The sequence below is a fragment of the Carica papaya genome, chromosome 3 (assembly GCF_054855325.1).
Source record: "Carica papaya isolate Zhongbai chromosome 3, ASM5485532v1, whole genome shotgun sequence".
NCBI classification, from domain to species: domain Eukaryota; kingdom Viridiplantae; phylum Streptophyta; class Magnoliopsida; order Brassicales; family Caricaceae; genus Carica; species Carica papaya.
In genome coordinates, this window is record NC_142311.1 from 16958912 (window position 1) to 17022316 (window position 63405).

Here is a 63405-nt window from a genome sequence, read left to right on the forward strand (position 1 = left end):
ATTTTGTTGAAGCTAACAACATATTCGTAAAAAATTTCCAATCTCAAAGATTAATATGAGGTGGCTCTTATTTCACTTGTAGGGATCTGAAACTAAAATAAATTTGAATCTAAAATATGCTCATATCAAATCATTAATATTATATTTGAAAATGAAAACGTAGCTGAATCTATAGTGGAAGAAATCTGCTCGTCTTGCAATAAATCTTTTAAATCAACATGCGGTCCTTTGTAGTTCTTACAATATCTCTATTTTTGGTCACAAGATAATATAATAGAAAAAAAATTCCTGCGTATGATTTGGGGCCCATAACTGCCTATTTATATCCTTAAGATTTCGTTATTTTCAATTTTACCCACTACAAAATCAAAAATTATACTTTTGATCTCTATGCAAAAAATAAAGTCCACACTTTAATTTGATGCATTAAAGCCCAAAATAATTTAAATCATACCAAATTACTTTAAACAGACCCAATTAAATTTGATAGTCTTTTATACACAATAAACCAACTTATAAGCCCACATGGTTGATTAAAATCCAACATCTTTTGCAGTTTAAATTTTTGGAGAAGTTTCCATATAGATTTAGTATTATATGTGTTTGGCTCAAACTCAGTTTTAGTTAAAAACTTATAGGATGATTTTATACTCAATTCGCCACTAAAATTAGGGAGCCAAATCCAACTATCCTTTAACAATGCTCTATAAAACTTGATTTTGGTGATTTTCTTAATGGTAGTTTGGTTAAAATTGAGTGATAGCTTTGATAGATTCCATTAAAAGGAATCTTAGTAAATGAGTTGACTAATCAATAGGTAACTTGGATTATTGGGTATTTTTATAGAGTAACCTAATAGACGATATGGAATATTGGGTATTCTAGAGATTAACCTAATAGACGGTATCAATGATTCATCCATATATGAGTTGTGCTACCCAAGTTATTTACAAGCAACCTTAATAACGACTTATCTTGTCTTTAGAAGTCATTTCCAAAAATAAGAGTTCTCTTAGTAGGTTTAGCTTCAGAAAAGTGGGAGGAGTGAAGGTACTTAACTTTAATCATACTCAACCAAGCCTTGGCTTCATCCTTGACAATCTGCCATGTTAGCTTGGCTATTGAGGAAGTGTTAAGCTCCTTAATGTTCTTAAAAGCAAAGCCTCCAAAACTTTTGGACTTGCATAGAGGATTCTAGCTAACTAGAATATATACCCTTGAGCTTTCTTCTTTATAATTTGACACAAAATCAGATAACACTATATTCATAAATAAAATAGAGATTGTAATTATATTTAATGTAAAATAACTATATTTTTTAGGAATCTACAATTACATTATTAGAGTTAGGATTTTATTCTTGTTAGTCTTATTTTCTATTTATATTAGAATTGATATTCTTAATTTTACCATTATACTATTTCATAATATAATTCTAGTTTGAAAAAGTTGGAGAATACTATAAATAGTTTTGTAATTTTACTTATTAAACATTCGAGTTATTCAATAATATTTTGAGAGCTTTTTAAATTTTTGATTATATGATGCAATCATACATGTGATGTTTAAAACTTCTTAAATGTGATTTCTAAGAAACCTTAAGTGTAATGTCTATGGTTAATTTATCTACTATGAATTTTAGGAAAAATTCATATATCACACCTAGGATCTCTCAGACATCTTGAGAAAATTCATAATAGTATTTTTAGAAGGCATATTAGTTTACAGCTCCTATGTTGAATTACACATGGAGCATTTGGAAAAGGCATTTCAAATTTTGCAGTAACACCAACTAGTGGCCAACTGATCCAAGTGTTGTTTTGGGAAGAATACAGTGGATTACTTAAGCCATCTCATCACTCGGGATGGTGTCCAAATGAATCCCACTAATGTAAAAGCTAAGGTAACTTGGCCAATACCCATTGTTGTCGAAGCCTTAAGGGGATTTCTAGGCCTAACTAGTTACTACCAAAAATTTGATGGGTGTCGAATCCACAAAAATAAATTTATATTTTAATTATAAATTAAATTATAGTAGCAATAAATAGGGTCAAATCCACAATGAATTAAAATTTAATATTCTCTTACGGCCATCAATATAACAAAAATAAAACAATTGGAGTTTTTGTTTTGAGTCAAAATTAAATAATTAATTAATTAAAATAAATCAATAGAATTTAAATCAATAACTCGAATAAAATAAAAATCAAGTAAACTGAAATTAGCATAAAATAATTCAACAGATTAAATTAAGTAAAAATCAATTATGAATAAATTCTAGTCAAAGAAATAATATGAGTTTCAATTTACAAGATTGATCATTGGTGCAAAAATATATCTTACTAATTTTCAATAAATTGGTTTTAGTTATTGGAGAAGCCCCTAATAACTAATTTTTTCTTAATTTTAGATTAATCAAGATATGCTTGTTGATTAACATTTATTAGTGAACAACTCTGGAGATGCTCCTAGATTTAATTCACTAACAACATTAAGAACTAAAAAAACCCAATTCTAACCAACAAACTTAATTGTGCAACTCATTCATATTTGATTATATATTTTCTTAATGTGAACACTAATTTACCACTAGTTATCAGAATAACCTCAACAATTACGGATTCATGAATCTTGACTGACGATATACTATTATATTAAATGCACAACGGCCATTGTTGTAACATATAACAAATAGTAATTTTCATATGCACATAAGAATATATAAATATTAAGACCAAGAAGGAACAAAGATAAAGAAATTCAATCTCACAGTTCTAAAATTAAAACTTCAATTAAATCTTCAATTGGAAATTAGAGTATTTAGTCGCTCATATTGAGTTTAGTACACCAACAATTATTTAAAATCAGTGGAGGAAAGTTATAGAGAAAACTAAGAAAAACAAAATTCTACTCGTAATCTTCTTCTCTGTCTGCCTCCCCCCTTTTGCCTCTCTTATCTGCCCCTATTTAAAGAGTGAAGTCGTGTGAAGATAGATTTTTTTCTCCCCTAATTTTTGGCCTTCTCTTTCTGCTTTTAAAATGCCCTTTGACTTGGTTTCTCACCTCCAGATAAAGATAAGCTTTTTCTTTAAGTTTGATAGAATCCCAAAAAAAATTAATATATGTTGTCCTCGGTAGGGTGCAAGCTTTACCCAAGTCTTAATCGTGTATGGACGAACTTCCTAGTGTAAAAATTAGCTCAACCAGAGACTTTTCTGGAATTTGGCTCCTATATTTATACCTGCATTAGAATTCAACAAAATTCCTTTTGTTAGACAGTAATTGATTTAATTATGCCCTCAAACCAAGAAACAAAATTGACATTTATGCACACTATCAAATCCTCCCATACTTGTCTTGTGTTTGCTCTCAAGCACCACACAATACAAATCACCAACTCCCAACTCTTCACTTTCAATCCATCTGTTCCCAACCATTCCATCATAACTCGATTTCATGCATCTCGATTTTCAAATTAGAAAGATAACCATCAACTAATAGTTTAGTAGGATTGAGTTTCATGTAGCCACACAAATGAACAATCACTTTGACTAATATCCAAACACGACATGAGAGAGTCTTGCAAATTTTAGAATGTAATTATCTTCATTAAGAAGAACAATAAATATGTAATAGAACAACCACCAAAATTGTCCAGATATAAAGATTTCATGCATTTGATTCCTGCTAAAAATAGAAAATCTATTTCTGACTAACTTGAACACTTTTATTGCTTGCTTCAAATATCACTAACCTTTTGACGTGAGGACAAACATTTGTGATGAATGCACCCAGTTACTCAGTTGGTCATAGTTTCAAATGGCTACTAGCTACTCATAGTCATTTGACTAGTACTTTTATAACTATCTTAAAATGTTACAAACCTTTTGACACGAAACCAAACATTTGTGATGAATGCACCCGATTCCTCAGTTAGTTAAAATTTCATTTGACTAAAGAAGTAGTTTATTATTTGTTATCTCTTTTTCTTTTTGTTTTCTGCAGTCTTAGACATAAACCATAAAATTCTATACATACAAATCAGGACAAGTTGTAGTAGAGTTCTTCCTAAGCATTGACATTCACTTAATAATAAGAGAATATTGATTTTTAATAGGCAATCCCTAAATAAGTCATGTTTTAAGACACATAATGAGAAATAACTATTCATAATGTGAAAAGATGAAATTCCTAAAAAATGATTGTAATTGTAATTGTAATTCAAGTTTTGAAATATCATGTTTGAGTTGTTTTGAGAATAATTGATATAGTTGTAACAGTTAGAGTTAAAAATTATTAAAAGTGTATTTATAGTGTGACAAAAATTAAGTTAAGTTAAAATGAACAATGATAGTTGGAACTTTAGGTGGTTCTCGAAAAAAGATAGCGAAAAAATGATCCCTAAAGTCAATACTAAGAGAAATATAAAAACCAAAATGCTTCCATAAATTTGATCGTGGTTTAATAGCTTCCATACCTATTTTGTTTATTTGGGATGATGCCCCAGATAAAAAAAAAACAAGAGTCAAAGAAAAGACAGCGATTTAAATTAAGATTTCTCAAGTACCTATGTCAAATCGTAAATAAAAAATAGAAGCGAAAATTAATGAAGCAGTGTTGCATCAGACTACTTGTCTTCTTGTAGTTGGATTTCTAAGTTTTTGAAACACTCCAAATTCCACCTGAGCATCCAAATCTGGATCAATACCAGCAAAAACATCTCTGAATAAAGTTCTAGCATCGTGCCAAATATGTCCAAAAAAAAAGAGTAGAGCGAACGAAGCATGACTAAAAGTAAACCAACCTTTTGGACTGCTACGAAAACACCGTCGAATTTCAAAGTAGTACGATCTAATTCAAAATTTTCACCTAATTGAGCATGTCTAGCATATTTTTTGACAATATCATAGAGAAAGGAGAATATGATAGAAATAACTAAGCAAAATACTAAAATAACTATCCAAAATGTAAAATATCCCTCCCACACATTGCCCTAAATGTGTTTTAAAAAATGACCAAATAAATAGGAAAAAAGTGAAGAGATAGGTGAACTCCCCTGGTTACTTGTCTTAGATAAGGGGCAAAACTAGAGGTTATCATCTTTTCTTTGGTTGAGAGACGACCCTCAAAGCTATCGCTAAGACTTGGGTTAATTCCTCTAACTTGTTAAGTTTTTCTGTCATCTGGAGGCCCAAAGTCTCAAGGTGAATCAGGTGTGCATTCATCCTCTGAATGCGCAATAATTTTACTTCCAAAAATAGGGATTCTTGTGGGGTAGTAGTTGATGTAGATTTCTGTGTTTGTGGCAGGTTGCACGTTCTCCTTTCATTTACTGTACACACTTATATTCCTAGGTACAACTGAACCTAGAGGAGCAAAGCATAGAATACCACCCTTAAGGTGCAACAATTCCATGTCATCCAAACATCCCAAATCCAATGTAGTTAATGCGCATGAAGAGTGCAAATCATTATCCTCGAGATCAATTAAATTAGTAAAAATAGCAATCCAAGTGGTGATGGAACCTAAAATTAATGGTCTTTTAAATCAAATGACATTAAAAAATTGAGAAGCTAACCAAAATCTTAGGTTCACTCTTTTTTTCTAAGCCATACGCCACAGAAAATATAGTTCAATTTTTGGCAGGATGTTAGGTGTGTCTTTTCTTTTCTACCTAAAAATGAATAAATTAAGAACCTATGAATATATTTTATATAGAGATTACACAAATATATATCCTTAGACTTATTAGGGTCAAACTTCTTAGGTGGGTTATCATAAAAATCAGCATAAACAACAACAGTATTAAATTCATCACAAAAATCGGAGCAAGGTGCATCACTATTATAACATCCCCCTCACCATCACGCTAAATTTGTATCTAAAAACCTTTATTTAAATTTATCTTGTAGTTTAAATTCGTGATTTTCATTTTATTCTAATTTTGTCATTTATTTTATTTATTATTATTATTATTAGCTTATTTTGTTATATTTTATATCAAAATAATTTTTAGAAAAAAAATGAAAAAAATGGGCGAAATCCCGCAAAACAATGCCCGTGGGAAGGACCCGCCTATGTGGGAATTGCACATTGTGCGCAGGCGTGCATGCGCAGCCAATATAGGATATGTGTACTGTGCGCACATCTTGTCCGCACGAGGTGCGTGAGCCAATCTACGAGCGCAGATGTGCCAGTCCGTGCGCGAGCAAGGCCAGGTGTCGTGTGCCCTATGCGTGTATCGTCCACACAGTAGGCCTATACGGATAGGCCTGCGTGCATGGGCCTGCACACAATAGGCTTGCGTGCAGTGCCTTTCACGTTGTAGGCCTTGCGCGCGCATAAGCTAACTCTGCTTGTGGCAGGATAGGGCGGCGGCGCCTGTAGGCTAGGCTTGCAAAGCGCGACTGGCTTGGGGAGGTGCACTGTTGCCTCGGACAGTGTGTTGCCGCCCTTTAGGCATCATGCGCTGCCTTAGGCAGTGTGCCACCGACGCCTTGGGTGGAGAGCCGCTGCCAGTTGGAGGATTTTTCCTCCATTTTTTGCATCGTCATCGCGTTGCATCAAATCATTCTTCTTCCACTCAACTTTCTCTCTTCATCAAATTTTGCCACTTGGTGCAAATTTAACAGTCTGCATTTTCTATTAATAGAGACCTTTTTCTTTCATTTTCCTCATCAGTTCCATTTCATTCTTCTATTCTCTAAGAACTTAGAGAGAGAGAGTGATCAAGAGAGAAAAAAATAAGATAAGAAGAAGAAAAGTGTATGAAAACTTCAAAATTTCGGTAAGGAATTTAGTATTTCCTTAAACATCTTAAGGAGCATTTCTAGAAATCAAAATTATGAAATTTGAGATTTATGTGTTGCATGATTTATGTGTAATTATTTTAATAAAATGAATTATTCTTAATTTAGCATATTATGAGATTTTATAGGCATTTGATGATTGCATGCGATTTAAATAACATGATTTTAGTGATGAGTTTTTGAAATATAAAAGGGTAATGAACCTGAAATGGTCTGAAAAACATATATTTGTATTGACATGCATAATGCATCAAGTGTTTCGTTAGGTTTTTTTATCTTTGAAGAGTTTTTATTTCTCCCTCTTCCATCTGGTTTGGAAAGACGTGAGAGAATCGTTTCCTGTGGATAGCGATGTACCTTCTGACGAGAGCGCTGACGCAAATATCTATTAGAGGTCATCTTTGACTAAGTACTGCCATAACTATAGAATATCTAAAATGACTATTGTGGTTGGTACGACCGAGGTCATAGATCGTACCATGGTTTGACAAACCAAAAATATGTCGTAAGCAAATTACTGTTATATATTTGATCTGATAATTCCACATGGATAGTCGAAAATTCGTATCTACCTTCAGTAGATGGAAGTCATAATAACTTCACGAAGCATAAAACGAAAATCTGAGCATTGCATGATTTATTTAATTTTCTCTATTATTAAATATGATTTTATTTTATTTTTTGTGACTATGATATGATGGATCTAATATTTCTTTAATAAATAAATTATTTTTTATAAAGTAAGAAATGACCCTAACATGACCCGATGGTAAGTGTTGATATCATAACTATTTACTTTTAAAATCTTATGATATTATTTAAATACTGTTTTCCTTACTGATTATAACTCACCTCTTTCTGTGCCCCTAGATGAGGAAGATTGTGAGGAACCGATCGCTGACCTATCCCTTGAAGTCTATGAGGATCCCGTGGATCTGTAAACCTTGAGTGCATGATTTGTCTCGCACTCTGATGAGTCCATTCACATAGTAAAAGAAGTGACATTTTTTGTATTTTAATATTTTGTATTTTGTTGTCACTTCTAGTCTCAGTTATATATGTGTAATTAGAACTCATATATATTTTGATAAGAAATTTTTAATAATTTGCTCCGCTGCATATAATTTTTATCATGCACTCATAATCTGTTTTTGTATCTAGCATCCTTATGCGTTAATTAGGATTAGGATTTGTGATGTTACAACTCTCGAATCCAAACGCTTCATTAAATTCATTCAGAAAAATAAAAATATTTTTCCATTAATGGAAATGAAATTAGATTCAATGTTTTTATATTGAAATCAATGGGTTTTTTAAATTGAAAAAGTATATAAAACTCCCTAAATAATTTCACATAAGCGGGGCAGTAAATCTCAAAATAAGAACCCCAACAATACCGTGAATCAACTCAAGTACACCATCTTTAATGTTTAAAGTTTCAAGAGTAGGGAGATGAATAGTTTTACCTGCCACGATGGGTAATTTGCAAATCTTTCCTTCTCTGAACTAACGTGGAAAGTGAGGCGACCATGAAAGTGATCAGAAAAACTTTCAGTTCAGAGAAAAAAAGGAAAAAGATGATAGCAAAAATAAATATAAATAAAATAAAAATTCCAACTAATTAAAAAAATCCTAGAAATTAAAAAAAAAAAAAAAAAAAAAAAAAACTTAATGGGTTGCCTCCCATTTAACGTCCTAAGCCAGACATTGTCAGTTCTTTTAGGTGTCCTTTTCAGGATTTCTCAATATGATTTCTTCGACATTTTATACAAGGAACTCTTCATAGAAAGCTTTCAAGCTATGACCATTGGCCTTAAAAATTTTACCAGTGTTTAAGCTTTTGAGTTCAACTACACTGTGAGAAAATATGTTAACAATGACAAAAGGACGTAACCATCTTGATCGGAATTTTTTGGAAAATAATTTTAAACGAGAATTATAAAGTAAAACTTTCTATCTTATTAAAAATTGTTCTCTGAAAATCACTTGATCTTGAAAAGTTGTTGTCTTCTCTTTGCAAATCCTTGAATTCTCGTAGGCATAATTTCTAATTTCTTCCAATTCTTGCAATTGTAATCTCCTGTGTCCTCTAGCTTTCTCTAACTTCATATTGTACAGCCTTTGATTGCCCAGTAGGCCCTGTGTTCCAATTCAATAGGGAGATGACAAGATTTTCCAAAGACTAAATGATAAGGTGACATACCTATAGGGTTTTGAAGGCTGTCCTATAGGCTTATAATGCATCATCAAGTCGCGAACTCCAATTTTTCCTATTAGGATTGACTGTTTTTTCAAAAATTGACTTCACTTCCCTATTAGAGACTTCAACTTGCCCACTAGTCTGTGGGTGGTAAGCTGTAGAAATCCAGTGAGTGAATGGTACTTCTTGAAAAGAGTTTTTATAACTCAATTGCAAAAATAAGTTTCTCTGTCGCTTATTATTGCTCGTGGTATTCCCAAACTAACAAAGATATAGGATTTGACAAAATCTATAACTTTAGCATTGTTAATTCCGGTAGTATTGGCTTCCACCCATTTTGAACGACAAACAATATGTAAGAATTGCCAAAAGATGAAGAGAATGGCCCCATGAAATATATGCCTCAGATGTCAAAATTTTCACAAATTAAAATGGGTGTTAACGATATTTGATCTCTATGTCTTATATTTACAATTCTTTGAAATTTTTACACGATTTATAATACACATACGAATCACGAAATAAAGAAGGCCAATATAAACCACATTCCAGCACCTTGTGGACTGTTTGCTTCGGACTGAAGTGTCCCCCACAAGTACACGAATGATAAAATTTTAGAATGCAATGAACTTCTATTTCCAAAACTTAATGCTTAGTTATGGTGTCAATCAATGAATTGAAAGGAGATACTCATCTGGGAAGTCACCTTTTAATGGTAGTGGTTCTTTATTCAGCGATAGGCGACTGAGATGGTCAGCAATAAGGTTTTCGAGCCATTTCTTATCTCGTATTTCCCAATCAAACTCTTGTAGAAGGAGTATCCATCGAATTAATCTTGGTTTTGCTTCCTTCTTTTTAAATAGATGCCTCAAGGTTGCATGGTCAGAATATACAATTACTTTAGTACCAAGCAAATATGAATGAAATTTTTCTTAAGCAAAAAAAATAGCTAAAAGCTCTTTCTCTATGGTCGAATAGTTGCTTTGAGCAATATCAAGTGTCCTTGAGGCATAGTAGATGACATGAGGTTATTTTTCTATCCTTTGCCCAATGACAACACCCACGACTTGGTTGCTGGCATCGCACATGATCTCAAATGACAGCTCCCAATTTGGCAGTTGTATAATGGGTGTTGACACCAACTTATCCTTGAGTATGTCAAATGCCTTTTTGTAAGCTGCATTAAATTCGAACATTATTTTTTGTAGCAATTGATATAGAGGTTGAGTAATCTTGAAAAAATCTTTGATGAAGCACTGATAACATCCTATATGTCCAAGAAAAGATTGAACTTCCCCAACACTCAAGGGGTAAAGTAAAGATTTAACTACATTAATTTTTTGCTTTATCTACCTCTATCCCTCTTGAAGACACTACATGTTCCAAAATCAATCTATGATCTATATAAAATGACATTTTTAATAATTCAAAATAAGATTTGATTCAAGACATTGCTTAAGTACCTTCGTAAGATTAGTTAGGTACTCATCAAAATAATTACGATAAACTATGAAGTCATCCATTAATACCTCTATAATACTCTCCAAAAAGTCAGAAAATATGTTGACTATACATCTTTGGAATGTTGTTGGGAATTGTAAAGACCAAAGGGCATCCTTTTTTGGGAAAAAGTTACAAAAATGTAGGTGAAAGTTGTCTTTTCTTGGTCTTTAGGCACAATTAGAATTTGATAAAAACCTAAATAGCCATCAAGACAACAATAATGAGTTCAACTAGCTAAAAATTCAAGTATTTGATTAATAAATGGAAGAGGAAAATGATTTTTTTCCAGTTGATGCATTCAACTCTCTGTAATCTATACAAACTCGCTATCTATTTTGAACTCTAGTGGACACCAACTCACCATCATGATTCTCAATTACTATTATAGATGTTTTCTTTAGTACCACCTGTACTAAGTTTAGCCACTCACTGTCTGAAATTAAATACATGACACTTGCATCAAAGAGCTTTAAAATTTCTTTCTTCATTACCTAAATCATGGGTGGGTTCAAATGTCATTATGCTTGTCTACTAGGCTTGTTGTTCTCCTCTATTAATATTCTGTGCATCCACATGGATGGTTATATTCCTTTAATGTCAGTCATGGTCCACCCAACAGCTTCCTTATGCTCACTAAGCACTCTAATTAGGTTGTCTTCTTTTATTCTACTTAACTTGTTAGCAATTATCACCAGAAGGGTTTTTTCTTCCCCCAATAACACATATTTTAAATGTTCAGGCTGCAATTTGAGCTCTACTTTTGGTGCCTGCAAAACAAAATATGGAAGTTTCATGTGTGAAATAGAAAGATTAACATACTGTGCATTGCTTGTTTGGGGTTTAAGTGCTTCTAATTCAAACACCATTTTTTGTAAATTCTCTTCGACAATAAAATCCTTTTTATTTAGCTTATCACCATGGCATAAATCAAAATATTTTTTATTTAGAGAATCTACAATATCCACACCATACACATGAGACACATCATTAGGATAATAGCATCATAAACAATAAATTTTATGACTTTTCCATCAAACTCCATAATGAGTGTACCATCCTACACATCTACCTTCGTCTTGATTGTATAAAAAAATGTCTTTCTAGCAAACTAGTAGAAGCATTAGATAATTTATTATTTTCCATATCTAACACATAAAAATTAGTAAGAAAAATGAGACTATCAACTTGGACTAACACATCCTGTAAGACTCCTTCAGGATAAACGATTGACCTATCAGCTACCTGAATTATGACACATGTTTCTTTTAATGGACCATATTTAATTTTGAATAAATAGACAAACGTATGACGTTTATTGATGCTCTTTAATTACATATGGCGTTCTTTATGCTGAAGTACCTATTTTGTAATAAATAACAAACATACTTTGATCTTTATATTTGGGGGGTAGTTTTCTCTGAATTATAGCTTAAACATTTTCTCCCATACTTACCTTTTCATTGTAGCTTAATTTTTTCTTATTGGTGCACAACTCCTTTAAAAACTTGGCATATCAAGTACTTGCTAAATTGCATCGAGTAAAGAAATGTTAACCTCGATATTGCAAAAAAATTTTAGGATCACTTTATCTTTTTTTCATTCTTTAATTTGCAAATCTTTCTGAAAATGGTGAACTAATTGTAAACGATGCTAGCTAGTTAAAATTAAGCTTAGATCTGTCGGCCTTATCATCAACAACAGTCTTTAATTCTTTGTCTTTCCGTAAGTTTTGCCCACGGGTTACCTGACAGGGATTTTCTAGCAATTCCCTACTATTTCTCAACGTGATAGAATTTACATTCGACCTTGGATTAATCTCAGTTTGAGATAAAAGTTTGCCTTAGAATTTTAGCTTACTCATAGATGCTGTTAATTGGCTTATTTATTCTCCAAATTTTGAATGCTTGCTCTTGTCTCCTGTTGAAATTGTTGGATATTAATAGCAAGTTATTTAAAAATTTCTTTAAGAGACATACCTTATTTTAGAAGTATTGGTTGTTATTGTGGAGATAGTTTTGGCTGGTATTGTTAAAAATTTAGTTGTCTTGATCCATAACTAAAGTTAAGATGATCCATGTATCCTGAGTTACAAGTGTTGGAAAAGGGGTCATATGTCCTTTATGGTTGACTGAAAAATCCTCCTATTGTGTTGACCTATTGTTGGTCATCTTCTTGAAGTGTAAGACACATGTCTGTAGGATGTCCAGAATGCAAACAAATTTTACAAACTCTAGCCTGTTGAGTGTTACCTGCAACCATGTTTCACACCAAAGCAGTTAGTTGTGAAATTTGATATTCAAGAGAAGATATACTTACATCATTCATCCTTCTTGAAGTGTCTCGAATATTTCTGAATTGTTGTGAAGGGGCAGTCATGATTTCTATCAAATCTCTAGCTTGTCGAGACATTTTATTCACTATGCCACCATCACTAGTCACATCCAACATCCTTCTCTATGTGGACTGTAGTCTTTTATAAAACTAATGAATGAGGAGCTATTATGAGATGTCATGTGATGGGCAGCTTGCATACAACGGCTTGAACATTTCCCAGTAATTGTGAAGACTCTCTAATTCTTTTTGCCTAATCCCACATATTTTCCTCCTTATTACAATTGGTTTAGAGGCGGAAAAAAATTTGTCTAGAAACATTTTTACAATATTCATCCAAATAGTAATTGAACTAGAAGATAGATAGAACAATCAATCCTTAGTTGCATCATCTAAAAAAAAGGGAATATATTTAATTTTATTTTTTTTCAAAAACTCCTTGTGGTTTCATGCTTAAATACACGATATGGAATTCCTTGAGATGTTTGTGAGAATCTTCATTCTCTAATCCTCAAAATTTGGGCAACAAATGAATCAACCCAAAATTTAGCTCAAATGTTGCTTTTATTAATTGGTACGAAGGGCTGCCAACTCTCTCAATGTATAGTCTTCAGCCATTTGCTCTTCTTCTACTTCAGATTCGGTGATTGAATTGTCGATTTCAAGGATTGTGTCTTAGTTACACACTTTTTCCTTAGCTTAGTTTATTTCCTCAAACTTTTAGCAGTCTTTTCAATTTTTCGATTGTAAAGAAGTAGTTCCTCCCGATCAAACATGGTCATAAAAATAATTAAATTAGTTTAACTTTAATTCCCTAGCAATGGAGTTAAAATTTGATGGGTGTTGAATCCACCAAAAGTAAATTTATATTCCAATAATAAGACCGTCCAGTCAGCAATCTCGATGAACCGGAGCGCACCACGTGGCAACACACACTGACTCAGTGCCACATAGGAGGCCATGCTGGCAATCTGTGTGCCCTGCGATCGGACGACCCGGAAGCGTTCTCGCACGCGTGGACGGTCCAGTTCCGTTCCCTCCTCTAGTGCGATCGGATGGTCACGATCAAACACGATGAACGACCCATATTTGTTCCCTTTTTAAATGCGATCGAACAGTCGAAATCAAATCGCGATGAACGGTCTAAATTTATTTCTTCTTTAAACGCAATCGGACGATCGAGATCAAATGCGATGAATAGTCCAAATTAACGCAAGACGGGTATAAATATTTTGCATTACACTGAACCCAAACCCTAGCTACCAGCCTTCCATCGAAGAAGAAGAACTAGTCGCCAGAAAAAACGAGCCGACCTCCGACCGCTAAAAAAGGTAAAAATTCTTCTATCTGCTCAGAATTTAATTTCGAGCACCCCATAGCCAAATTGAAGTAAAAGGAATGGCAGGTAAACCGCAAACTGCGGGCAAAGGCTGACGCCACCACCACAGGCAAAACCCGTAACCTCCTCCGATGAGCCCCTTCCTGTTTCCCGTTTTGTGTAAGTTTTTCATCATTGTGTTCATCGTTCTATTTTTTACAAGTTGATCGAAGAAAAATCTCTAGCCGCGAATGTGAACCGATGGACCCGCCGCACTAGAAAATCTTAGAGCCGGTAGGTTTCTGTTTTCTGGTTTTTTTAAGCCAACTGATGCCTTATAACGTGTTTTTTCACAGGAATATGTATAAAACCGGCTGAAAATGGCCAGACTGATGAAAAAGAATTTTTAACATTGATTTTAGATTTTTGGGATATTTTTAGGTACGTGAAACATATTTTAATCTCTGCAAAAGAATTCAAGAAACCCGGGGACCATTAGTAGGCGTAGTAGAAAGTTCGGTGCTTCAGACACCGATTCGGATGAGAATCCTTCACCTTATTCTCTTTTATGGAATTGAAGCTTAATAATCGATAATATAGTATTTTGTGTAATTTAGAAAACTTTGAGAATAATTACAAGTTACTAATGGATCGGAACCTGTTAGTTATTTATTTGTCATGTTTAACTGATTGTTGAATTTACAGGTTTAAATATATGATGATATACTGGAATAGTTAAATGATTCAGTTGTGCTTCCTTGATATATATATTGCTTGTCTTGTATGATTTACAGTTGATTTGTAAAATTAGAAATTAATATGCAAACAGAAAATTGTTTGGTCATGTGAATTAATGAATGGTAGTGTAACTGGATATTCTGGGAGATGGTGGACGAACTGAGTATATAAGAAACCCTACCGTAAACGTTACTTCATACTTTATGGGGATATTGAGGAATGATATTTTTTGCACTCATACTGGACGGGGAATGGGGACGGTCCGATTCACCCTCATATCAGACGGGGTATTGAGATATAGTATTTTTACGCTCATACCGGACGGGTATAGGGACGGCCGGTTAGTTAACAATGTTGGATATTGGTTCACGCATAGTAGGACGTCCTTATGGGCCTCCATGGATACCAGTAAGCAAATAAAAAAAATTATTGTTTTTGATCACTTGAATATGAGACTAAAATGTTAATTTAGTTATTATCTTTATAGATTGATTTTGAAAATCTTACAACGGTAAATATATGTACTAAATGGTTTTTCTTATGATAAATGAATTTACTTAAATCAAGAACTCCATTGGTTGTTTTTATGATTTTTACAAACTTTCAGTTTATGTATCGGTGAATAGTGTGATATTCTTACTATGGTAGTGTAGCTCACCCTTTCATTAACTATTTCAGATCAAGATGACCAAGATCCAGATTCCGATCAACAAGAGAGTTGTGAATAGTTTACTACCCAGACTCTTTTCAAAAGCTAAAACATTTAGTTATTTACCTTTTATTTATTTCTTTAATTTTTATTTGTTCTTTTAGAAGAGACATTCATGTAGTCCTATTGGGTATTTTAAATTATTCTGTAATGAACGTAAACTCTAAACTCTATTATTTCGCTTCCGTATTTAATTTATGACTTTATTTCCTTTTAAGTTCCGGACCTTTACAGAATCTATAGGAAATTAAAATCTAATATTCTTTTACTGCCAGCAATAAAATAAAAATAGAAAGAGAAAGGGTTTTGTTTTGAATTAAAATTAAATAAATAATTAATTAAAATAAATCAGCAGAATTTAGATTAACAAATCAAATAAAATAAAAATTAATTAAACTGAAATTAGCATAAAATAATTCAACATATTAAATGAAGTAAAAATCAGTCATAATAAATTCCAGTCAAATAAATAACATCAGTTTCAATTTACAAGATTTATCATTGATGCAAAGATAATTCTTATCAATTTTCAAAAAATCGGTTCTAATTAGTGGAGATACTCCTAATAACCAATCTTTTCTTTATTTTAGATTAACTACGAGGCACTTGGTATTAACTTTTGCGAGTGAACAACAGTGAAGGCACTCCTAGAGTTTAATTCACTAAAAATATTAAGAATTAAAAAGACCCGATTCTAACCAACAAACTCAACCATTCAGTTCATTCATATTAGATTATATATTTTCTTAACATGAATACTAATTTACCACTAGTTATCAGAATGACCCAAATAATTATGGATTCAAGAATCATGAATGATTACATTATGTTAGATGCACAACGGGCTCTGTTGTAATAGATAACAAATAGTAATTTTCGTATGCACATAAAAATATATAAAAATTGAAAACAAGAAAGAATAAAGATAAAGCAAATTGATCTTACAGTCCTGAAATTGAAACTTCAATTAAATCTTCAACTAAAAATTAGAGCATCTAGCCACTCATATTGAGTTTAGTACTCCAACAATTATTTAAAATTAGCAGAGGAAAGTTACAAAGAAAATTGAGGAAAACAAAATTATGCTCGCCATCTTCTTCTTTGTCCGCCTCCCCTCCTTTTTGCCTCTCTAATCCACCCCTATTTAAAGAGTGAAGTCGTGTGAAGATAGGGTTTTTTTCCTCCCTGATTTTCAACATTCTCTTTCTACTTTTAAAAAGCCCTTTAACTTGGTTTCCTGCCTCCAGATAAAGATAAATTTTTTCTTTAAGTTTGAAAGAATCTAAAAAAATTAATATTTGCTACTGCCACTAGAGTGCAAGCCTTGCATAAGGCTTAATCGTGTACGGACAGATTTCCTTGTACAAAAATTAGCTCAACTAGGAGCTTTTCTGGAATTAAGCTTCTACATTTATACTTGCATTAGAATTTAACAAAATTCCTTCCGTCTAGGAAGTAATTGATTTAATTATACCCTCAAACTAAAGAACAAAATTGACATTTATGCACACTACCAACATTCATTAAAGGTTACAGCTCTATTAGCAAACCCTTAACATAGCTACTGAAGAAAACTAATTTTCGCTAAAAAGAAGAAATAGAGAAAGCATTAGAACCTCAAGAGTGCCATGACCTTGCATTGCTAAATTTTTCTCAACCATTTATTGTGGAGACTTGTGCTAGTGAAAAAGGAATATGGATGGTGTTTACGCAGAATGACAAACCCATAACTTTCTTAAGTAAAGTTTTAAGGCCGAAACACCAATCTCTCTCTATTTATAAAAATAAAATACTTATACTATTCATTACAGTCACCAAATGACGATATTACCTGAATCGACACCCTTCATCATTAGAATTAACAAACAGAGCATCAAACATCCATTAGAAGTAGAGATACACACGGTAATTTAAAAAAAGGGGATTATTAAGCTTATGAGGCTGAACTACCCATTCACCATAAAAAAGGGAGCAGAATAAGGTAGCAGATTCCTTATCCATAAGGGACTAATAATTCACTACCTTGGTTTTAGCAGCAGTATCAAATAGATCCAGGACACGAAAAGATCTTATGAAGAAGATAATTAAGCAAATAAGGGAATCACTGAATTATCCACTGATTCATAATCATGGCTACCCCACACATATAGCCACGAAATTCTGCAGCATAAAGGGAGAATCTGGGGTGGTAAAGGGAGAAAGGTACATGAAATATGCTAAAATGCTATCATATTTCACCTTTGGGAGGCGAGTTGGGTGTCTAAAGAATTCTAGAAAAGTTGGAATAGGGGTTCAATTGGCCGAAAATGAAAGTGGATGTAGAAAACTCAATGAAAAAATGTGATGAATACCAAAGGTATAAAAGGGAACATGCGGTGTACGTAGGACTATTGCAACCATACTAATTCTCAAGTAGGCTTGGACTCACATCAATATGGATTTTATTGAAAAGTTGGCCAAGTTAAAAGGGAAGACACAGTGATTATAGTGAAAAAATATGTTTAAGTATGACCATTTTTCAGTCTGGGCTCACTCATTTTTTGGCTTAAAGAGTTATAAAGGTTCTCAAGGATTATACTTACAAGCTACATGGAATACCTTGAAACGTCATTTTTTACTGAGATAAAATATTCACCAACACATTTTAAAAAGAATTACTAAGGCTAATTGGAACATAATTGAGAATGAACATGACATATCATCCCCAAATAGATGGCCAATCAAAAAGTGTGAAGTGCTATGTGAAAAATCATTTGTGTATTGCTTATTGAAAACCAAATTCATGGGCTAAATGGTGGTACAATATCACCTGAAAATGACTCTATTCATTACACTCTATGGGTTCTCTCCCCCATTAGTAATAGAGTCAAGGGAATGGCAAAGTATAGTTGCTAGGAAAGATCAAGCACATAATTCCTAATGTTAAGATCCAAAAAAGTAATCTCACTAAAAAGAAACAATTTAGGAGTTGGAATAAGAAATAATTAAGGAATACATTTTCTATTCTATAATTAAGCTGTAGAGGAGATTTTTTATGAACAAGATGAATTAGGAAGAGATTTAACAACATAAACCTAAAATCAACATTAATGTTAACTATTTTTTCTTATATTTATAAATGATCTTGGAGTTGTGCAGTTTTTGCTTAATTTTCATTTAGTTCTTTTAGTTTTTTTTTTAAATAACTATACCGTCTAAAAAGATTTATATAGCAAGTTATATATCACTAAGAAATTAATGATGAGAACCTTTTTATTCATACGAAAATTGGGGCTAATCGAGATGTTTGGTGACAAAAAAATAAGTTGTAGAGAGTGTGATTCACTATAGAGCTCCCTGAATGAATTTTGAGTTGAAAATTTTATATGTTTTTTAGATATTAGATTTCTTTAGGGTTTTTGTTTTCATAATTTTCTCAAGTAAATATATCTTAAGAAAATTTTTTAAATTTCATAAAATTATTTTCAAAGAGAACGTGATTGATTCTTAAGATTTTAAAATTTTAAAATTCTGTAGAAAATATCATTACCATACTTTTAGTATTATTGATAGAAATGTATGCTATGGTATATGTCTAGTACTAAAAACTCAAATATAATATTTATGAGAAAATTGTGAAATACTCATGAAAATTAGATTGACCACTACTTAGAGAGTCTTGGTTAGTAAGGTAGGGAGTAGAACAATAGTGAGTAAAGATTTTAATTTGTTTTGATAAATAAGAAAATTATATGAATGTAGTTGATAACTAGACTTGATTGGATTACTTTCTTTTATTTGATTGGAATTAATAGTAAGATAAGTAATTTCTACTTCTTACTTGTAATTTGTTTCTTAATAATATATATACACGTATGTCGTTGGTAATGAATTATAAGTTCTCTCTTTCATAAACATATACACATACACACACACATGCAACATTTTAATAAAAATACCATGTAATACATGTTTTATTTTATCAAATTAAAATTTGAGAACTATGAATATTATTTTGTATATATAAGATGATAGTTATCTTGAACATTAAACAAAATAGACCTTTATTTATTGTGTTTTACATACTTCAGGAACTATTATGATAAAATTGTCATTAAATTTTTGTATACTTTTGTGAACTAGTGATTGTTTTGGAACTAATAGTTGTAATTTTTTTATATAAATTTTAGTCAAATAGATTTACTATGTAATTTTTAGTCTTTCTAATAGGGATTATGACTATTGTGGTCTTGCCAATAAAGATTAAATGTTGGTTAATAAAATCAGTTATATGATAAATAGAGGTTAACTTAGTTGATAGAACATGAATTAAATATTAGTTTGTGATTCTATCGTTGAAGGTTAAATGTTAGTTATCTCAATATGTTACTGTAATAGTAAGTGCTTCTGATACTATGCTACAGTAACAAAATAATATATCTTATATTTATGATTATCTTATCTATATTATATATTGTCTTAATTTATATTAGGAATAACTTTATTATATAAAAATACTATGTGTTGTACTGTTTGAACTTTACTTTTTGAATAAAAATGTTATATTTATATTATTTTAATTTTTATGTGAAAATAGTTTCATGAGAATATTTATACCGATGTGTTTAACATTAATGCTCAAATTTATTATTTTAAGTGAATATTGTTTTATGTGCACATACATAGACACACACATATATATATATATCTTTTTTTATGATGATGACCAACTATTGAAATATTAGTGTTTATACATTGTCCAGGTCATAAATTATTTAACTTTTTTTCAGATCTCGATTATGAAATTTGTATAAGATGAGTTATAGATTGGTCACTAAAGATTGTCTAAAATTTTTAGTTTATTTAAATATTATGTTTTGTGATTAAAATTTTCTAGCATTATTTTAATTTTGGTTTTTTTTTAAAAAAAAAAAACCTATTTACCTTATTAAAAAAAGAATTTAAAGTTTGAAAAGGCAAAAAAAAAAAAATTATGACTTTTATCAAATACTTACTTGTATCAAACGTATTGGTTTTTTTTAATGAGTATTGCATTTTTATAAAATTTTCTCATAAATATATAGTAGTATAATGTGTCTAAATTTTAGATTTAGAATGTTAAAATCTTGTATATTTTAAGCTTGATATTGTAGTTCAAGTAGAAGATTATGATGTAGGCATATATAGTAATTATACTTTTTCTAATAAAGTATTTGTTTGTAAATGCAATTATAGAATAAGTTTAGGTAAATAATGAATTGATGTTGTTTAGGTAATTCCCCAAGAAGTTCCCTCTATCCATGTTTTTATTAGAGTAGATTGAAACGTATGTATGCGGAGTTATTTAAGTCGTAAAAAAATATAATTATTGTCGTAAATAATTTTATTGATTCAATTTTTATGTTGTAAACCTTTAAAAATTAATTATCTTGATGATTGATTACCTTCAAAATATTTGCAACCTAATCTTATGATGATTTCCAATGATTGTGCCACATTGATGAAACTTTTAGGAGGAACTAATTTTGTGTTATTTAAAGATAGACTAAAAAGTTTAAGTGTTTTAAGTTTGAATTAAATTATAAGTAAAGTTTTATTTACAAGATAAACAATTATGTGTTTGGATCAAACATGATACTAAAAATTAAGTAATTATTTTTATAAAAATTTTAGTACATGTGTATTTATTATAAATATTTTATTTCATATATTGTTCTATATTATTAATTCTAAAAAAATTGAAAAATAACTTAGTTCGTACATTTAAAAACAAAAAAGTCTGAAAAATTAAATTAAAATGCTTAATTTTCTTTCTTAAAATTATTTTTTATAATGAGAAAGTATTTTTTCTAAAAATTTAAATCAGTTTAGATTCCTTAACAAATTAAAATTCCACGCCCTTTGCTAGTCGCTACATGGACGCCGACATGAAAGTTCTTCCCAAATCAAGAGTTACTGACCCTGGTTTTACTTCCCCCAAATTTCTACACTCCATTGCAGACTCAATCAAGCTTTTGCCCATCAAATGGAACTCCTCGTATAATGTTCTTATTCTCCAAACTGTTCAAAATTCCTTCTTTGTCGTTCTTATCAAACGTTCATCGCCATCCTCGTTCCTTCTCTTCCTTTTCCCCGCTTGCTCTAACCCTAATAAACCATGTCTCAAAAGCTTTTCACCATAGAAACCCTTCCTTATTGAATCCTGAATTGGCCTCAAAGTTACCTCCAGCTCACGTAAAGCACGTCCTAATCACCCTCGAGTCCCGCCCTCATTCGTTCATCGACTTCTTCCGATGGGCCCAGAAGTCTCTTCCTTCTCTCCTCCCTGCACAGTCCTTCTGTGCGCTCATTCATGTTTTGATTCGCCACCGGATGTTTGCTGTCGCCGCGGAGGTATTCGACGAAATGATTCTTCGCTTCGGTAAGAATTTCGACGTTTTTGGGGCCATTCATGATGGTTTATGGGATTTTCACTCCAACCATAGTGTTGTTCTTGGGTTCTTGATGGAAAGTTTCTGTAGAAATAGAATGCTTGATCGGTCTGCTGAGCTGCTTGTGTATAGTAGTGAATTGGGTTTGCTTCTGCCGTCCAATTTAGTATACAAAATTCTGACTTCTTTGGTTGATACAAATCGTGTTGATTTAATTATTGGTAATTATACTGGATTATGTAGGGCACTGAAAGGTCAATGTTTAAGTGTATATAGATTTGTGATGGAAGGGTTTTTGAAGAGAGGTGCAGTTGAAAATGGAATCAGTTTTCATGGGGCCCTGATTGAGAGAGGTTTTGGTTTAGAAATTACTGATTGCAATAAGATTCTGAAGGGTCTTTGTGTCAGCAATCAAATAGGGATTTCTGCTAACGTGTTTGATATGCTTCTAACTGTTGGGCCGGAGCCAAATGCGGTGACATTTGGTACGTTAGTTAATGCATATTGCAAAGAGAAAAAACTGGATAAAGCATTGCAACTTTTTACACTTATGATAGAGAGGGGAAGGGAACCAGATTTAATAATCTATAGCACACTGATTGATGCCTATTTCAAAGCAGGGAGTTTGAAGGAGGGAAATAAATTCCTCTCACTGGCGTTGGTCAAGGGTATCAAGTTGGATGTGGTTGCAATTAGCTCGATTATGGATGCATGCATAAGAATTGGGGATTTAGGTATGGCATTTAAGGTCTACAAGAAGATGGTGAAGGAGGGAATATCACCTAATATGATCAGTTACAGCATTCTTATCAACGGGTTGTGCCAAAATGATAGAGCTGTTGAGGCTTCTGGGGTGTTTTGTGAAATTTTGAAATGTGGTTTGGAGCCCTCACTTTTAACTTATGGCAGCCTCATTGATGGATTCTGCAAAGCAAAAAATCTGAGGGATGGACTTCGTCTGTATGAAGATATGGTAAATAGGGGACATGAACCTGATGTTGTTATTTATACTGTGTTAATAAATGGGATTTGCAAACAAGGACTGATTGGAGATGCTCTCAGGTTCTTCTTTAAGGCTTTGAGTAGGGATCTACAACCTAATATCTTTGTTTTTAATTCCTTGATTGATGGTTTGTATAGATTGAAATATTTAGGTAGAGCTTTAAAAGTTTACAATATGATGGAGATGTTCAATATAAAACCTGATCTGGTAACCCTTACTGTGCTTATTAAGGTGAGTGTCATGCAAAGGAGATTGGATTTTGCATTATTGGTTTTCTTCCAAATTCTGAAGAGGGATTTCACCCCTGATGTAGTTACATATTGCACTCTCATTGATGGATTCTGCAAGCAGAATAATCCAGTTGGTGGGTTAAAGATTTTTGAGCTTATGCTAATGAATAATATAGTTCCTGATATTGCAATATATAACGTTCTATTGAATATGCTTTTCAAGGAAGGTCATTCAGTACATGCAATAAAACTCTTTGATCGGCTTATTGAGATAGGACCAGAGCCAGATATTGTAACATACAACACAATGATATGTGGTTACTGCTTCTTGAAAAGGTTTGATGAGGCAATTTCAGTTTTTGAGAAGCTGATATCTGGTCATTTGGGACCCAATGCAATTACTTATACCATGTTGATTGATGCTCTCTGTAAGGAAGGTAGAATGGATGACGCGGTGTCATTGTTCTCCCAAATGTTGGAAAAGGGCCTTACACCTAATATTGTCACATATACTTGTCTAACTGATGGATATTTCAAATGTCAACATATGAAAAATGCATTTGAGCTTTACAAGGAGATGCTTGAGAATAATCTCTCTCCAAATATAGTTGGTTACAGTGTCCTTATTGATGGTCTCTGCAAACAGGGGCTACTGGGGAAAGCATCACTTATCTTTCATCATGCGTTAGACACGGATTTATTGCCCGATGTAGTTGCATATACAATTTTGATTCGTGGTTATTGTAAAGTTGGGAGATTAACTGAAGCTATGTTGTTTTATGAGCGAATGTTAATCAATGGCATTAGACCAGATAGCTTTCTTCAGAGGACTCTTGTGGAGTATAATCTTCATAATATTGCAGTAAGGGAGTTGTATGCATAAAGAAACAAGTTCCTCATCATACATGGTAGGAAATACCCCTTCTAAACTTCCAACTGGGTGTTGCTAAATGTACAGTACACATAATGATTCATACTTCCACTTGCTAGCAAATCTTAGTCGAAATCTTTACTGTAAAAAGTTTATAATAGCCTTTGAAAGGTTGCCACTTTTTCTTTCAGTTTGATATGATTAACTGTAGAACTATATCTACCTGCATGTTGAAAGAAAAATTAGGATCTGAAAGTAGTTAAGTTCTAGCTATTCACAATAATTTGAAGGCTGCTAATACAGTAGGCTTTGAGAAACTAGAGAACAGGATCAGCTGGTATTATAAGCTTTCTGGTATCATGTTTGTGAAATGAGCAGGGAAAATTCTTGTTTTTTTTTTTTTTTGCTTCGATTTCCAAGAACGAATCTTGGAAGTGGACATCTGAAATTTTTGTGGGCTAATAATCATGGATTTCGCTTGATTACTTAATACATTCACATCAAGGTATGTACAAATTGTATAGTAATTTCTCAAATTCTATATTCGGATTGTGAGAAGTGGAAGGAGAGAAAAAGGAGAGGTTTACCTCTTTCCATTGTTTGGATAAAAGATAATAGTGAGCATCTCCCTCTCCTTTCCCTTTAAAAATCTAATTATTTTATTCTTCTAAATTGGAAAAGAAAGAACTTAAAATTTTTAAGAGAAAATTTATGTTTTGTTGTTACTCAAATTATCGTTCTATTAATGGAGAGTGTTATTGATCTTTTAATAAATAATTTCTTATTTTCCTTCTCTCAGTGTTTTTTTTTTTTTTTTCTTTTAGTTTTTAGTTATCAAAGTTGAAGGAAATATTTTCTTTTTCTTTTTTCCTTTTATTCTGTTCTGTTTAAATTAAAAAATTAAATAACAAAATTTAGTAGACACAAGTACATATGTAATACTAACAAATAATATTAATGTAGATTAATATTAAATTTTTGTCCTTCACAATATTAATATTAAAAATTAACATTAATAATTAAAAAAAATAAGAAATGTAGGATCTAATAAAAACTTAGTAATTAAATTTACAAATAATATATACCAATTTCTGGATTATTAAATGCATTTAGTTGTTTAACGTTAGTATATAAATATAGATTAAAAATAAAATAAAATGTTAAAATACATCATAAGAAATAAGATATTAACCATAATTTTTATAATATTTATTAATAAATTTCTTATAATTTATTTTGAAATTTGAAAAATAAAATAAATATATTTAACTTAATTATGTTAAATTATATCTTTCAAAAAATAAAAATTATATATTCTAACCTTTTATTTAGATGATGAATAATTAATATAAGATACAGTAATGTCATAATTTTATCTTATTTAAATTTATTTTCAAACATGATATGATTATTAGGTAAAAATTCATGATAATTTTAACTCTTATTTTAGCAGATTTTGCAAACCATCGAATATGTGGTTTTTTATGGTAATATAGTTTTCTTTCATTTATAATATCACCATATTTTATTAATTTCAGTTATACCCATACTAAAACTTTAAGTTCATTTTTCTTAAAACCGAATTGCTTCTTCTTCACTGTAACTTCCATCTTCTGCTTCATCTGTTTCTGCTTCTTTTACCCAACTGTCTCTTCTTTCTCTCCTCGCGACCTCTCTCACTTTCACTTCCTCTTCCGTCGCATCTCCTTCCCTCTCTTCTCTCTCCTTCGCACGGTCACTGTCGATACTACTCAATTTTCCTTTCTGTAACAACCCCGGAAACTCTAAAGGCAATAAATTATAAATTTAGCGCGGAAGCGAAATAATAAATTAGGGTTTATATTCCTTACATAATAACTGATAAGTATCAAATTAGGCTTATAGAAATAACCCTTCTAAAATAACAACTAATAACCAAAGAAATAAATTAAAAGTAAATAAACTAAATGTCCTACTCGTAACCTTCTTGTGGATCGAACTCTGAATCCTGGTTCTCTTGATCTGAAATGGTTAATGAAAGAGTGAGCTACACTACCCCAGTAAGAATATCACGCTACTCACCGACACAGAAATGAAGATTGGTAGAAATCATAAAAACAACTAATTGAGCTCTTAATTTAAGTAAATTCGTTTATTATAAAAAAAATATTTACCGCATACTTACCGTATCGAGATTATTAAAAAAAACCTATAGAGTCAATAACATAACACATATCATAATTTTATATGCGATCAGTCGAAACAACAACCTTCCCTTTTATCAGCCTACTGGTATCCATAGAGGTCCATAGGGATAACTGTAACGACCTCGCTACGCGTGAACCCTCTTTTTTATATTTTCAATTAACGAGCCGTCCTCATACCTCGTCTGGTATAAGCGTCAAAAGATATCGTCCCTCAATACCCCGTCGAGTATGAGGGTGAAACGGATCGTCCCCATACTCCGTCCGGTATGAGCGCTAAATTACCAAATCTTGATACCTCATACGGTATGAGGTAACGTTCACGGTAGGGTTCCCTATGTACCCGGTATGTTCACCATCTCCCAAGATATCCAGTAAAACTGTTGTTTCATCCGTCCACGTAATCAAATAATTTTCTGTTTACCTTTAATTTCTAGTTTTCCAATTCAACCGTAGTCACAGAAAACAAAAAAAAACATGTATCAAAGGAATACAATCGTATCATCATACCAATTTTAGTGTATTATCATGCACTCGAAAACTGTAGCATCAGGCAATCGGTTAAACATAGCAAACAATAGTAAATAATCGATTCTGACTCCATTAGTGACCTATAATTAATTATGAATATTTTTTAAGTTTTACAAAATACCACATTATTTAAAATTAAACTTCAATTCCATAACAGGAAATAAGGTGAGGTATTCTTACCTGAATTGGTGTCCGAACGCTAAGTTTTGACTGCGACTATTGGCGATCTTCGAGTTCTCTAAATTTTTCTTCATGGATTAAAATACATTTCAAGTACCTAGAAATACTCCAAATAACCCAAAATTAGTGTTAGAAACTCTTTTTGGCTAATTCTGGAATTCTGGCAAGGTGGTTCCGCCGTGCTCCGACGACAGCACCGCCGCAGTGGCAATTTACCTCGGATTGGCTATTTTCAGCCGTTTTCGGCCAAATTCAGCCGATTTTATACCAATTCTGACAAGAAAACACATTAAGAGGCCTCGATTGGCCAAAAAAAATTGAAAAATTGAACCTTATCGACGGCAGGATTCTCTGGTACTGTAGCTCTGCCGGTTCACCTTCGCGGTTGTGTATTTTGCTTCAGTCAACCTATAGAGAAAGGGATGGTGATCACAATGGTGAAAAATTATATGAAACGGGAATCAGGTAGGGCTTCATCGGATGCAATTTTTACTTTTTTCCGCAGTGGTACTGCTGGGCTTTGTCCGCGGTTTCTGGCCAATTCGCCAGTTCTTTTGCTCCAATTTGGCTATGGGGGTGTTTAAAATCAAATTCCGAGCAAAAAAATTTTTTTTACCTCGTTTGGAAGTCGGAAGTGACTCCGACGCAGCAGCAGGCGGCTCTCTTCCCAGCGGCTGGTTCTTTTTCTCCGACGGGGGTGTCTAGCGGCTAGGGTTAGGGTTTAGTGTGGAGAAGGTTATTTATATCCATTTTCTTTTAATCTGGACCGTCCATCGCATTTGATCTGTACCGTCCAATTGTAATTAAATAGGGAATGAATCTAAACTGTTCATCGCTATTTGATCCGGACTGTCCGATCACATTTAAATAAAAAGTAGATCTAGATCGTTCATCACGTTTAATCGTGACCGTCCAATCGCGTTTGAGGAGGGAACGGATCCGGACCATCCGTGCACGCGGGAACGAATCTGGACTGTCAGATCGCGGGCACGTGGATCGCCATTATGGCCTCCTGCATGGCACCGCATCAGCGTCCCTTGCCACGCAGCGTGCTCCTATTTGTTAGGACTGTTGATTGGGCGTCCTACGTAGTACAATTTTTTTAAATTACGTTTTAACCTACAGTTTTCGATTTTTCTTTTAAAAATACCCTCAGAACCTAAATTTTTACCCATTTTTTTTAAAATTATTTTCAATTTCATTGCCCATTTATTTTTCTTCATTTTTACCTTAAATAAAATTTTAAAAAATTAGAAAATTATATTTATTCCTTAATTTTAATTACAATTAAAATTAATTAGAGCATTACAACTCTCCCCCCTTAAAAGAAATTTGGTCCCTTAAATTTGTTTATCTCTCACTCAATTAAACAGTCGGCGATATTGGGCTCTAAAGTTTGATTCTAGCTCCCATGTGGCCTCTCCCGGTGTGTGATTCTGCCATATGATCTTAACAAAAAGAATTTTTCGATTGCGGAGTACTTTACTCTTTCGGTCCACAATACCGACTGGTACTTCCTCGTAGGACAGATTCTTCTAGAGTGAAAGAGGCTCGTGACCCAAGGCATGAGAGGGGTCCGGGTTGTACTTAGATAGTATGGACACATGAAATACATTATGGACCCTAGAAAGTTCTGGAGGCAATGTCAGTCTGTAGGCGGCGATGCCAATTCTGTCTAAGATTTCGAATGGCCCAATGAACCGGGAATTTAGTTTCCTCCTCTTACTAAACCTACTGATTCCTTTTAAATGAGTGACCTTGAGGAACACCTAATCACCTTTCTCAAATTTTAAATTCCTCCTCCGAGTATTCACGTAACTCTTCTACCTGCTCTGAGCCGTTATAATGTTCTTCTTAATCTTAACTATTTTGGCTGTAGTCTCCTTTACGAGATCTGAACTGAATAGTTTTCTATCACCTACTTCTTTCCAACATATCGATGATCTGCATGGACGACCATACAACGCATTATACAGAGCCATGCCAATACTTGTTTGGTAGTTGTTATTATAGGTGAACTCTATCAGGGGTAAATTATCATCCCAATAGCCCCCGAAGTCAAGAACACAAGTTTGGAGCATATCCTACAGTGTGCGGATCGTCCTTTCTGATTGTCCATCAGTCTAAAGGTGGAATACAGTACTAAGAGACAGTTTCGTTATCATGGCTTGCTGAAAACTAGACCAGAACCGAGAAGTGAACCTAAGGTCCTTGTTAGACACTACTGTCACTAGCACTCCATGTAACCTAACTATATCCTGGATATACATTATTGCAACTTGTAGTTAGTCATCCTGATGGCTAGGAAGTGGGAAGACTAGGTGAGCTAGTCAATAATTACCCAGATGACATCATGTCTTGAGTGTGCCCTAGGAAATCCTATCACGAAATCCATTATGACATGTTCCCACTTTCATTCCAGAATTGGTAATGGCTGAAGTAGCCCGCCTGGGCGTTAATGCTCTGACTTGACCTGCTAACATACCAAACACTTGGAAATAAAATCGGTCACATCTCTTTTCATCATGTTCTACCAAAATCGGGGTCATATACTTTGATACATCTTAGTACTTCCGGGATGCATGGCAAACTTGGAGTTATGGGCCTCTATCATGATGTCCCTTTTCAACTCAGTGTCACTTGGAACACACACCTTATCCTGAAATCTAAGCAACCCATCGGTAGAAACTCGAAATTCTGAATGAACTCTCTATTCTGCATCTTTCTTGAGGGCTGCTAGGATAGAATCGACGGATTGAGCTTCCTTTATTCTCTGGACTAACTCAGGTTGAACAGTTAAGTGGGCTAAGTATGTAACTCTCTTCAGGTCCTCAAGTCGTACCTGTTGTGTGGCCCCTATTACCCTGCATTCTGAAACTATCAAGTGAGCTAACATGCCTGCACTTTTTTTGCTGAATACATCGACTACTATGTTGCCTTTACCTGGTGATACAAGATGTTGCAATCATATTTCTTGAGGAGTTATATCCATCCTCTCTGACGCATGTTGAGATCTTTTTAAATGAATATGTGTTTCAAGCTCTTATGGTCGGTATAGATCTGCAAAGTCTCCCCATACAAGTAATGACACAAAGTCTTCAAAGCGTGAATAATTGCAGCAAGTTCTAAGTCATGGGTGAAGTAATTTTTCTCATGACTCTTCAACTGTCTGGACACATAGGCTATGACCTTCTCATGCTGCATCAGAACACAACTTAACCCTAGGTAGGAGGCATCACTATAGACTGTTTATTCACTCGACCCGTTCGGTAAGGCCAACACAGGTGTAGTAGTCAACCGTTTCTTTAGTTCTGAAAAACTTCTTTGATAGTCCTCGTTTAACTCAAACTTGACATTCTTCTTTGTAAGCCAAGTTAGAGAAGCAGCTAGGTTAGAAAACCCTTCCACAAACCTGCGGTAATAACCTGTCATTCCTAGAAAGCTACTGATCTACTTGATCGATATCAGTTTTTCACAGCCGAGCACTGCTCAACCTTTTTGGAGTTCACTGACACTCCATCCTTTTATATAATGTAGCCTGCTCGAGACATATCTCATACTTACTCAGCTTTGCATACAACTTCTTTTATCTGAAAATCTGCAAAACTTGAGTTAGATGGTGAGTGTGTTCCTCTCTACTTTTTTGAATAGAATAGGATATCATTGATGAATACAATGATGAACTGATCTAGGAATTGTATGAAAACTCTATTCATCAAATGTATAAAGATGGTTGGTGCATTGGTTAGTCCAAATGGCATGACTAGGAACTCATAGTCTCCGTACCTGGTTCGAAAGGCTGTTTTGGGAATTTTTTTGCCATGATCTTTACCTGATGGTAATCTGAACGCAGGTCTATCTTGGAGAAGACATAGGCACCCTACAACTGATCAAAAAGGTCATCGATCTTGGGGGAGGGGTATTTGTTCTTGATCATGAACATGTTCAGACCTCTGTAGTCAATACATAAGCTCAACTTCCCATCTCTCTTTCTTGCAAATGTGACTCCAGTACCCCAAGGGGACACACTATGTCGGATAAATCCACTATCCTGCAATTCATTGATCTGTTTCCTCAGCTCCTCCATCTCAACACGACTCATGCGGTAAGGAGCAACTGAAATAGGTTGGGTGTCTGGCTGAAGGTCCATGGTGAATTCGACTTCTGTCCACTAGTAGTCCAGGTAGTTCATCCGGAAATACATCCGAAAAGTCTCAGACTACCGTGATATCTTGAATGCAAGTTTTTTTTCTTGAGTTTGTTCTGTACCACATCTGAGTTGGCTTCTGCATCTTGCTGAGTGAGATTGTAAGCTCTGCCCTGAATAGGAGGTCTAATCTGATTCTAGTTCCTCGGGCACTCCCTTCCATAATGTTGGGTACTACCAAATATGCGACAGGTGTTGTTGAGGTGATAGTAGAGTCGGTCCCCATGACCCTTGCCACAGTGCTGATAGGTCTTACCGCGTCTTATTGTTGAAATCTGAGGAGGAGCCTGAGTCATCGGCCTAGGTCTCTTGTTCTATTGAACAGGTGCAGTAGGTGCTGGTCTGCAGTGTGGAGCCGAGGGCCTGAGGTTCCCCATTGCTAGAGAAAAAATGCAAATACTCCTTTCCACTAACTGTGCCTTGACCAGAACATCCGAGTAAGTACTAAGCTCGAACACGTACAACTGCTGTCTGATCTCAAGATGAAGACCCCATTCGAATTTTCTTGCCTTCTTGCCTTCATCCATCATGCTCTCAAGGAAATACCGGCCCAACTCTAGAAACTTTTGAGGATATTCTGATACAGTAATGTCCTCCTGGACTAGGTGTGCAAACTCCATTTCTTTCAGATATCGAAGATGCTCTAGAAGATACTCTGTATGAAAGGCCGTCAAGAATTGTTCCCAAGTGACTTGAACGAGTAGGATGACATGCTTGAGTTGCCACCAGCGGTCTGCATCTCCCACCAGCATGTAGGTAGTAAGAATGACCCTCTATTCGGGAATCACCCCAAGAGTCGTGAAGGTCTTCTCTGTCTCAACTAACCAGTACTCAGCCTCTTTAAAGGAGGATCCCTTTGCAAAAGTAGATGAGTTTAGTCTTTTATACATCTCAATGTAACCTAGGTCCATCATGGAAAGAACTGGGTCCCGTGGAAAAGGGACTAGACTATGCTGAAGAAGAATTGGATGGCCTTGTGGTGGTACTGGATGATACGGTGGAGGCACCAGATTGTACTGTGGTGGTGTCGGGTGGTGCGGTTGGGGCACCGAGCCATACTGTGGTGGTGCCGGGTGGTACTGTGGCTGGGGTACCGGATCATATTGTGGTGGTGTCGGGTGGTACTATGGAGGAGCAGGGTCGTACCGGGGTGGCTCGGGATCATTTAGCTGTAGGGGTGGCTCAACCTGTGGTAGCAGGAGAGGGTCAGGTAGCTCCCTCCTTTTCTCCTGGGCTTGCTGGGCAACGATGAGTCTCTTTAGTATCTCTAATAATCGGTCAACATCTTCTCAAAGTGAACCCTCCCAGGCTACTCGGTTTAGTGGGGTCTTCCTCTCATCATCTATCTGTATCTGTATTTCACAAGGAACAGTTGAGTGATAATTCATTATTTTTAGTGTTTCCTAAGGATTTTGTGTAAGGAATGGTTCTGAGGAACGTGACTCTGATACCAACTGTAACGACCCCGGAAACTCCAAAAGCGATAAATTATAAATTTAGTGCAAAAGTGAAATAATAAATTAGGGTTTACATTCCTTACACAATAACTGAAAGTTCTAAATAGAGCTTACGGGAATAATCTTTCTAAAAGAACAACTAATAACCAAAGAAATAAATTAAAAGTAAATAAATTGAACGTCCTACTCGCAACCGTCTTGTGGATCGGGCTCTGGATCTTGGTTATCTTAATCTGAAATGGTTAATGAAAGAGTGAGCTACACTAGCCCAGTAAGAATATCACACTACTCACCGACACAGAAATGAATGTTGATAGAAATCATAAAAGCAACTAATGGAGCTCTTAATTTAAGTAAATTTGTTTATTATAAATAAAATCATTTACTGTATACTTACTGTAGCGATATTACCAAAAACAACCTATAGAGTCAATAACGTAACACATATCATAATTTCATATACGATCAGTCAGAATAACAACCTTCCCTTTTATCAGCCTACTGGTATCTATGGGGGTTCATAAGGATAATTGTAACGACCCAACGACGGGTGAACCCTCTTTTTTATATTTTTAATTAACAGACCGTCCCCATATCCCATCCGGTATGAACGCCAAAAGATACCATCCCTTAATACCCCGTCCAATATGAGGGTGAAACGGGTTGTCCCCATACCCTGTCCGATATGAGCGTCAAATTACCAAACCTTGATACCCCGTCCGGTATGAGGCAACATTCACGGTAGGGTTTCCAATGTACCTGGTCCTTCCACCATCTCTCAGGATATCTAGTAAGGCTGCCGTTTCATCCGTCCACGTAATCAAACAATTTTTCATTTACCTTTAATTTTTAATTTCTCAATTCAACCGTAATCACACAAAACAAGCAAAACAAGCATCAAAGGAATACAATCGCATCATCATACCAATTTTAGTGTATTATCATGCACTCGAAAACTATAAAATCATGTAATCGGTTAAACATAGCAAACAATAGTAAATAACCGATTCCGACTTTATTAGTGACTTGTAATTAATTATGAATATTTTTTAAGTTTTATAAAATACCATATTATTTAAAATTAAACTTCAATTCCATAACAGAGAATAAGGTGAGGGATTCTTACCCGAATTGGTGTCCGAATGCTAAGTTTTAACTGCACCTATTAGTAGTCCCCGGGTTCCCTGAATTTTTCTTCAGGGATTAAAATACGTTTCAAGTACCTAGAAATACCCCAAAATATCTAAAGTAAGTGTTAGAAATCTTTTATGGCCAATTTCGAAATTTCGGCACGGCAACTCCGTCGTGCATCGGCGACGACACCGCTACCTGAGACAACGGTTTGCCTTAGATTCGCTGTTTTCGGCCGAATTTGACCAGTTTTGTATCAATTCCTACGAGAAAATACATTAAAAGGCCTCAGTTAGCTGAAAAAAGTCAAAAAAATCAAAGTTTACTGGTGGCAGGATTCTCTGGTGTGGCGGCTCCACCAGCTCACATTCGTAGTTGGGTGTTTCGCTTCGGTCAACCTGTAGAGAAAGGGATGTTGATCACAATGGTGAAAAAATTACACAAAACGGGAATCGGGTAGGGTCTCATCGGAGGCGATTTTTATTTTTTCTCACGGTGGCGGCACTGGTCTTTACCCGTAGTTTTCGATCAATCCGCCAGTCTTTTTGCTCCGATTTGGCCATGAGGATGTTTAAAATCGAATTGCGAGTAAAGGAGAAAATTTTTACCTCGTTTGGCGGTCAGAAGTGGCTCTGGCGCGGCGGCGGATGATGGGTGGCTCCCTTCCTGGCGGCTAGCTCTTCTTCTCCGGCGGGGTGTCTGATGGCTAGGGCTAGGGTTAGGTTTTAATGTAAAGAGGGTTATTTATATCCATCTCTTTTTAATCTGAATCGTTCATCGCATTTGATCTGAATCGTCCGATCGCAATTAAATAAGTAGTGAATCTGGACCGTTCATCGCAATTTAATTTGGGGTGTCCGATCGCATTTAAATAAGAAGTGGATCTGCACCGTTCATTGCGTTTAATTGTAGTCATCAGATTGCGTCTGAGGAGGGAACGGATCCAGACCGTCCGTGCGCACAAGAATGAATCTGGACCGTCCGATCGCGTGCACGCAAATCGACAACGTGACCTCCCGCATTGGCACCACATCATCGTCCCTTGCCACGCGGCGAGCTCCGGTTCGTCGGGGCTGCTGACTGAGCACCCTACGTGGCACAATTTTCTTAAATCATGTTTTGATATCAGTTTTCAATTTTTCTTTTAACAATATCCTCAGAGTCCAAAGTTTTATCCATTTTTTTGAAAATTATTTTTAATTTCATCATTTATTTAATTTTATTCATTTTTACCTCAAATAAAATTTAAAAAAATTCAAAAATTATATTTATTCCTTAATTTTAATTGTAATTAAAATTAATTACAATTAATTTCACAGTTGTGTCTCTCTTGTGTCTCTCTCTTCTCGCTCTCTCGTCTCTTTCTTTATCTGTTAATTACATATATATATATATACAATTAATATATTATATGTATATATAATAATTGAATTAAGAAAAATAATTTCTGGTAATTACATATATATATGTATATCTATAATTAAATAAAGAAAAATAATTTCTGTTAATTACATATATATATACATACATATACATATATATAAATAATAATTTCTGTAAATTACATATATGTGTATGTATATAATTAAATAAAAAAATAAAAAAAAATTATAATTTTAAAATAATTTCTCATATTATCAAAAAATTAAAAATTTTATTTATTTTAAAAAAATTATAATTTAAATAATTTTATAAATTAAATAAATTTTTTAATATTTAATTATATTATTTTATTAATTCAAATAAAACAGATATTATTATCATATATTAATATATAATATTTTCAAATATAATATCACTTTATCGTTATCATATTACTATACATTAACTAGCTATCATAAAATTCATCCAAACAAAGCTTTGAATGTTATAATACATCAATAAAGGGTCCCTGTATAATCCTACCATTTCTTCTTCTTCACAATTCCAAACACACAATGACTCGAGGAAAGCAGAAGATTGAAGCGCAAAGGAGAAATGCAGAGAAGAACCAGAAACCTAAAGGCTCTCAGCTCGAGGCTAGAGCCGTTGCCCTCAAAGTCAGTTGCCCTATCTGTAAGGTACTCTCCTCCACTCATCTGCTTCATTTTTATCTCTGCGATTCTGCTTTTTCTTTATTCATGACTGTAGAGATCCGCCTCTGATCCTGTTTTTCTTCTTTTCGGTACCTTTTACTTCTATCTTTTTTTCTTTTTTTTTTTCGTTTTTATTGGTTTTTTTTTAGCCGACATGAAATTGAGACAAGAACTTGAGGTCTATTGATTTTGTTTTTGTTTTTCCTCAAGAAATCATATTGTCAAAAGCAACTCGAAAGATGACAATTCTTCAAGTGCTAAACTAAAGTTTGAAGAGGAAAATAGACTTTAATTATCGAAACGATATCGCGAACTGTAACTACGAAATCTGTTGATCATATTGAAAAGCCTTCAGTTTAATTCCCACGATTAGTCCTTTGGTATTGCACCCTTTATTTTTCAACTAAGATTATTAAGGCCATGTTTTGAACGAATTATTACTTTGTGTCAAATTCCACCTTCAAATTATCTGGTAGTTCAATTTTTTATGATTTTGTAGGGGAGCTCTATCCTCTTATACTTAAAATGAGTCTAGAATGAATTTCACAAACAAAGTTAATATGTTCCAAACATAGCCTAAGGAAAAATTTAGTGGAAATCATCTTATTAGCCTTACAATGTGTTTTTTTTTTTTGGCCCTCTTTTTTTTTTCTTTTACATTCATCAACTATAACATTTTTTCCAGTGACATGAAATGAAAGAAAAAATGTTCCCTTAGATTGTTGGCATTTGAGAGGCTTTTGTTCCCTCTATGTGGTCATTTTTAAGGATGTAAAGATCTACTGATCACTCAGAAAATATATAGGAAGATATTACATAGTAAAAAACAATAGGAAGAAGGTGATGTGTATCTAAACAATAAAACAAGGGAAAAGAGAACTGAGATCTTGGTTCGACTGCAATGTTATGTCAGCAAGTGTTTGATGTCCAAGCTCTGTGTTTGATGATGTCTCCAATGTACTCTAGGTAACAAGGAAAATTAAAAACTCAGCGATCTTGTTGATGGCTCAGCAAATATATTGGAAGATATTACATAGTCAAAAACAATAGGAAGAAGGTGATTTGTATCTAAACAATAAAACATGGGAAAAGAGAACTGGGATCTTGGTTCGAACAGCAATGTTATGTCAGCAGGTGTTTGATGTCCAAGCTCTGTGTTTGATTATGTCTCTAATGTATTCTAGGTAACACAGGAAATTTAAAACTCAGCGATCTTGTTGATGGCACCTGTTTTAAATGCTATATTAGTAACCAATGGAATAAAGCCAGAACCCCAAACAATAATCTGACTGACATCTAATGATAAAGACTTAGAAATGGTGCCCTTGTACATTTGGCTCTAATTCTTATGTTTCTTTAAACTTTGCTGGTTGCTCTTTATTGTAGTTTCTTCTAACTCTTTTTAAATTTTTTTCCCCCAGGGAAAAATATTAATTATCCATAGGCTAGTATTATGTCAAGTCTGTTCATACTATTTGGTCCAAGATGGGTTTATGAGAATCTTTCATACGTTCTCGAAGGTCATCTGATGCAAATTCTTCTTTCTGCTTGTCCTTAGTTTTAATTTCTAGCATAAGAACCCAATTTGAGGGAGAACTATCCCTTTGACATAAAGCAAATTAACCAAATATGAAGGATCTCAAAACATCTTGACTTTTGGAAAGGCACCATTTTTTTCTGTGGTAGTATCTTGCCAAGACTTGCCTCTTTAGTTTTCCCCTTTACTGTCTCTCTTTGTTCAAAGCTCCTAGATGTGTTGTGGAGAGTATTGAGAGGGTTAAAAGGAATCTCTTTTGATTTGCTTCAAGTGAGTTTAAGTGGGACCACCTAGTTAATTGGGATATGTGTTGTTTGCTTATGAGTGATGGGGATCTGGACATTGGGAACTTGTATAATCATGTTCTTATTGGCTAAATCGTTATGGTGTTCTTCTTTGGCGCCTAACTCTTTATGGTTAAGGTGATTAAGAGCAAGTTCGGTATACATCGGAATGGTTGAGACTCTAAAATCAATGCCTCTCCTTCATACAAAGATCCCATAGAAAGCGATTTCAACTATTTATGCTTTCTTTCGATTACTCAGTTTGAGGGTGCACAACGGCTGTTGTTGTCTTTTTCGGCAAGATTCTTGGATTGACAATGTTTCTTTGGCCATTTGGTTTCCTTGCATGTATAATGTGTCACAAAATTGCAATACTTCTATTTTTTCCTTTTTGGATTCCTCTGCAGGTCAATGCTTCTGGAATATGTTCTTCTATAGAAACCTTAATGATCGGAAAGCTATTTATATGATTTCTCTTTTCAACTCCTTGATTCTGTTATCTTTTCTCTGGGTCTTGATAGTATGGTTCTGTCGTTGGACTCTTCAGGAGCATTTACTTTGCAAGTTTTTCTTTCCCTTCTTAACTCATGGCCATTCCATTCGCTGCAGTGTCTTCTTTAATGTTCTGGAAGGTTTCTGTTGCCCTTAATTAAGGTTTTTGTTTGAACTGCAATTTTGAATATGATAAATACTAAATATTTGCTTCAAGCTCACAGGCGAATTGTGGTTTTTTTTTTTCCCTGGATATTTGCTAATTTTTGCTGCAATTGGTTTTTTATACCATTCAATATCCCTTTGCTTAACCCTTGACTCCGGAAACAAAATAACCTTTCAACTGGAACTACTCTTGATTTGAAGCTTTAGAACATCTAACAAAGTTCCTACTTAGTTGTGAATAAGATATACATGGATATTGGCCAACACAATTTGTTGTTACTCTGTTAGTCTCTATTTAGACTATAGTCCTCTTTATCCAGGAATGAGTTTGGTTCAATTTGAGTTTTATGAAATAAGAATCTGAATTCAATACAAATGAGATTTAGATTTGAATAAAAATAGCATTATGATTCCAACTAATTTCTGTGTCAATTCAAGTTAGTGTTTCTATTTTTTTTTCTTATTTTTCTTTTCTCTCTCTTTTCCTTTAATTCCAACTCTTCTTCCTTTTTTTTCCATTTTTTTTCACCAGAACAAATAGAGAGCTTGGGGAAGACAGATTGCTTCTTCACCTTCTTCATTCATTCCCCAACTCACTCAAGACACAAGCCCCTCAAGCCACCTAGACACCATTTTTTCTTCTAGTTTCTTTCTCATTCCAGAACCACCTCCATTCTCCTTTGTTCGCTTCTAGCCTTAGCTCGGTCTGAAGATGTCACAAGCCTTGTTTTCTGGGCGTTGCTCTCCCTCCACCTCAGTTACACTCTTTTGCTCTTTGGAGTTCAAGTCACCCAAAATGCTTATTTCTCTCCTCCCTCTCTTGCTGCTGTTTTCCTCCAGATTTGCCTCTATCTTCCTAACACCAGCTCCTCTCTCTGCTGTCACTCCAATCTCACCAAAATCCTTTTCTCATGTCAACTACCGTGGCCACGACCAAAACCCTCAAAACCCAGCAACACCATTCATCACTAAAACTGCCTCCTCCTGCACCAGAACCGCTTTATCTACATTTTGGGCGCATATATATATATATATTATATGGCAACCTCTAAAACGTATAAGAGATCACCCAATAAAAAAAGTAGGTATTTAGAGATGATGAAAATGAAAATTAGCTGGAGAAGTGATGTGATTAGTAAGAACAGAAACTTAAAATTGTGTGGAAGTGATTTGCAAATATCCAATTGTTTTAATTATAAGAGGATTTTCGGTTTTAGAAAGAAGAGGAGGAAGGAAAGAGAGAGAGGAGAGAAGGTGGAGACAATGGAGACAAAGAGGAGAGAGATAGGAAAAGAAGGAGAAAAAAATTATACAACAAAAAAGTAGAATTACTGCCAAAGTTAATGAAAATTATTAATGGAAAATTGTGGTTAAATTTTGCTCAGATTGAATGAAGCTCTTCAAGCTAAATTCTTTTGGAGGTATTGGAGGGAAGAAAATAGAATGTGGAGAAGGATTGTTGAAGCTAGATGTGGTGTGCATATGACCTCTAGAAGTGGTGGCAGTCTTTCTGTCCCTCATGGCCGGGTTTGTGGAGGAAAATTCTGATGCAGTGGAATTTGTTTAATCAGTGCTGAAAGTGGAAACTTGGCAGAGGTAACAAGATAAATTTTTGGGAAGAAGATTGGGTTGGGGAAGGTAGACTACTGAGGAGGTTTCCCAGAATTTATAATATCGCTCAATCCAAAGATATGACTGTTTTGGAGGCTTACAGGGTTGTTAATGGGAACATGGTTTGGTTAATTAATATTAAGAGGAACTTGAATGATTGGGAGGTCAAAGAGTTTGAAGACTTGATGTCTACTCTTGAATCTGCACATGTCTCGGATAGTGATGATCAGGTGGTGTGGAATCTGGAAAAAAATGGAATTTTTTGGTCACTTCATACTATAAGTTCTTACACGAGATGGGTACTGAAAAAAGAAGACTATTTCCTGCTAAGCCGATTTGGAAGACTAAAATTCCTCCACGCATTGCTTTTTTTGCTTGGGAGGGTTGCTGGGAAAAAATCCTTACTTTTGACAGGTTGAAAAGTAAAGGCAGGATTATTGCAAATAGTTGCTATTGCTGTTTAAAGGCTGAGGAAACTTGCAATCATCTTCTACTATGGTGTCCTACTGTTTCTAAACTATGGTGTGGGATTTATGGGTGGTTAGGTATCAGTTGGGTTATTTCAGGTTCGGTTGGGGGGAGATTTGGGCTTAAGGATGGTTTATATGTAAAAAGAAACATTGCTAATCTTATCTCTTTGACCGTTTTTTGGGTTATTTGGAAAGAGCGGAACAGAAAGGGTTTTGATAGCATAGAGAGTAGTTCTAATAGATTGATAGATAGATGGATACACTTGTTTGGGACAATTGTACTTGGTCATCATATCATTAATGATGAGGATTTTGGAGAAGTATTGATGCTCTAACTTTTTTGTAGAGATTTTGTACATGGGTGGTACTCCCGTTTTTGGTACCTTATGAATAATACTTCACACTTTTTATTTAAAAAACAATTAATGGAAGTTGCAATTTGATACATTGTAATAATTTAAGGTGCACATTGAAACAATTGAAAATTTAAGTATAATTTGATGTAATAATTTAAGGTGCGCATTGAAACAATTGAAAATTTAAGTATAATTTGATGTAAAATACAAAAATACAAGAGTATTTTTTAATATTATCCCTGTAGGTTATGACTAAATTTCACATGGCAAACAATTAAGATCTAGAAGTAGAATGAAAACAGAAATATATTTGAATCAAATGCAATGTAAGAGTTGTTATGCTTCAATGTTTGTGCGTGTTAAAAGAAAAATTACAGAAATGTAGCTTTTTTACGATAAAAATTATTAAAAGGAGAAAAATTACAAAAGTGAAGGATAAGAAATTTTCCTAAAGCAACAAAAGGAAGAAAAAGAAAAGGAAGAACCACATAAAAATCAAGATAAACACAAGATTTTTGTCCCTTTATAGAGCCAAATAGGCATACCTAAAGCACCCATGAGCCCTTGGTCTACAAAGTAGCAAAGAAGGCTAACCTTGATCAAAGAAAACCAATCAGTCCCATAGAAAACTAATCTGTTGCGATCCTTGAAAAGTCCAGTGCTGTGCTTCTAGTGCAACACCTATAAACCAGCCAAGAAAGCTCTTATCCAAAGTAGATTAACTTCATTATACCCTGATGCCCCTCAGGAATGTTGAGAGGAAAAACTCAAGGGAAGAGGGAGGGTGAGGGGGGGGGGGGGTTCCTGTACAATGCCGAAAGAATGAAAAAGCTTTTCTGCTGATCGTTTATATTGAGTCTGTTCATTACAACAGTCCAGGCAAAAACGTTAACTTTAGAGGGAGTTTTAGTCTTCCACAGCAGCTAAAATTATTAGTAAGATGGGAAACAAGGTACTTGCAAATGTACACACTTGAAGAATCTAAGTCCCAATCTGATATTGGGTTGTAGAGAGAAAATAAATGACCATATGATATTAAGTAAAGAGAGCATTTCATATGATTCTTGATTATGTAGAGAGTAAAAGCTCAAAGATATTAAGCAAAGAAGATAAATTTCGAGAGGTATGTTCATTAATGGAGGACCACATAGGAGCATTTTGGCACAATTAAGATTAAAGGCATTGAAAAAGGGCCAGAAAGTGGAGGATTATGAATCCAAATATATCTGACACTCGCACTGGCACCACTTTAAGGGGCTTTCTTACTTGTGTGGTCAGGTCAAGGCTTGAAAGAGATTAAATATTGGACAATGCATGTCTATGTAACTGAGCATGACAGGTGTCATCATTTGTCATATTTTAAGACTATAGTATCTTCCTGTTATTTCATAAAACTTTGGCCTATTTCATACCTTTAAACAAGGAAAAAGAAAAATTGATAAGGGAAGCCCCTTCATCATATACACTTGGTAGATTTTCCTGGTTTTGCTAAAATATACATTTATATGCATAGGAAGCTTTTAAATTTGTCCCGTCCGATTGTTACATTAAGCATATCTTTTACTTCATCACCAGCAGAAGTTTCAATTTTTTTTCCTGAAATTGTATTTTCTTTTCTTTTAAATGTGAAATATAATGGAAAAATAGAAATAGGAATGTTGATTTGATAGGGTTGCAGCTTTTTTTTCTTTTTTCTTTTTTTTTTTGTAATGATAGGGCAGCAGTTAAGTCAGAAAATATTGTGGCTCTACTGCTCAAGATGACAACCATCTTATTTCTTGGTGTGAAGAACTTTTGCAAATCTTCCAATTTATCCCTGAACTAAACCAAAATGTCTCATGTGATAAGGTTAGAAGAGGAGTTTTTTTAAGGGAGAGATATTTTTAGAAAGAGAGAAAGCTCTTATGAGCAAGACTGAGAGGATTCTTTTGCAAAGTAGATAACGGGATCGTTGGAATATGCCCCTGGCCAAAGAGAAGCACAGAAGACTCATTCGGTATGGATATGGATTATGTATCAGCTATATGTTTCAGTTTTGTGGTTTTCCTGGCGTATCCATTAATTTCTTTGATCAAATATGTCTACCTGCTTTGTGTAGTGGAGATTTCCAACTTATATTGCTAACATATATTTAGGAATCCATAACTCTTCTGCACTGTTAACTTTTTATCAGTATTTTTAGGAGTCTGATATAATCTGTGCTCCACCCAATTCTGTTTAGTGTTCTGATTGCTGTTTCTTTGGAACACTTGTCAGAATAATTAGACTAGGTTTTTTCCTTACCCCTTTTCTAAAATATTAACTTTTGAAGAAAGATATCTCCCTGAAGATTTTAATCTCCTATAAAGAAATGGCTATAAAATGACATACCATCTTCATTTTGTAAACCATACCTTTAGCTGGTGTGCTTTATCTTAGATCTATCTAGTAGGTGATACAATTTTTGGAACAATGTTGGGAGTTTACATTGCCTTCATATCAAAATTGTACTTATGCTCAAGAATTTTACTAACCTTGAACTGATTCTGGGCTTTCAGGTGCAATTAGCAAACCAGAATCAGCTTGGTGATCATTATGCCTCGAAACATCCGAAGGAAAAACCGCCTACTGACTCAAGTTAGTCTGTTTCTCATCAATGTAAAAAGATGCAAGGAGTACAAAGATCCTAAAACAGGAAAAGCTTGTTATGTGTAACTTATTAAATATTTCAAGTGTCTCAACAGCTTTGTTGCCTAAGTTTATTACTGACGAATGTGATGATGATAATGACTAGCTGGTTAATGCATTTCAAGTTTAATCCAACTGAATGGTGTATTATTAATAAATGGCTGCAGCACCGCATGCTTTCAGTTGCAAACATGTGATTCAAGTGACGATTTGGTGTTGCTTGAATTTTGTAGGGCTGGAATGTAATGGTGATGGCGGTGACAAATTTTTTTATCCTCCTGAGAAAACAACCTTCTTAGATGACTGAACTTAGCCATGTTCGAATAATATCAAGTGCCTCTGGTTTTCCACTAGACATGATTCCAATTCTATGTTCTCTTCGGTAAGTAAAAAAATTATGTTCTAAATTATGAGACTTTATCAAAGAAATTATTTTACCAGTGGTTAGGCACCTGGGAGTGTAAATCCAAATCCGAGAAGCTTAAGATAAAAACCATCCCATTGTCGGTTTAGAATGCCTGCTTGGCCTCCCAAATACTCAGATCTGAAAGCACACCTGAATGTTGAAAATCAGTGCCAATAAATAAATAAGATTAAAAATTGTTTAGTTATAGAGGAGAAATCAACCACAAAATTGAATGGTATTTTAATTATTTAGTGCTCCTCTATGCTTCCTAAAGGGAGTGAATTTGTAAGAAGCTGAAGTGCTATCACATTCTCTTCTTTTTCTCCTCTTTCTGTCATATAGCTATGGGGAAGGGTAACACTAAAATCAGCAGACATAAAAGTTAATTTTAAGCCAAATTAGTAATTTAGTTCCCAAACTTTGATACAAATTTTATTTTAATTCTAAATATCTTTTTCATTACAAAGTTTCTTGAACTCTCAAATTTTTTTTTTTTTTTTCAAAAATATTAACACTCAATTTTAACTTAAAACAGAAAACAGCTTAAGACTTGTTTGTAAAAGAAATAACTTATGTCAAAAGAAAAGTTAAAAAAGTAAAAATCAAAATCTCTTCGTTCTTTGGTGGCAGTTGGTAGAGACAGAACTACTTCACTTGCAACCACCCTTCCACTGTGGGGAAAAAAAGATATATACAACAGAGATACTAAGACCAAAAAGGGAGCAAACACAAACACAAACACTCCGAGAGAGATAGGGGAGAGATAGACAAAGATATATATATATATATATATATATATAGATTGTTGCTGTAAGAGAAGCAGAGAATAGCTAAGGTCGTATGCTTGGATGAAATGCGATGGAGGTCAACTGGCCAAATCTGCAAAAGAAAGACAAAGGTTAATGCAAGGATGGCAGATGGGGGGAGAGGGGTTCACCATTGAGAAAAGAGAGAGAGAGAGAAAGAAGATCAATGGAGGACCTATCAGAAAGTGCATGGACTAGGCCGACACCATTAGATCTAACGGAGAAGGAATTAGTTACTAATTTATAATATTTTTAAAAGTAATTAATTTACAAATAAGTAGTTACATGTATGTATTAGTTTAATTTTGAAAATTAATTTAAAAATAATTAATTATGTTATTATTTAATAATGGTAATTAATATTCTTTGATAATGTGTAAATAATTTGCAAATAACTAGTTACATGTATTAAAATAATTTTAGAAATTAATCTTAAATTAACTAAGATATATTAATAATTAATCGTGTAATTAATTTTCTTAAAATACGGCTTAATATGGGAATACTATCACACACACACACACACACACATATGATTTGTGTAATGATATATTTAATATAAATTTAATTATCTAAATAGAAGTGTAATATATTTTTTGGTATATTGAAACATGAAGGAGATTTATGTTTGCGTACATGTCCTCATAAGATTGCCTATCGGAGATGATATACTTCTTACAATCTAAACTTATAGATTGTACATGTATGTGTGTGTGTGTGTGCGTGTGTGTGTGTGTATATATATATATATATATATATATAGCTGTGGGTAATTTTAGAGAGTTAGTGTACGTGTATGTATGTATATGTATGATATGTGTTTATAGATGAATCGATATGAAAACGTGTTGCCTTCTGTATTTACAGCTATTACATACATTTTATAATATCTTTTTGCTGGAATCTGTTTGGATATTTTCATTCCATCTTCATCTACAAAAACAAATTTACCGTTTGCCAACTAAATCACATGAGAATTTACCAACTAAAAAAAAAAAAAAAAAAAAAACCACTTGGCTTAAAATGATATATGGTTAATTAATGCTCAAACTTCCCACACTTCGTTAACTTACATTGAATAGATAAGTCATATTTCTGGTTTTTTTTTTAATTTTCATTGAAATTGATACTAAATTTTCTAATGATATAAATTAAAATTCAGAATATCTTATTCTCATACATATATAACCAAACCACTCAATACAATCACGAAACCAAAGAAAAAAAAAAAAAAGCATTTAGAGAAATGTCTCGCTTAAGTAATTGCGTTTTTTGTTTTTTGAATTTTTGTGCTTTGATGATAGGTATTGCAGCTATTTCCTTGGCCCTCAACTTCCATATTAATGGCGGCAATGATTGTCAGAGGATTATTCAAGAACCGTTATTGGTAATGGGAGTTGTGATATTTGTGATATCATCAATAGGATTAATCGGAGCATGTTGTAAAGCAAATTTTGCATTATGGATCTACTTGATGGTGATGTTTTTTTATGTTTTGGGTCTTTTCGGATTTATATTGTTCTCTTTTGTAATCACAAATGAACATGTGGTGAGAAGCATTGTTAAGGAGATTGGTATAAGAGACTATCAGCCAGAGGATTTCTCAGAGTTTCTACGAGTGCATTTCATCAATGGACAACATTGGGATGGGATTAAAACTTGTCTAGTTGAAGCTAATGTTTGCAAAAGGATGAACGAGAATTCGAATGTGAATACGATTTCTAACTTATATCAACAACACTTGACTCCTATTGAGGTAAAATTCTTCCTGTATGATTAACTTATGTGTGTGTATATATATATTATTTTGATTAATATGTGTTGAATTGGATACATGTAGTCAGGATGTTGTAAACCACCAATTTCATGTGGGTTTAAACAAAAAAATGCAACATTTTGGAAAATTCAAAAAAGTGAAGCATCTGTTCAAGATAAAGATTGTGGTATTTGGAGTGATAAACAAGATAAGTTATGTTATGACTGCAATTCATGCAAAGGTGGAGTTCTTGCAAGCATTAGAGACCAATGGAGAATTGTTGCTTTCCTCTCCATTTGTGAGCTTGTGCTTATCATCATTACTTATGCCACTGGTTGCTTCGCTATGAGAAACAATAAAAGAGATAGATATAGAGGTTGGGCTTGATATTTTTCTACTTATAAATTGGTTTAATTTATTAAACAAAACTTAATTGCTAGACCATCTAATTTGTAGGTTTTGCTAATTTAAATGTAAATATACATTGTTTAATTAAATTTCTTTTGTTATTTTAAATCTCTACCTTTAAAACTGTAGAGTATTTCACAAATGTATACAATAGTGTAGATATTTATATTTGGTTGATGTGGGAATCATATTCTTCAACACATAATTTTTTTAAAAAATAATTTCTCGTTCATTTCCTCAATTTTTTTCTAAAATAAACTGCGTTACTCAACTCTTTCTTCAAACAATCTACCTCATCTTGTTTATAAATAAATTAATTTCCCTACCAACTATGTAGTTATCATCTAAATAACCTTTAAATGTACAAAAAGAAAAATTAGATTTAACTTTGAAGAAACTTTAAATGAAAGGCACATGCACATTATGTTCCTTTTAATTGTAAAGTGATAATTTAACCTTTACTATTTTTATGAATTATCAAATTGCATCTTAAATCCCATCATAGGAAGATGTTGTATTTAATTCACCGTAAAAATATATCGTGGTATGTACGTTTTATCTTACACCCTATAATGGGAAGGTGTCATATTTACCTTAAATCTTGTCCTAGGAAGGTGTTGTGTTTATCTTAAAATTTGCCATAAAAGTACACTACGGGTGTGTGTTTTCATTTTAAATCTCATCGTGGGAAGGTATGTCTTTTACCTTAAATTCCAACCTAAGAAGGTATTGTGGCGTGTGTGTTTTACCTTAAATCCATCATTAAGACTTGTGTATGTATGTATGTATCTTAAATTTCATCATGGAAAGTTGTTGGGGTACAATATCTTTTTTAAATCCCGGCATAAAAGACATCTCTAGGACATAACATCAGAAAAATTAAAAAAAAAAATGAAGAAAGAAAAAGGAAAATGAAAAAAAACGAAAAATTAAACAAATAGAGAAAATAAAAAAAAAACGAGAAAATAAGATTTGATTATAAAAGAATTCATAAATTAGATCGAACAAAATTACGATAGTTATGATATTTATTTTGTTTTTTTTTAACAAAAGATAAGGTAAAAGATTAGTTGTTATATCCTAATTTTTGTTCAGATTAATTTTATTTTTTTCAATAAAGAATTTTTACTTGGTTTAATAATTTTAGGAAGATTCTGGTTTTCTTTCATACGAGTATGATACCTCTTTATTTCTAAAGCATATTGGATTTAACAAACTATTTATTGTGATATACGTTGATGATATGTTGACTACGTGATCAAATTCTTCATTAATTTCTTATCTTGTGTTATGCCTTCAATAAGAATTTTCTACGTGTAATATGTGTCTCCTCCCTTATTTTCTTGGTTTTTTAGGTTAATTATTTTCTAAATTTTTTTTTTCTCATCATAAATATATAAGGTTTTTCTTCATAGATCAAATGTGGGTAAATAGTAAACCACCACTCTTATGACTTCCTTATCTTTTCTTTCCGAGGTATCTAATAATTCTTATTCTAACGAATAGATTCTGCTCTATACTCCTTAGTTCTATTTAATATTCTATAATGATGTGTCCTTATATTGCATTGTAATTAATAAGTTATATTAGATTATATATCCCCTAATTGATGAGTAAATATAAAGCTTTCAAAAAAGTTCTTCATTCAAAGGGTATTGTTTCCCATAGATTATGTTTTCTTAAATCATTACCCCTTCACTTACGGTATTTTTAAGATAGCGATTGAGGTGTAACTCTAACAATCATTACATTACCAAAGTTTTTGCTATTTATTTTCGAAAATAACTAATTTTATGGCTAGCTGGAAAGTAACCCATGGATATTAGAATTTTTGTAGAATGTGAGTAAAAAACAATTGTCAATATTATAGCTAAATTTTTTTTGGATTAAATCATTGCTTGTAGAACTTAGGCTTTCTCCCTCCAAGTCTCAATGCTACGGTGTCATCTACCTCACTATAAATCTTATTTTTCATGCTTAAGCAAATCACGTCGAACTTAATTTAATTATTACTTTCTTTAGGAGTAAATTGCCTCTAACAACCTACAAGTTTGATTTCTCCTATTGACAATTAAATTGGTGACATTCATCATGTCAATTCTCACCATTAACTTGCTCAAGGACAATAAGGATAAAGATGTATTTTCATCTTAAAATATATCTATGACTAAGACATTCACAAATTCTATATAAAAATAAAGTTGTATTCAAATATAATTTTGCGTCTATAATGATATTTTTAATCATTGTGACTGCAGTCAAATCGCTAGCAAAGATGAGGTCCATCAACTAATAGTCCTCTACTATATTTTTTTACTTTCTTCTCAATCTTTATCTTTGGATTCATTTTTAGTCTAAGATTACAACAATTTTTTTTTTATTTACAAAATCATCCCTAAAATTAGCTATTTCACAATCTGATGCAAGATTATATAAAATAATTTGCTAGTGACCTTATGTAAATATGTCAGGCTACTGACGAAGACTTTAAAATTCTACTTTTCCTAAATTTGGTAGAAACTAAATATAGAGAAAGTTTGAATCTATTTTAGCAAAAAAGTGAATAAGTCAATCCAAATACAAACTTTCTAAATATATGGTTCTAACATTCCTTTAAGAATTTATATCTAAAATAAGTGTAAGACAATCATTATAAACAGGCAACTCTTGGAAGTCAATATTTAATGTCATTCGGTCTAATTTTATAGAACTGATTTAAAAACCAAATTAAATTAATTTAACTCAACTAGTTTACTTGAGTTTTAACTAAAATTTAATTAATCTTTTAAGTTCTTTTTACTTCTAAATTTTAATATATAATATATCATAAAATATATGCTACATACAATATAATATATAAAAAAATATGTAGTGTATATAACATAATATATACATAATATATTAAAATTTTAAATAAAATCGAGTTATTTTTTAAGTTATATAATTATTAACTAAGTTGGTTCAGGATTGATTACTTGATCGAATTCAATTGCTTTAGCCGGTTGATGTGGTTCGGTTAATTTTTTCAGTTTTTTAAATTTTTTTAAACGAAACTGACTGAATGTATAATTTTATAATTTTATGTCAACTTATTTATTATTATAAAACTCTAAATCTACATTACTTGATAAAACTATCGAGCAATTCTTGTAGAGATTTAAGGATAACAAAAAAAAAATTATGAATTTATCCTTATTAGTTGAAATTAGTCAATGTCTATCCAAAGAATTGTGATAAAAATATGAAAAAGTATTAATGATATATTTATATTTAAATTAAATTGACACCGCTAATGTAACGGCCCCAGAAATTTAAAATGAAATGTATATTAAAGGTATCAAATGCGGAAGCGAAATCAAAATTCGATTAACATCCCTTACACTAAAACCAAAAATGTACTCACAAAATATAAAAGATCAAACTATCTAAAGGAGAAACTTGAAAGTAAAAGCTACGAATATGACTATGGAGTCTTCAGGCGTCCCCTTCGTCGTCCTCCTGCGGAACCGGCTCAGGAACGATGTCTTCCTGATCTGAAATGATTAAATAAAGAATGAGCTACACTAGCCCAATAAAGACATCACGATATCTCACCGTCATAGAGGTAAAGGTGGGTAGAAAACACAAAAAGACCAATTGAGCATAATTTACAACAAATTCTTTTATCAATAATAAATCCTTCACCATCCACTTACCTCGATAGAATCCATAAAACAGTGTACGAAAGTAATAACATTATCATCATCATGAAATCATATATAAACTGTATAACATAATACTTATCAAACCTTTCGTAATTCAATCGTTACACAACATATTTTCCTTTTTTACCAGCCCACTAGTATCCATGGGGATCCATAGGGGTCCCGCTACCCGTTAACCCTTAACACTTGAAATCATATTCCAGGGCCGTCCCCATACCCCGTCCGGTATGGGCGCCAAAACTATAGACCTCATTACCCCGTCCGGTATGAAGGTGAAACGGGCCGTCCCCATACCCCGTCCGGTATGGGCGCCAAAACACATAAGATCTCCATACCCCGTCCGGTATGGGAGACCACAATCCCGGTAGGGTTCCCTACGGACCCGGTCCGTCCACCATCTCCCAGGATATCTAGTCAGGCTGACCACATTATACAATTTTCCATTTACATAATCTATCATTCTCTTTTCCCTCAGTTAGCATCATCAATCCACATACAAACAAGCAAAACAGTAATTTATGCCAAACAGACAACATACAACATCAATATCCCAGTCATTCAATCCATAATCAATAAAACAGTACAATATGCACACGAAACTATAAACTGAAAACATCAAACCTCATACTGCATTTAAAACTGTAAAACAGGCCAAATAACAGTTAACCGACAAACACACTAGACTCGGGCTCCATTAGCGACCTTAAGCAATTTCACACATTCGTTGATTCATGAAATACCGTTTTATCATTTATTGAACTTTAAAACCGTGATAGGAAATAGGGTGAGGGGTCCTTATACGTTTCGGGGTCCGAACACGGCTTCACAGTGCGCCTACAGGCTGTCCCTAATTTTCTCTGAATTTTTTCTGGGGAACTGAAACGCACTACTGGTACCTGCACGTGTTCCAAAAAATCTCAAATTAGGCCTTGGGCCCCTTTCGGCCAATATCGCATTTCCGGCACGGCGGCTCCGCCGTGCTCCGGCGACGGCGCCGCCGCTTGCGGCGGCGATTCGCCTCGGTTTGGCCTTTTCCGGCCAAATTCGGCCACACTTGCATCGATCTTTGCGATTAAACAACTCTAGGGCCCTCGGGGGGCAAAAAAATTACGAAAAACCGAAGCTTACCGGCGGCGGTGCTCTCGGGTGCGGCGGCTCTCCGGTGAAGTTCGTGTTTTGTTGATTCGGCTCCGATCAACCTGTAGAGAAAAGAATGGTGATCACGGTGATATAAAAATTGCATTAAACGGAGGCCGGGAAGGGCCTCATCGGAGGCAAAAACCGAAGAGGGGCGCGGCGGCGCCGCTGGGCTTCGGCCGTATTTTTTGGCCGTTTGGCCGGAATTTTGGCTCCAATTTGGCCACAGGGGAAATCAGTGTGGAAAAACGAGTCGGGGGTATGAAATTTACCTCGATCGGCGGTCGGAAATCCCTCCGGTGCGGCGGCGGGTGGCGGCGGCCGGCTTCTGGTTCGTCTTCTCCGGCGAGGGCAGGCGGCTAGGGTTTTGTGGTCTGGTGTGGGGGTCTTATTTATACCCTTTTGTCTTTTGATCTCAGCCGTCCATTTTGATTTAATTTGGGCCGTCCGTTTTTGATTGAATCTGGACCGTCCGTGCGATTGCATCTGGGCCGTCCGATCGCACGTTTGATCTGGACAATTCGATCGCGCATACGCGGATCGCCAACGTGGCCCGTCCCGGATCGACGTGGTCTTGCCACGTGGCAGGTTCCGGTTGGCCGGGACTGCTGACGTGCCCTCCTTTTTTTTTTTTTTTTTCTTTTTTTTCTCTTCTTCTTCAATTTCCCGGGCGCTACAGCTAACATAGTTATATAATTATTAAAATTTTTAATACTTTTATTTAAAGATTATGAATATAAAATTCATTAAAAATATGTAATATTTAATTTATTAAACATAAAATTTAATTTATTAATATATTAATTACACTGTCTTAATCAAGTACAGACATATTCAAAATGGATGAACTTTTAGCCAAAATAACTACAATAAATCAATACATAAAAAATTAAATCGAATAGAAAAATGCTTACTAAACTTTAGACTTCTGTGATGAAAGCCAACATTTACATACTAATATATAAAAGTGGATATATTCGTTATTTTTTTAAAAAGTAAATAAATATCATATTAATCGTAAAATTGTAATTTTGACTAATATATAATTTTATTAAATTCCGTACAAATATATCATAATGATACTACTGATCAGGGTTCTAACTCCTTACCCAAACTCCCCTCCATTCCCCTTCCTCTTCCCCCATAAACGCCATGGAAATGATTTCGCTATCTTCAGCTCTAACCCCGCACATAGTCTCTCTTAAACCAACTCTTTCTTCCTCCAAATCCAATCTCTTCTGGAAACCTATTTCGTCGTCTCTCAAAACCTCGCCACTCACCAAATCCAACTCAATCCCTAAATTCACCAACTCACTTTCATGGGAATCCTCCGCTCTGCAGACACCCGCCACGGCCATGCGGGGGGCTGAGGGTGATGCTATGGGCCTTCTTCTAAGGGAGCGCATTGTCTTCTTGGGAAGCAACATCGACGACTTCGTGGCTGACGCCATTATCAGTCAGCTGCTCTTGTTGGATGCTCAGGATCCTAAAAAGGACATTAAGCTCTTTATTAACTCTCCCGGTGGCTCTTTGAGGTTTCTCCCTTCAGGGTTCCTTTCCTTTAAATAGTTTTTTCGTTCTGCTTAACTTTTAGTGCTTCAACTTAATGTTTTGTTTTGGTTTTATGCTCCTATCCTCTCAATCTGGGTTGTGTTCTTCTTTTATTTATGTCTGTTCCGAGGAAGCTTTTGCCATGTGTTATTGTTTTATTAGGAGGTTAATGTTTCTAGCGTACCTTTGGAATGAGGGTAAACCTTAGCTGTGACAATCACTCAAAATCTTAGTTGGCCAAGTTTGGTGAGTTCTACTTGAACCAATAGAGAACCATTTTGGAATTGGAACCTAGCTTAGTGATTAATGGAATCCCTTCAGCCTTTTGCAGCCCCAGATTTGGTTTGCTCTTGGTCCTCTATAGAGGGAAGAAACATGTGTTAGGTTACAGGAGGGAGTGTGGTTTTGTTTGCCATGTAAAGTCGCTCAGATCGTTTGTATTTTTGCATACTACTGAAATAGTTGTTGTCCCTCGGCAAACAACTGTGTCCTGCAATTCTCTCACTCTTTGGGATATGCGGGTAGAAAGTTAAATTTGTTATATGCAAAGAACATTATAAAAAATGAATAGCAATTGATATCTCTTTTTTTTTGTATCTAAAAAGGAGTGCCAATATCGTACAATTGACAATGTTTAAAGTTAAAAAGAATACTTCTTGTTTTTAATTAACAAAGATAAGAGGGTCTCAAGAATGTTGAAACTTTGGGGATGATCATGACTCCGTCTCTGTATATGGTTGAACTGGTTATCTGCTTTCATAATCTCATAGATAGTCAGTTTTCTTATTTGAAGCTAAGATATAGCTATCTTTAGTTAGGAAGAAAGAGTTTTTCTGAGTAAATCTGTTACAGTGGCATACCTGAGAATGCGTGAGGATTCCTGCCAAGGTAAAGTCCTGAAGCAAGCTGGCAGTTTACTATGCCAACATCCGGCTTTGCTGTCCTGTATCAAGGCTCATTAAACAGAACTGCAAATCTTTAAGATACTAGCTCTGTTTTCTAAGGGGGAAATTTGCTGATCATTATTGGTTAATCTTGATGATGTTTATAGGGAATCTACTCACCTGTTAGAACCCTATTGTACAACCAGGACTCCTGCAACCTGTTTATTTAATTGAAACTTCCTATAACACCTAAAAAGAAGAAAAGAAAAAAGCAAAGAGGTAAATTTATAATCCAAATGCTTTAGTGAGTTCCTGATTCTCGGGACCTTATTCTTTCTTTTCCTCTACCGTAGTAGAGTTGGAACTACGATTAAAAACTCCTGTTCTATTCCATGTGTAGCATTAGTCCTTTTAACATACTTTTTGGCAAATGACATGGTACAGTGTGCTTTCTGATTCTTAGCTGTACCATTTGCCCCCTCCTCAACTTTGTATTTTTCCTCAAGAACCCAGGCTGGATTGCATGCGACCACCTTTTTTGTCGCTTCTCAGGAAGCATCTGCAGGTGAAAGGCCTTCCTAATGGACTAAAATTTCTTAGTGTCCTTCCCTTGTCCTCTGATCCAGAATGGCTTGTAGTATTGCCAATATCTCCCCTTTGTTGGCCTCAAGAAGAGAGGGGTTTACTGGTTCATTTCCATAGTATTTCTTGAGACATGAAACATGGAAATGGAAGGGCAAGCAAGCATCCTTTGGTAATTGCAGCTGATATGCAGCTAGCCAACTGGCACAACTATTGGAGAAAGTCCTTACAAGCCTGGAGTGAGCTTTAGGTTGGGGCAAGGAGCCGAAGCCAATTGGCAATAGCGTTGGAAATGCAGCAGTACCTTCTTCTATACTTGAAATTGACCTCCCTATGATTGTTATCATAGATGGCTTTCATGGTAGCTTGTGTTTTGGTGGAAATGTTCATGTAAATCCTTCAAAATTTGGTATCATGTGTTTTGGTGGAAATGTTCATGTAAATCCTTCAAAATTTGGTATTGGATGTGCAACTCTAGCTTGACCGCTTGAAGCTTTTGTAAGTTCGAGATAGTAGGATAAAAACTTTGGCAGAAAATGACCATAAAAAACCGCAAACAGTGGTCATTAGGGTGCAATCTTGTATTATAGCAATAGTAGGCCCAAGCTAACAAATCCATCCACCTCCTTGATTTGTCACTTGGGAAGCAGCTCATATACATTTTAGTGTTCAGTTGACAACTTTCGTTCCTCCATTTGACTATGGATAACAGGCAGACTAAATGCTAAATCAGTTCCTGAAAATACAGAAGAGCTCCTTTCATACAACATTTCTAAAAGTGCCTTTTCAATCACTTACAAATATTTGGGCAGTTCATACAACTTGAAGATATGACCAAAAAACAATTGAGTATCAATATTGAAGTAGTTGGAACTCACTGAGTCGACGAGGATGATTCAGGCACTATAGCATGAACCTTCACAATATAACCTACTACGGCCCTTGTTATCGAGTGGAGTGAGATTTCTAGCTGCTCCTCCACATCTTTTGTGGTATCAGTTTCCCTTAGTTAAGTGTTATCTGCAAATTCCTAGCAAAACAATTTCTTGCAAGTATGACCCAAACGAAAGATTACGTTACAATTGAAACAAAGCACCTTTTCCTTCTATCTTCCATCTCCTTCAGGCCAGGTTTTTTGATAAATGGTGGTTTTCTTGGTGTCATTGATGCTCTCTTGCTTGGAAGCTCTTCTCCTTTTTCCTTGCTCTCCTCATTTCATACAGCTGGACGAAACTCATTGTGGTAGTCATATTGGGTGGGTGCTGCAACTTGACTTCCATGTGATGTGATCTTGAAGCACACTGATGAAGGTTTCTACCTCTTGGGATGGCAAGGCACCAACGGGTTGTTGCTCGAACCGGTGTTGGTACTCCACCATAGTCCCATCTTGCCTTTGTTTTAACAATTCTCTCAGCTTGTTGCTTTGAAAGGGCAGCCAGTAGTGAAGGTTGAAATGATTCTTAAAGCTGTTCTGAGATAACCATTGGTCCCTCTCCAATTCCAGGAATCGCAATTGGGTGTCATCCTCCAAGTGGAATGAGGTCAGCCCGATCGTGTCCTCTTTAGCCATTCCTTGGTGGAGGAAGAGGTGCTCACACCTTTTTAACAGCCCCGTGGATTGCAGTGCCATCCTACTCCGAAAAATCCAGCTTTGCAAATCAGGATACTCTTCTTCGACCTCAGGCGCTGTCTCCAGCCCTTACTGGGTGTCTATCCTTCCTTCACATGCTATTGGAGTTGGAAGCATGTAGGAGTCATTTTTGGTTGTACTTCCAACAAGTTCTCAATCTGAATAGTGAGATTGAATTGCTGTTCATTCAACAAGTCCTGTCTTCCTGATACTGCAGGGAAAAGCTCTCAAGTAACTGCTAGAATGCCTTGACTTCCCCTGTTTTCTCTGCCTCTATACCATGTCATTACAGTTCTGCACCTGATAATGAAAGGGTCCTGCTAAGCTAAAAAGTCTCAAAGCAAGCTGGTAACTTGCTTCGCCAACTTCCTTCTTTGCTGGCCAATATTGAGCCCTCATCAAAGAGAATCTCGAGTCTTTTAGAGACTAGCTCTGTTTTTAAAGAGAAATTTGATGATCTCTAGTGATTAATTTTGATAATATTTATAGGAAGCTATTCAAGTGTTAGAAACCTATTAAACAACCAGGGCTCCTACATCCTACTTATTCAATCCAAACTTCCTACTCCAACTCCTAGAAAGAAAAAAAAACAAAGAGATAAAATTCCTAATCAAAATCCCTAAAGAGGTCCCTGTTTCCCAGGACCTTATCCTTTGTTTTCTCCCAACTTAGCAGGGTTTGAAATGGAGCTTAAAACTCCTTCTCTGTTCCATGTGGGGCCATGATTCACCCTGACATACATTTTGGCAAATACCTGGTCCAGTGTGCTTCCTGATCCATAGCCAGAAATTCTAATTAAGTTTTGAAAATGGAGTCAAGAGAAAACTTGGCTTTTGGGTTTGAAGGAGTGAAAGAAAAAGAGCACAAAAAAACAGAGGGAAGGGATGGCAAGGAATAACTAGCATCCATTGCCGGGGTACAAGCCCTATACCTATCACCTTGGTCTGTGGTGTATAGTTTATTGTGTGTAAATTAGGTTGTTCCGATAGTATTGGGGAAGAGTTGTGGCCATGGAGAAGATATCAGAGTGGTAAGAAGACCGTCAAGCTGGTCCCGCTTGCTCCCGTTTGGGTCACTTGGAAGGAAAGGAATAGAAGGATTTTGAGGGTGTTGAATCTGATTTCGCATATTTAAAGATATTTGGTACCAAACCTTAAGTTTTTTTATTATGTGCTAACCTTCGCATTATAGCAAGGATTTTAGGGACCTTAGTGATATGTTGTTAGACTAGTAAAGAATTTTGTATATGGATTGCATCCCTTGGTGCTCTATAAATATAGAACATATTTTCTTCTACATAAAAAAGTTCCAACCTTAGGAATGATTATTTGTCTTGTTGAGAAGTGGGTAGAGTTGCCTAGTTATGTTTCAGCAGCCATGAAAAGAAAAAAGCTACATGGTTGTCTTTATTTATTAGCTGTATTTGATGTTTACATTTGTAGCGTTCACTTGGTGCCCTTCTACAAATTCTTTTCTCTTCTCACAAGAAAATGTAATATCATATTATAAAGTTTGGTGATAATGATGGATGAGAATAGTGCTAGAATGGGTGACTTCTTGAAGACTGGTATACAAATGCCTGTCAGTGACTCAAATGTGGTTCGACAATTTAAAGTGATGAGAAAGCTTGAGATGAATTTACCAACCTGGACTGACAACCACTTGATAGGTTGGAACCTTAGAGTTTGAGCTCTAGAAACTGGACAGAGCATCTGGCCCTTGACATTACATGCATGCATTGAATTGAAACATTTGGATTAAGGAAGTTTTACCTTATGAAAACTCAAAATGTAAAAGTGTTTTGCTTGTCTTATGCTATTTTGTTTGTCTTATGCATCAGTGCCACGATGGCTATATATGATGTAGTGCAGCTTGTGAGAGCTGATGTCTCCACCATTGCACTCGGCATTGCAGCATCAACAGCATCTGTAATCCTGGGAGGTGGAACCAAAGGTAAGCGTCTTGCAATGCCCAACACAAGGATAATGATTCATCAGCCTCTTGGAGGTGCTAGTGGGCAAGCCATTGATGTAGAAATTCAAGCACGAGAAATTATGCATAACAAGAATAATGTCACGAGAATTATTTCTAGCTTTACCGGCCGGACATTTGAACAAGTCCAAAAAGATATTGATAGAGATCGTTATATGTCTCCAATAGAAGCAGTTGAATATGGGATAATAGATGGAGTTATTGATAGAGATAGCATCATTCCATTGGCTCCTGTACCGGAAAGGGTGAAACCGACACTAAATTATGAGGAAATGAGTAAAGATCCAAGAAAGTTCTTGACACCAGATATTCCTGATGATGAAATATACTAAGCTGGAGCATTAAGATCAGGTACTGGTGAGTTTAGGTTTTTTTTTTTTTCAATTCTTTTTTATTCAGAAAATGTATCGCACATACATGGGATTATGAGTGCGGATACTTTCTTTATTTTTGAATAATCTTTTTGCATTATACTAGTAATTTAAAATCTAATTTGCATGTAATTTTTTGTCCTCATGTATGCAAATGTTATACATTTAAACAATTAAAAAAATTTTAAAAAAAATTTACAATGCCAAATTGAGAGGTGGGTTGTTAAATACATTCAAAATAAAATCAAATACAAAAAAAAAAAAAAAAAAAAAAAAAAAAAAAAAGAACAGTACTCAAATTATTTCTAACTCGTTGATGTTGCTCTATGGGGTCCAAGAAGAATGGAAGTTGAAGTAGTCCTGATCCTTGGGAGCTTACACACGGGACTTCATCAACTTCAAAATTTAGAACAAGTGACTATAAAAACATAAATGTGTATAAAACTATATCAAAGAGTGGAAGCATCATTTAAATAATTAAATAATCTTATGTTCGTCTTATTTAATCGATCTATTTTTTCTTTAATATTCTTGAACCAAAACCCTCATTTTTTCTTCCGAAAACCTAAAATTACCTCCTACTTTCTTTTATCGAAAATTTATAAGAATAAAACAAATTTATTTCCCCATCAAAACCCTAACTCATCAATTAACCTTTTTCCCACTCTCCTCACCAAAAGTCAAAAGAACCAAGAAGAAAAAGATAGAAGCAACAATCCTCCCTCTCTCTTGGAATCACTCTCAAAAAGAAACTTTAAAAAAAAAAAAAAAAATCCCTCATCTAGAAACTCTACTCTTTCGACTTTCGAGACCTTTCGGTTGAAGTCAGAATCTGCCCTCACTTTCTTAAAGCTCAGCATCTTCTCCTAATTTTTGCCTCTCTGTAACTAAAATCCTTATATACTAATATCGCTTTTCTCTTTTCCCCATCAATTCAAGGTATATAATTTTCATTATAAATTTTAAAATATTATTAAAATAGCTGTTGAGTGAAAATATTTTTAATAAAAAATTAATAAGTTTTTAATAAAATAGTTATAAAAAATATTAATACTTTAAAAAAATAAAAGTTGAACGTTGATTGAAAGAGTTATTAATACAAAAATAACTAAAAATAATAGAAGTAAAACTTTTATGCTTCGTGAAATAACTGTAAATATTAAAATAACATAAAAAATATTAAAAAAATAAATTTAATTTAAATAATTATTTTTACACTAATATTAGTACATATATACCTAAACTTATATATTATATATACTATATATACACAAATATATATACACATATATTATACATAACATTACGCATATATATATATATATAAACAATTGTCTGTGTTATAGTATTATGTGTATATATATATATATACAATATATATACTTTAAAAAATTAATTTTAAAAAAAAATTAATTTAAAAAAAAAATTTAATTTGAAGTATTATTTATCTAATAAGATCAAATATAAAAACTAATTAATCTTTTAGTTTTACTAATATTTATAGTTTTAATGACAGCGATAATTACTTGTATGAGGAAGTGGGGGAAGGGAGGAGCAAAAAATGAGGGAAGGCAATTGTAGACGGACATAAGCAAATTTGAAGGGTGCGGGGAAGGGCAATTGGTAGTTAGCATAAAGAGGTGGGTTGCAAATGACAAGTGGCAGACAAAAGTGACCAGCAACCAATGAGGGATAGAGGACGGGTGGTCAGGGGGTGGATGATGGCAAACGAGGGGCAAAAGGCGGTTGGTGGGCGGTGGAAGACAACTGGTAGGGGACAGAAGGCGATTAGTTAGTAGTGGAGCGATCGACATGTAAGGAGTGAAGTGAAGGACGTCGGGGCAATGGGGCGACTAATAAAGGGCAGAAGTTGGAGAATGAGTGATGTTAGTTCCAGCTATCACCATCAAGAAGAAGATAAGGAGAAACTATACACGTAACCGGAAAAGATATGTCGGTGACCTCTTTCAGATTTTCAGCGACATTGTGAAAATCAATTCACCAAATTTTTAGAAGATTTTCTAGGCAGAAAAATTGATCTTCATGGCTTCCCTCGCCTATAAAAGGAGAAGCCTTGAAGCAGAGAAGTGCAAGCCGAGAGGAGAATAAAATAGATAGTGATGGGTGGTGAATAGTAGAGTGGCAGACAAAAGTGACCGACAACCAGCAAGGGATAGAGGATGAGTGGTCAGGGGGCGAATGATGGCCAACGAGGGATGAGGAGTGACGCGTGACGGGAGATGGGCTAAGGGTAATGGGGTGACTGATAAAGGGCAGACGTTGGAGAATGGGTGATTTTAGTTTCAACCCATCACCATTAATGTAGCACCCGGAAAGGAGGAGAAGAGAAAAAAAAACAAAAAAACAAAAAAAAAAAAAACAAACAAATGCCACGTCAGCAGGCCCGATCAGCAGTCCCGGCCAACCAGGACCTGCCACGTGGCAATACCATGTCGTTCCAAAAGGGCCACGTTAGCGATCCGCGTGGGCGCGATCGGACGGCCCAGATCAAGCGGGCGATCGGACGGCGCAGATTTAATCGCACGGACGGCCCAGATTTAATCAAAAACGGACGGCCCAGATTAAATCAAAATGGACGGCTGAGATCAAATGGCAAGGGGTTATAAATAGAACCCCCACACCAGACCACAAACCCTAGCCGCCTGCCGCTCACCGGAGAAGACGAACCAGAAGCCGGCCGCCGCCACCCGCCGCCGCACCGGAGGAACTTCCGACTGCCGATCGAGGTAAATTTCGTACCCCCGACTCGTTTTTCCACGCTGATTCCTCCTGTGGCCAAATCGGAGCCAAAATCCCAGCCAAACGACCGGAATACACGGCCGAAGCCCAGCGGCGCTGCCGCGCCCCTTCTCGGTTTTTGCCTCCGATGAGGCCCTTCCCGGCCTCCGTTTGATGCAATTTTTATATCACCGTGATCACCATTCTTTTCTCTACAGGTTGACCGGAGCCGAATCACCAAAACACGAACCTCGCCGGAGAGCCGCCGCACCCGAGAGCGCCGCCGCCGGTAAGCTCCGTTTTTCCGTGATTTTTTGGCCCCCCGAGGGCCCTAGGGTTGTTTTCTCACAGGGACCGATGCGAGTGTGGCCGAATTCGGCCGAAAACGGCCGAAAACAGCCAACCCGAGGCGACTCGCCGCCGCCAGCGGCGGCGCCGTCGCCGGAGCACGGCGGAGCCGCCGTGCCGGAGTTGCGATTTGGGCCGAAAGAGGCCCTGGGCCTAATTTGGGTTTTTTTTGGAACACGTGCAGGTACCAGTAGTGCGTTTCAGTTCCCCGAGAAAAATTCAGGGAAAATTAGGGACGGCCTGCAAGCGCACTGTGAAGCCGTGTTCGGACCCCGAAACGAGTAAGGACCCTTCACCCTATTTCCTATCACGGTTTTAAAGTCCAATAAATGATAAAACGGTATTTCATGAATCAACGAATGTGTGAAATTGCTTAAGGTCGCTAATGGAGCCCGAGTCTAGTGTGTTTGTCGGTTAACTGTTATTTGGCCTGTTTTACAGTTTTAAATGCAGCATGAGGTTCAATATTTTCATTTTATAGTTTCGTGTGCATATTTTACTGTTTTATTGATTATGGATTGAATGACCAGGATATTGATGCTGTATGTTGTCTGTTTGGCATAAATTATCGTTTTGCGTGTTTGTATGTGATTGATAATGCTGACTGAGGGAAAAAGGAGAATGAAAGATTATGTGAATGGAAATTGTATGATGTGTTCAGCCTGACTAGATATCCTGGGATATGGTGGACGGACCGGGTCCGTAGGGAACCCTACCGGGATTGTGGTCTCCCATACTGGACGGGGTATGGAGATCTTATGTGTTTTGGCGCCCATACCGGACGGGGTATGGGGACGGCCCGTTTCACCCTCCTACCGGACGGGGTAGTGAGGTCTATGGTTTGGCGCCCATACCGGACGGGGTATGGGGACGGCCTTGGAATATGATTTCAAGTGTTAAGGATTAACAGGTAGCGAGACCCCTATGGATCCCCATGGATACTAGTGGGCTGGTGAATTAGGAAAATATGTTGTGTAACGATTGAATTACGAAAAGTGTGATAGGTATTATGTTATACAGTTCATATATATGTTTTCATGATGATGATGATGTTATTGCTTTCGTATATCGTTTTATGAATTTCACCGAGGTAAGTAAATGGTAAAGGTTTTATTTTCGATAAAAGAATTTGTTGTAAATTAAGCTTCATTGGTCTTTTTTGTGTTTTCTACCCACCTTTACTTCCGTGACGGTGAGATATCATGATATCTTTACTGGGCTAGTGTAGCTCATTCCTTATTTAATCATTTCAGATCAAGAGGACATCGTTCCCGAGCCGGTTCCGCAGGAGGACGACGAAGGGGACGCCTAAGGACTCTATAGTCACATTCGTAGTTTTTACTTTCAAGTTTTCCCCTTTAGGTAGTTTAATCTTTTATATTTTGTGAGCACGTTTTTGGTTTTAGTGTAAGGGATGTTAATCAAATTTTGTCTCCGCTTCCGCATTTAATATTTATAATATAATTTCCATTTTGAATTACCGGGGCTGCTACAATTAAGAAGAAGATAAGGAGCAGCTGCCCACGCAACCAGAAAAGATATGTTTGTGATCTCTTGCAAATTTTCAGCGGCATGGTGAAAATCGATTCACCAAATTTGATGCGAGAGCGTATGAAAATGATA

The 63405-nt window shown here is 34.8% G+C and overlaps 2 protein-coding genes and 1 long non-coding RNA gene across 7 annotated transcripts; all 3 read left to right on the forward strand.

Annotated features, from left to right (window-relative positions):
* The first annotated feature begins 21468 nt into the window (after positions 1 to 21468).
* On the forward strand, positions 21469 to 24312 carry LOC110808662 (Tetratricopeptide repeat (TPR)-like superfamily protein). Its single transcript, XM_022034228.2, has one exon. The coding sequence runs from the start codon at positions 21630 to 21632 to the stop codon at positions 24132 to 24134; it is 2505 nt and encodes an 834-aa protein (XP_021889920.1). The 5' UTR covers positions 21469 to 21629; the 3' UTR covers positions 24135 to 24312.
* Positions 24313 to 35628: 11316 nt separating this feature from the next.
* Positions 35629 to 46369, forward strand: LOC110808647 (uncharacterized). Of its 5 annotated transcripts, none has more exons than XR_015817886.1 (4): positions 35632 to 35871; positions 42650 to 42797; positions 43339 to 43850; positions 45985 to 46369. It is a non-coding gene; the product is annotated as an uncharacterized LOC110808647 (long non-coding RNA). The 5 variants fall into 5 exon arrangements; XR_015817889.1 differs by having other exon boundaries at positions 42655 to 42797; XR_015817888.1 differs by lacking the exon at positions 45985 to 46369 and adding an exon at positions 44505 to 44655.
* A 6404-nt stretch (positions 46370 to 52773) lies between these two features.
* CLPP4 (CLP protease P4) lies at positions 52774 to 58827 on the forward strand. Its single transcript, XM_022055161.2, has 2 exons — positions 52774 to 53220; positions 58173 to 58827. The coding sequence occupies exons 1-2, from the start codon at positions 52838 to 52840 to the stop codon at positions 58654 to 58656; spliced, it is 867 nt and encodes a 288-aa protein (XP_021910853.1). The 5' UTR covers positions 52774 to 52837; the 3' UTR covers positions 58657 to 58827.
* The last annotated feature ends 4578 nt before the right edge of the window (positions 58828 to 63405 follow it).

What these genes read in the sequence shown, in the direction of transcription:
- LOC110808662 (XM_022034228.2), top strand. Translation starts at nt 21,630, where the DNA reads ATGTTCTTATTCTCCAAACTGTTCAAAATTCCTTCTTTGTCGTTCTTA.
- CLPP4 (XM_022055161.2), top strand. Translation starts at nt 52,838, where the DNA reads ATGGAAATGATTTCGCTATCTTCAGCTCTAACCCCGCACATAGTCTCT. An exon ending in TCTCCCGGTGGCTCTTTGAG is followed by an intron (nt 53,221 to 58,172) that starts GTTTCTCCCTTC and finishes CTTATGCATCAG; the next exon opens with TGCCACGATGGCTATATATG.